The sequence below is a fragment of the Macrotis lagotis genome, chromosome 2 (genome assembly GCF_037893015.1).
Source record: "Macrotis lagotis isolate mMagLag1 chromosome 2, bilby.v1.9.chrom.fasta, whole genome shotgun sequence".
NCBI lineage: Eukaryota > Metazoa > Chordata > Mammalia > Peramelemorphia > Peramelidae > Macrotis > Macrotis lagotis.
Genome location: NC_133659.1, coordinates 328011245 through 328082459, shown reverse-complemented (window position 1 = coordinate 328082459; position 71215 = coordinate 328011245). Strand labels below are relative to the sequence as shown.

General features: G+C 47.1%; 2 protein-coding genes across 2 annotated transcripts; both read right to left on the bottom strand.

The window, feature by feature from the left end:
* Positions 1–38807: 38807 nt before the first annotated feature.
* Positions 38808–53125, bottom strand: MCM5 (minichromosome maintenance complex component 5). Its single transcript, XM_074226795.1, has 17 exons — positions 53049–53125; positions 52777–52945; positions 51872–51998; positions 51654–51782; positions 49991–50163; positions 49717–49872; positions 49096–49262; positions 47398–47569; positions 47034–47145; positions 44264–44407; positions 43371–43436; positions 43114–43290; positions 42036–42148; positions 41354–41482; positions 40813–40955; positions 40299–40426; positions 38808–39554 (listed from the first exon to the last, which is right to left on the bottom strand). Exons 2-17 carry the CDS (start codon positions 52941–52943, stop codon positions 39453–39455), a joined length of 2205 nt encoding a protein of 734 aa, XP_074082896.1. The 5' UTR covers positions 52944–52945; positions 53049–53125; the 3' UTR covers positions 38808–39452.
* Positions 53126–62666: 9541 nt separating this feature from the next.
* On the bottom strand, positions 62667–69116 carry HMOX1 (heme oxygenase 1). The gene is made up of 5 exons (XM_074226794.1): positions 69027–69116; positions 68738–68858; positions 65949–66440; positions 65194–65293; positions 62667–63409 (listed from the first exon to the last, which is right to left on the bottom strand). The coding sequence occupies exons 1-5, from the start codon at positions 69047–69049 to the stop codon at positions 63282–63284; spliced, it is 864 nt and encodes a 287-aa protein (XP_074082895.1). The 5' UTR covers positions 69050–69116; the 3' UTR covers positions 62667–63281.
* Positions 69117–71215: the final 2099 nt, after the last annotated feature.

Genomic DNA, 71215 nt, shown 5'->3' with positions numbered 1-71215 from the left:
GTAAAGGAATATCAGGATGATGCCGGTGTTTGAGACAGAGGGAGAAGATCTGGCTTTTTTGGTATTTGGGACGAAGGCGTTAAGGAGGACTTGGAGAGAATGGAAGTTAAGTGGAGAAAATGAAGTGTAGTTTAAATCCAAAAATACAGCAAATGTGATTAGAGTATGTTGTGACTTCTAAGAAGCTGGTGGATTCCTAGTATAATGAGATGATGTGCTTGGGTGAGTTGCTTTGGGAGGGAGGGACTGAGCCATGATTATAAGAACATGGAGGCTCTTAGTCATGCCTCCCCCTAGCTGTGAACCCAACTGATTTGAATTTGGAGGGAGTTGCAAGGGACCCAGGAGGCCATCCAACTCAATCATCTCATTTTTTTTTTTTTTACTAAGGGAGAAAAGTTAATGGATTTGTCCAAGTTCCCCCAGGAAATAAGTGACAAGGCCAGGTCTTCTGACTCCAAATATTCAATTCTATCATGGTGCCTCAAGGCTTAGAGAAGGAGGAGTGGAGGAGGAAATGAAAAGGAAAGTTGGTCTAACAATGGAAGCAGGATGGTTGATCTGTAGAAGCCAGAAGGCGGCACTGGCTGCCAATGGCTCTGATGAGGGCCCTCTGGCACTGCCTGTGAGTGATAGGTTAAAAAAGAAGCAGAGAGAGCCAGCTTGGCCCATTAAGTTGTAGTGGAAGGAAATGTAGGTAGACAATAATTCCTGTGAAAACTATCTAGGGATTTTTTTTTATGGAGAATAAGTTCAAAATGAATCACCAGAGTGACAAGGCACTCAAGTCTTTAAAGGAATGCATGAAGGGAAGCAGAGAGTTAGAGCCTTTGTCCTCTGCCCACACAACATCCCTTTTGGAGGAGAATCCAGTTTTTGCTATGCACCAAACTCTAGCATCTTAAAAGGTATACTGAATTATCCAGTGGAGAAATGTTTCAGAATCAAGAAAACTTAGGTTCAAATTCTGCCCCTTCTGCCTACTGGCAGCATTACCCTGGACAAAGTCACTCTTGATGGACTGGACTGGGTACGTCTCCCAGACTATAATTAGAGAGTAGGGGCTGATCTGCCCTAATATGTGGGGGGGGGGCTGTGGAAGCAGGGGAGGATTCCCTCATCTAGAGTTCCCCACAGATGAAATCACAGGTCTTGAATTTAAAAAAGTGTTACTCCTGTTGTCTACAAAGGGCTTTCCCTGTCCCTTCTCCAGGTCCTTACTATCTTTGGTGAATGTCTTGGGACCTGTCCTTATACATTGGAAATGTCTTGAAAAAATCAGCCCTTCCTGGAGCTCTGGGCTGGACTGTATCTTCCTGGGTCATTGCTTTCCAGCAGGTGTAGTCCAGGGAGTCGCTGGAATCATTGGCTTCCACCTTGGAACTGGAGAGCTGACGGCATGCTGCCCACATTGATGGCAAAGCCTCAAATCAAGGATTGGGTGTCTCGCCTACCCACATCCAATACCTGTTCATGAATTGTTAATCTGTCCCCAAAGCCCACTGTCCTTAAAGAAGGGGACACATCATTTCTGAACCCCTAGCTCTGCCCCTCTCTCTTCTTGTCCTCCATGTCCTCAGACTGGTCCTTAGGGGAAGAATAGAGTCCCTTTTACTTCCCTAAACCTAGCCATCCTCCAAAGACCAGAGTCAGGATTCACTTCATTGACCATATTAATGACCTCTAAGTTCTCCAAACTTATAACCCAGATCTTATTATTTCATAAAACCATTTTTTGATTATGAAAGAGGCCATTTTTTGCCTCTTTTCTTACCTAGCCTTAATTCACAGAATGGTCATTCCCTCAGTCAAACTGAGACCTGTTAAAGACCTTAGTTTAAAAAGGCCAAGGTCTCCCACTGTATCCAGGGCCACCTCCAATAATCCTGATCTTTGTCTGGCCATAGGACTCAGATAGCTCTGGAGGAGAAAGTAAGGCTGATTACTCTGGACAATCCTCTCTCACTCAAATCCAATTCGCTTGCATGTCATGGTATCACCTCCCTGTTCTCATGGTCTTCTTTGAGAAGGAAGGACAAACAACAAAAACCATAGAATCAAGGAAATGGAAGGGATCTTAGAGGTCATCTAGTTCAACCTACTCAGTTTACAGAAAAAGAAACTTAGGAAGATCAGCTCATAAATTATTGGATCATAAATTTAAAGTTGGAATAAACTGGGGCAGGTAATCACAGTAAATAGAGCACCAGCCCTGGAGTCAGGAGGACCTGAGTTCAAATTTGACCTCAAACACTTCATACTTACTAGCTGTGTGACTTTTGACAAGTCACTTAATCCTATTGTCTTGCAAAAACCAAAACAGAAAAAAGGAATAAATCTTAGAAGTCATAAGCCTAATATCTTCATTTTACAAATATGGAAATTGAGGCACGAAGATGTTAAGGGATAATTACATCTAAGATAGGATTTGAACCCAGATCTTCCTGACAGATCCAATTCTCTATCTTCTCACTACTCTTTGCTACCTCTGTTTGATAATTATATACAGTGTTATACCCAGTTTCTTTCTGGGTACTAAGAGAGCTTATGCCCAATTCCCTACAATATTTTTAATTGCAGATAACGCTGTGCTCTTTGCCTCGAGCCTGAGACCATGACAGTGCCTTTTCCATAAGATCCACAGTTGAACAAACTATTCACAAAGGAAAACCCAAGTGGATGAAGATCAGATGGTGAGGAACAGTCACCTATGGAAGCCATTGAGTTAGTCTATCAGCTCCCCTATATTTGGGTCAGCCACTGCTGCAAGAACACAGTGAACCAAACCCCAAATGGGACCAGGGAAAGAGACTAGGCTGGGCTATATTTAGGAAATTGCCCATTGCTTCCAACAATCCCAGGCTGCTTCCGACACAAAACCCATTTTTGCAGCAATACTGAATGACTGTGAATCATGAAAAGCCCAAATTCTTTGAAGAATTGAAATTGCTCATGACCCAAAGGTCAGTGGAAAAATGCATGATGGGTGTAAGAGGACTGTAGCATATTACTGATGACAATCGTATCCTAGAAGTGGTATGAGGAACATTTTCTATGACATATGGGGCTGAGAAAGAGGTGAACCAGAATAAGAAGTAATATAGAGAGTAGATCTCTGATATATACAGAATATATATAATATATAATAACATAGCATATGTAAAATAAATCATATATAATATAAATACACAAAATAAATATATATAAAATTAATCACATAAAATAATCATATATAATCACATAAAATAATATGTATATATGAAATTAATTATATACACTATACATTATAAAAAACAAATATGCACAGAAGAGTCTCTAGTGTTTTGGCTGGATTCTCTGTGGAAGATTTGGAGAAAACATGGAAATGACTCCAAAGGACCTCAGTCTTGCCACTCACATAGACATCACCCAGGTTCAGGCTTTCATTACCTAAATGACTGAAATAGCTGCCGACTGGTTTCCTTGGCTCCATTCTGTACTGTCACTTACAAAGTGACTAAAATCATCTTCCTACGGCACTTCCTAAGCTACTCCCTTCCTCAAACATTTTCAGTGACTCCCTATTACCTCTATCTTAAAAAGACAATAAAATTCCACAGCCCAACATTTGAAGGCTACCGTGGTCTTATCTCCAACATACCGAAGCAAAGTCAATAATCTCTCTCTCTCTCTCTGTTTCTTGGCCTCCATAATTGTAAATGAGGAAATTAGACTCAGTGACTTTTTCGGACCCTTACAATTCTTGGTCTTAGGGTCTTTCCAGCCTCGTTTCACTTTATTCCACCATGTTTCAGCAAGACTGCCTTAAGAGTTGTTCCCTGAGCTCAGTCTGCCATCTCCCCTTCCATGCCTGTGGGCAAGGTGTCTTTTTCCTCTACCTTCACTCCCACCTCTCAGAGTCCTCATTTTCATTCAAGGTTCAGCTCCATCACACCCTTCCCCTTTATTCCCTCCCTCACCAACATTACAGTTGCACATACCAATGGGGACATCCTCCCTTCTCTCTGCCATACCTGTCTTGCTCCCTTCCTTCTCCATTTACCCTGAAATTACTTTTCTAAGGACATGTTGTATCCCTCAACTATAGTGTCAACTCATTGTGGTCAGGGAGTGTTTCAATCCTGTCTTTATATTCCCAGAACTAACACAGTGACCTAGCACACACAGTAGGCATTTAATAATTGCTTGTTGAATTGGATTAAAATGTATTGGATTGCTTAGTCACCAAATGAAGTCCTAAATGACCATGCATCCCATCCAATCTAATACAATAACCATTGATTCAGTACTGACTCTACTATGGGCCAGGCAATATGCCTTCGGTGAGGCAATGCTTATAAATGTTCTCCAGAGAAACAAGAAGATATTGAGGACAGAGAGCTACTTTTGGAGTCAGCCTGACTTGGGTTTGAGTTTTTCCTATTGGCTGAGTGACCTTGGAGAAGTTACCCATTCCTTTCCTGGTTCTGGACATTCTGGAACATTATCGTGATGCCATAGCTGCCCAACTTTTCACCATGGAAGATTCCTTCTTCCTGTAGCCTCCTTCTGCCATTGGTGTACACCTCCATTTTAAGGAAGGACTTGGGCCCACCATCTTTCATTGTTCTCTCAGATCTGCTCCAGATTTGGTCAGCATGTCCCCATATGCCTAGCCCTATCTTTTCAGCCGCCTTTTTAGCTGCTGTCTTCCCAAATTGGAATGGAAACTCCTTGAAGGCAGATTCTGGGCTTCTTTTTGTTTGTTCTTTTATTCTCAGGATCTGGTTCATAGTCAAAGCTGATAAATGCTTATTGTCTAATGGACAACCACAAATGCCCAGAAAACTGTCTATCACTATAAGTTGCAGAAGAGGTGCCGGCTTCCATTAGTGGAGTCCCAGTCCTGATGTTGTGTGTTCTTAACTCCCCCCCCAGCCCTAGACATTCCCTGTTCTATACTCCTGCCCTAAATCACAAATGAAATCAGAGGTCTGATCCAACTACAAGACTCTGTATCAAGAAACGAAGGAAACAAACTTGAAAGATGGCACAGAGTTTCCTACTAGGGAGCTTTTCCTCTTGGAGCACTAGATTTGGGATCAAGAAGACTCCTCTTCATGAGTTCAAATCCAGCCTCTGACCCTTACTAGCTGTGTGACCCTGGGCAAGTCACTTTACCCTATTTATTTCAATTTCCTCATTTATAAAATAACTAGAGAATGGAATGGCAGTATCTTTGCCAAGAAACCCCTCAAATAAAGGGCTGCACATGGTTGAACAAATGAATTAAAAAACTGATTTTTTAAAATCCATAATGTATAAGAGACACCTTTGTGAAATGAGAGTGGAAAGGTAGATTAGAGAAGAGACAGTGGGTGGAGGAGGAGGTGAGCTTGGTTTTGGATGCATTGAGTTTGAGTTGTTGGAGGATCATCCAGATGGGGCTGTCCAGTTGTCAGTGGGAGACATGAAGTTAGAGTTTGGGGGTCATTGGAATAGAGTTGAAAATGGCTACTATAAGATTAAAGAAAAAGTAAAGAGAGAGAGAAGACTTAAGTCAGAGCCTTGAAGGACACCCATATTAAAGGTGAAGGACAAGGAAGAAAAACCAGAGAAGAGACTGAGAAAAAGTAGATAATCTGGTGGGAGAAGAATCAGAAGATCAGAGATTATAGGGTCATGGAATCTAAGTAAGAAGAGATGAATTAGATCATGCTTATTGGTGTCTTGCTAAAATATTGCTTTATTTCTGAATATCTATCCCTATGGTGTAGTGGGAGGAGTGATGAGGTCTATAAATCTGCCTGAGGACCACCCCCCCCAAACATACACTTTGTCACTTACTACCTTGGTAAGGTTTAGACAGACTTCCCCCCCGGACCAGAAGGATTCTGAGGTCCCTTCCAGCTCCAGAACTAGGAGTGAGTCAGTGGTCATAACAAAGAATGAAAGGGATAAAAGAGATCAAAATAAAGCAGTTCAATAAATTAGACAACGTATCTTATATGAGGACTGCATGTTCACTTTTGGTGTCCACCTTCACCCAGCTCTCACCTGTGCTGCCAAGAAGTTGTAGCATATGAAGTCCACATCCAGGTAAAAAAAAAAGACAGGCAGACTAAACCAGGTCCAGGGTAACCGACAGACCCAAACACATCAGTAATGTAGGGGGATGTCTACTCCAAGCATAAGAAGGCTTCCCTTGACAGAATGGGCAAAGGAGAATAATTTGTTCTAATGACTATGATGGTGACTGAAGAAGGTACAATGGAGTGTTTACAGCCTGGTCAGACTTAGAAGACACCAAGGTTATCCACTGCATCCCAAGCCAGTCATCTTGACTTTTGTCTTGCCACTGGACTTTGATGACTCGGGAAGAGAGACTGATGACTTTGCTCAGCTCTGCCTTGCTTAAATCCAAGTCATACCTAAATCAAGACATCACCCCATGATGTCATTGGCCTTGTCCAAAAATGAATGACAAACAACAACAAATCACTATGAGCAGTCGCTTAATCTTTTGGAGTCTCAGTTTCCTTAGTTGTAAAATAAGGATAAGACTATTCAAGGCATTGAAGAAAAAGAACCAGCTTTGGAGACAGGAAGACTTGGATCCAAGTCTTGCTTCTGGCACAGATTGGTTGACTGACCTGAAGCAAATACTTCTCAGAGGCCCCAAACTCTCTCAAGACTCAAGAGCAGAACTGGTCCTGGAAAACCTGGAAGCCATCCCTCACCCCTTCTTAATGCTATTGCCTTCTCTCTCTTATTTCCTGTTTATCCTATAGTCAGTCTGTTAGTACACATTTGTTTGCTTGTGGTCTCCCCCTTTGGACTGTAAACTCCTTGAGGAGAGGGATTGACTTTTGTCTTTTTTGTATCCCCAGTCCTTAGCACATAGTAGGTCCTTTATAAATATTACTTGCCTGACTGGATGGCTGATCTGCATTGGTAGAAATACAGGTATTCCCTGTAACAATAACACTGCAAGTTCAGTGAAAGGAAGGAAGGAAGGAAGGAAGGAAGGAAGGAAGGAAGGAAGGAAGGAAGGAAGGAAGGAAGGAAGGAAGGGAGGGAGGGAGGGAGGGAGGGAGGGAGGGAGGGAGAGAGAGAGAGAGAGAGAGAGAGAGAGAGAGAGAGAGAGAGAGAGAGAGATAGAGAGAGAGAGGGAAGAAAAATATTCCAGTACCCATCTCTCAGGTCTATTGTGAGAATCAAATGAGACATGACACATAAATTGCTTTGCAAACTTTCAAGTGCTATGGAAATGTCAGATTTTTTTTTAAAAAGACATTATCCAGGCCAGGGTATATGGAGGGGAGCAGAAGAACACACCAGAGAGTGGGTTTTGTTGAGGGCCACCTTCTTGTTTGACACATCTTTGTTTGACAGAGAGAGCCAGTGTTCCCCAGGAGACAACAGAATTGTAAATATTTAACTGTTGGGAACTTATAACTAGCCAAACTCATTCTGAGCCAAGAAAGGACTTACATAAGTGTTCCTGAGAACTACAAGGGCTGGGTCTTCAGGAAAGAGGGGGGAGGGATATATGGCTATTCAAAGGGGGGGATCAGAGAGGAAGAGAGGGGGGAAAAGGAAATAACTAGTGTGGGGACAGCTCTGGAAGGAGATGTTTCTGGCATAAGACCCATCCCAATTCTGACACTCCATGTGCTAAGGATCTTCCAGGCATTGTTCATTGGGAGGGTGACGGTGCTCTGGATATTAATAGAAGAGCCAGAATAAGGGAAAGATGAGTTCAGCTGTAGGCATACTGAGTTTGGATGCCTATGGATCATCCAGCTCAAGATATCCCTTAGACAGTTGGTGTTAAAAGTATGAAACTCAAGAGAGAAATTAGGACTAGATTTGTCTTTCTATTAACATATCTCTATTTCCATTTCTATATCTATCTATCAATCTCCATTTATCTCTATCTCTAACTACCTTATCTACCTATCTATATCTATCTCTATTTCTATCTATCTGGTTTGTCCTTTGTTCTCAAAAGCAACCTCTACCTATCTCTATCTCTCTACCTTTATCCTGTCTCTCTCTCTCTCTCTCTCTCTCTCTCTCTCTCTCTCTCTCTCTCTCTCTATTCTATCTAAATCTATCTCCATGTATCACTATTTCTCAATCTCTATGTTTATCACTAGCTCTATTTCTCTATATCTCTATCTTGTTTGTTCTTTTTTTCTTGAAAAGGACCTCTACCTATCTCTATCTATCTATCTATCTATCTATCTATCTATCTATCTATATCTATATATCTATCTCTATCCTCTCAATCTCTATCTCTCTATCTCTATCCCTATGTATTTCTAACTCTATTTTTCTAATCTCTACCTTTATCTATTGTTATCTCTATTTACCTATATCTGTCTATTGATATCTCTATTTATCTCTATCTCATTGTTTGTCTTTTTCTCAGAGGCCCTCTGCCTATGTCTATCCCATCAGTCTTTATCTCTTTATCTGTCCATATTTATCCTTATCTCTATCTCTGTCTATCAATCTATCTATATAGATATAGATATATAGATATATGTGCATCATCTGCATAGAAATGATTGGGAACTGATGAGGTCATCAAGTGAAATGATATAGAAGAAAGAAGAGAAGCCTTAGGAGACACCCATGATTGAGCTGGGGGGAGGGGTGGGCCTGGAGGATGAGTAATCAGGAGGGTCAGAGGAGAACCAGGTAGAAAGCGGTATCATAGAGACCTGGAGAATATCCAGAAAAGGGTCACTGACAACAACAAAGAAGGTCAAGAAGGCTGAGGCTTTTGGAAGCGTCACTGGGTTTGGGTTCGGTAACCAGAAAGTCAATGGTAACTTTAGAAAGGGAAATTTCACTTGAATGATCAGAATGGAAGCTAGATGGCAGACGGGAATGAAAGGAGAGGAAGTCATATATAAAGATGATTTTCTGAAAGAATTTTGCAGAGAAGGGGAGGATAGAAATAGGATAAAATTATTATTATTATTATTATTATTATTATTATTATTATTATTATTATTATTATTAGTTGTTGTTCACTGATTTTTTTTAGTTGTGTCTGATTCTTTGTGCCTCCATTTGAAGTTTTCTTGGCAGAGATTCTGAAGAAGTTTGCCATTTTCCTTCTCTAGATCATTTTACAAATGAGGAAACTATGGCCGAGGGGGCTCAGGCTCACATAGCTAGTAAATATCTGGTCTAATTTGAACTCAGGACTTCTTAACTCTAGGTCAGGCATTCTATCCCCTGCCCCACTTAATTGTCCTCATATAGTAACCGTAACTAACATTAAATAGTGTTAACTATGTGCCAGTCACTGTAATAAGCACTTTAAATATATTATCTTATTGATTAATAATTATCTGGTATGGTTGAATCAACAGCTTAAATGATTCCATGATTCCATGTGTGTATGTCTCATTTCTCTGAGTGGGTCATAGCTCCTGAATGACCCTATATCTCTCCTGCATAACCTCATAGTCCTAATATCACCATCCTTCCATTTCTGTCACATTTTATATGCTTTATCTCATTAGACCCTTTACTCAACCCTCTGAGATAAAGTTAGTTATGATGATTTTATAGATAAAGAAACTGAAACAGAGATAGAGTCTTGTCAAGCAGATTTCAGAAAAACTGGAGAGAGATGTAAGAGAACTGATGCAAAGTGAAGGGAGCAGAACCAGGAGAATGATGTACACAGTAATAGTAACTAATACTGTGCAAAAATCAACTAAGAATGACTTAGCTCTTCTCAGCAGCCCAAGGATCCAAAACAATTCCAAAAGATACCTGACAAAAATTCCTATCCACATCTGGAGAAAGAGTTGATAGAATCTGAATGCAGATTGAGACAAACTATTTTCACTTTTTGTGGAAATGTGTTAAACAAGATTGTACATGTACAAGTTTTACCAGATTGCCTCATCATCATCGACTCCGTCCGTGTATGTGTGTGTGTGTGTGTACATATGTATGTGGTTTTTTCTTTTGTTCTGTTTCTTTTTTCATAACATGACTAATTTAGAAATATGTTTTACATGATTGAACATATATAATCTATCAACTACTTACCATCTTAGGGAGGGGGGGAAGTAAGGTAGAAAAATGAATGTTAAAATTGTTTTTAGGTTCAGCTAGGTGGTGCTGTGGACAGAGCACCGGCCCTGGGGTCAGGATAACCTGAGTTCAAATCCGGCCTCAGACACTTAATAATTACCTAGCTGTGTGACCTTGGGCAAGCCACTTAACCCCATCGCCTTGCAAAAAACAAAAAAAATGTTTTTACATGGAATTAGGAAAAAAAATGCCTTTTTTTCCCCAAAAAAAACTTGTCAAGAATTACATAGCTAGTAAATGTTAGAGGTAAGATCTTCAGGTTCCAAAGATGGAGTTTTATCTTTCCAAAGCTTTAAAAAAATCACTTTGGTAGCCAAGTGGAAGATGGATTGGAGAGTAAAGAAGCATGAGTCAGTGAGTCTAATAAGAAAGTTATTGCAGTTGTCTACGTAAGAGATGATGAGACCCTGAATTAAGGGTGATGGCTGTGGGAGGGGAGGAAAGAAGATGTCAATGAATGATGTCGTGTAGATAGAAATGACAAATTTGATAACAGATTGGATATGTGTTGTCTCAACATGAATCTGATGAATTGAACAGAATTCTTAGAAAGGCTTAGAAAATACATGATCTGAAACTATGTCCAAAGAGCAATGAAACTGATCATACCCTTTAACCCAGAAATAGCAAAACTAGTTTTATATCTCAAAGAAATCATTAAAAAAAAGTGTGAAAAGTCCCACATGTTCAAAAATATTTATTGCAGCAGCTCTTTTTGTAGTGACAAAGAATTGGAAATTAAGGGGATGTCCATCATTTGGCTGAACAGGCTATGTGCTATAAGAAATCATGAGTGGTAGGACTTTAGAGAAGCAAGGAAAGAATTACATGAACTGATGCTGAGTGAAGCGAGCAGAACCAGGAGAACATTAACACAACATTGTAAGATGGTCAACTGTGATGGATGCAGCTCTTCTCAGCAGTTCAGAGATCAAGGACAACCCTGAGAGACCTGCTATCAACAATGTCATCCACACCGAGAGGAAAAAACCACAGACAATGAATACTCTGTTCACTTTTTGAAAACTTCTTTTATGTTTTTCCTTTCTTTCTCGTGGTTTTTTCCCTTTCCTCTTAGTTCTAATTCCTTTTTCACAATATGACTAATATGGAAATGTGTTAAACAAGATTGTACATGTACAAGTTTTACCAGATTGCCTCATCATCATCGACTCCATGTGGAGGGGGGAGGGAAAATAGGCTGGTAGAAAAGTGTGGAATTCATAAATTTGAAAATACTTGAATGTTGAAAAATTGTCATTGCATATCATTGGAAAGATAAAATAAAATTTCAATTAACAAAAAGAAAATATATGAGTAAAAAGTTGTAAACAAAATAAATATTCATTGATTGGATAATGTTTAAGAAAGCTATAGAGTGGTCACAATGGATAGAACACTGGCCTTGGAGTCAGGAGGACCTGAGTTCAAATCCAGTCTCAGACACTTGATAATGACCTACCTGTGTGACCTTGGGCAAGTCACTTAAACCCTTTGCCTTGCAAAGAACAAAAACAAAAAAAGTGAATGCTGAAAAATTATAAAGATATGTTTGGTTTAAAAGAAGAGATATGAGAAGACACCCTTACCCCTTTCCTTTGAAGAGATGGGAGGTTCACAGGAGCTGTACATTTCACAGATCTTCAGTCTTTCTCAGTGTTTAGACTTGTTATGCTCATTTTTCCCCCTCTTATTTCCTTTTTTTTGTTTAAAAAAGTTTATTTATTATATGTGTTGGCTCTCTGGGATTTTTGTGTGTGATTTTTGGTTGTTTTTGCTAAACTGTTCTGTATTTCAAGGGATGATTCTCTGGGACACAAATTGGGAAATGTAGGAAATGTAAAAACAAAAGACAGCAATAAATATTTACTTTAAATTTAGATTGCCTACTAAGATGTGAAAGATCTGAATTAGAGGAGGAAGAAGCCCCAAGGGATGAAGGGAAATACTTGAAGGGGGAAATTATGGTAATAAAAGAAAATTGATTAATAAAAAACTTATTTTTTTTGCAAGGCAAATGGGGTTAAGTGGCTTGCCCAAGGCCACAGAGCTAGGTCATTATTAAGTGTCTGAGACCGGATTTGAACCCAGGGACTCCTGACTCCAGGGCCGGTGCTTTATCCACTATGCCACCTAGCTGCCCCTAAAAACTTATTTTTTAAAAAGAAAATATATGTGCTTTATTTGTACAAGTCCACCAGTTAAGTCTTCCTCCATTGTCTTTTCATAGTTCAGATACAAACCTAAATTTTCAAGAGCCATCCTTCGAGTTCTGACTGGTCTTCTAAACTATGAAAGTGTTACGGTTGGGTATTTGGAACCATGAATCTGCTGTTGGGAGACCTACCTTGATTAAGAGTGGGGAGACCCAGGGGTGGCTAGGTGGTGCAGTGGATAGAGCACCGGCCCTGGAGTCAGGAGTCCCTGGGTTCAAATCCGACCTCAGACACTTAATAATGACCTAGCTGTGTGGCCTTGGGCAAGCCACTTAACCCCATTGCCTTGCAAAAAAAGCCTAGAAAAAAAGAGTAGGGATACCCCCCACCAAAGTCTGACCACCTCTTTTTTAGCCAAAGCAGATCCTGAAATTGCCTACAAAGCAGAGAATTAGAATCCAAGTCAATGCCCCTCAAATGGGGAATGAATAAACAAACTGCAATACAAGAATGCAGTAGGCTTTATTGCTGTGGTTGAGTTGTGATTCAGTCTTGTCCAACTCTCTGTGACCCCATTTTGGGGTTTTTCTTGGCAAAAATACTGGAGTGGTTTTGCCATTTCCTTCTCTAGTTCACTTTACAAATAAGGAAACCGAGGCAAACAAGGTTAATTGACTTACCCAGAGTCACACAACTTTGTGGCTGAGGTCAGATTTGAATTCATGAAGATGAGTCTTCCTGATTCCAAACCCAGTGTTCAATCTCCAGCATCTCCTGGCTGCCCAACAGAATCTTTCTGTGCTACAAGAACCAGTGATGATGGAGAATATATAGAAAAGCATCAGAAGCCTTGGATGGACTGTGTGGTAAGAGCGGTAAGCAGAACCTGGAAAACCATGACTTTAATCAAGCAATCCAACCTGAATGCTATGAATGTATAAGAACGCCTAGGACCCAAGGAAATGATGTGGAAAATTACAGAATCTCCCCATGCATGTTTCCATGGGCATTGAAAACTACCCCCAAATCTGATTTTTTTTTAATGTGTTAGCTGGTTTTGCTAAACTGTATGTTCTGTAATACAAGAGATGACTGTCTGAGACATCTAAACTGGGAAATGCAGGAGATATAAAAACAAAAGAGAGCAATAAATATTTACTTTAAATTTAGATTTCCTACTAAGATGTGAAAAGCTCTGGATTAGTGGAGAAGAAGCCCCAAGGGATGAAATCAGGACTATTTTGAAATGCTAAGGTATAGGGGGTACTCTGTACATCCTGGCTCTGATCCTCAGGGGAGCTGATAGTTGGAGAAGTTTATTATTTTTCGCCCTTCCTTCCCATCACATAAACACACAAAAGTTGATTTACAATGGAGAGTTATTGCATTTGTTGATTTAAAACATACAGGAAGAGGATGGGGAGACCAAAAGGAGAAAGAGAAAGCCTATGGGCAGAGTGGCTCAAATACAACTTGGTGCAGGGCCATCTTGTCTCCCTTATCCTTGAGGGACCACCTGGATGAAAAGGGATACGCCCCAGGTGAGTTCTCAGACTGTCCCAAAGAGCCAAGTAGCCTCTGATTTCTGTTAAGTAAAGCTGTTTATCTTCAGATCTGTCTCTCTAGATATCTGTCTCCTCTCTCCCTAGATAAAATGGAGTTTGTGAGTCAAGGGGGGAGGTGAGTTAACCTAACTACTGGTTGGTTCTCAAAACACCAGGCTTCTCAGATCACATCTCTAAATATAATTGAAGTTACATCCCTGCTTCAGAGTAGGGAAAAAATACAAAAACATAGGTGGGGGAGGAACGGAATCCTATTTGAGATGGATGACGCTTGAGAGATCATTTAATCTGCCCACCTCACTTTACAGAGAGGGAAATGGAGAAAGGAGAAAAGTGACTAAATTGTTCATACCCACTGGCACAAGAATATCACTATTTGCCATATCTTCCAAGGAAGTCCAAGATAGTTTGAAAGGTCCCTCATGAAGCATTCCTAGCCGCACTGTTTGTAACAACAGTGACAACAATTAAAGACAAAATGGGTAGTCATCTACTGAAGAAGAATTGAAGAAATTGTGGTTCTTCAATGTGGGGGACTATTATTGTTGAAAAAAGATCAACAAATTTGAGAAATTCAGAGAAACCGAGGCTGACTCACTTGAACGGATGCTGAATGAAACAAACAGAACAATTTTTTTTCATTCTCTTTGGTGTCTGACAAACAGTAGGCACTTAATAAATGCATGTTGAATGAACTCCACTGGGCTCTCGGGGTTGCTCCTAAAGCTTTCCACTTCACTCTTAATGCCCCCAAACTTTTCTTCTTTCCCATTTCCCACCTTGAGCCGCCATCATTGCAGGTGATTGAGATTAAGAGCATCCAATGAGATGTGTGTTTTTCCTTTGCTCAGATGTTTTCCGGTGGCTATATTTTGAACTCCCCTGGGTCATATGTAGGACCCTCCACCATCTGGTGCCACCTTGACTTCCCATAAAACCACTGCGCCACCTAGCCACCCCCATTTTTAAGAGTATAATAAGAGCTTTAGAACGAGGAAGGTCAGGGGCGGCTAGGTGGCACAGTGGATAGAGAACTGACCCTGCAGTCAGGAAGACCTGAGTTCAAATGCAGCCTCAGACACTTAATAATGACCTAGCTGTGCGGCCTTGGGCAAGCCACTTAACCCCAATGCCTTGCAAAACCCTAAAAAAAAAAATCACTCATTTAATGTGATATGAGCTAGGTGCTACAGATAGAAAGGTAAAAAATGGTGACCATCCCTTTTTCTAAGGAGTTTATAAGCAGGGATCTGGCATGTCTATAAATAAATACAAGCTAGAGTATCGCAGGGTGATGTCTGAGACCCTTGCACCAGAAGGGACCTCAAAAGCCATTCCATTTTACAGATGAGAAAATCGAGGCTCTGCGATTTGAACCCAACTCCTGTAGTCCCAAAAGCCAAGGCTCTTTCCACTGGGGAGACTCCAGTCCAAACCCAAGAAGGGCCAGAGGAAGCCTGCAGATTCTCCCAGTTGTGTCAGAGAACAGACAAGAAGAGCAGCTCCGTCGACCCAGATGCTAAGACAGAGTTATACTTATTCCCCATGTGGGCAAGGGTGGGGGGGGGGCTGCCTCTCAGAGGAACGGGGCTGGGGAGCTGGCAGCAAGCAGAAATACCTGGCAAGTTTATTGAGTTTATTTGACTTGCTGAGGGTAATCTCTCTGATGCTGAGACCCACAGAACTTGACTTAAATATTCTGGTTGCCGTGGAAACCAGCTCCCCTGGTTCCTGGATGTCATTTTCCATCACACCGCCATGGAAACTTTGGATTGACTTGGAAACTTTGGTTGTCAGAGCAACCTCCCTGCCCCCTTCCACTCCAGCTTCTGAGGGACTGTATGCCGAAAGAATCTAGAAGGTTGGTAGGGGTGAGGAGTGGTTCCCCAGTCTCTAAAGTGGGTCCATGGAACCATGGAATGTTAGGGCTGAGTCTACCGTCAGAGACCCCTAGTTCAAATCCCTCCAAGTGACTTATTTTCTTTTGGCCTCTGGAAGGGGGGAGGGTTAATAAAACCTTTCAGACTCTTCCCTGCTTCAAATCGACAATGCTATCACTTAGCATCTGGGTGATGTGATCCTGAGTGAGTCAGAACCAAGTTGGGTCTCAGTTTCCCCATCTGTAATTATTTTTAAACTCAATAGATTCTCAACAGATTCTGAATTCCTTTCCAAGTCTGGGTTTAGGATTAAATGATTCCCTTTTAAATAGTCCTAGGTGACCAAATTCCTCCTCCAAGCTCTGATCTCACATTGCCTGTTCCTACCCCTGCCCCCCTCCACCATGAGGTAGTCAGCGTCCAAAGAGACATGCAATAGAAAAGTTGATTTAAAAAAGAAAACAAACACTAAGAGTTTGTTTATTCATTAGAACTTTCAGGCCTGGCCCTGCTGGTACATTAATCGTGGGTGTAAGAAAGAGGCATCCTAGGGCAACCGAGGACTAAAGAATAAAGGCTTAGCTTCCCCGAAAGGAGGCAGCCAGCCCTCTAATCACATATGAAGGCTGGCAATTTGTTGGTAGGTTTTGTTTTGTGTTATTTAGTCTTTTTTTCAGGTCAACAAAGCCAGTGGGCTGCGGTTGAAATCTTTGCTATTTCCCCTTGGTTCCAGTAAGACCAGCTCGTTCAGTGTATCACAGAATCTTAGGATTTTAGAATCCCAGAGAGGAGCAACCTGCTTATGATGTTAAAGAAATCCAGTGAACTGAGCTCAATTTCTTCCTTTATCTCTTACTATCTGGGTGACTTTAGACTGTAACTGAGCCTCAGTTTCCTTGATTTGTAAAACGCATCTGGGACTGGATGTTAAAGGACCCTTTCAGCTCTAAATTCTATGATTCTTAGAAATGCATCATCTAAGAATTTTAGCATCATGAAAACCCACATGAGGGAGGGTGGTGGGAGCATGTGGAACCTGGGAAATATATAGTGAATTAGAGGCCAGTTTCCTGGAACCATCAGAGGAGCAGCCCCTCCTCCCTTCCCCCTATTCTGCTTGACTCCTCCACATCTTTCCACTCTGGTGGTTTCTTGGCAGTGGGTGTCTGGGGACCTTCATTCTGACAGCTCTGAGGTGGTCTGACCAAGGGCAGGAGAATCTCTGGGCTTTAATCAATCTTTGGCATGGACCGGCCAGTACCTGACCTCATTACCGAGGGTCAGATGCGTCATCTGCCACCTCCTGCTTCATCTCTCCAACTGTCCCCAACATCCAGGCCCTCTCCCCTCCAGAACCCCACATTCTAGTTAGTAAGAGTGGGAAGGAGCTAATGAGCTGATTCATATGACGAGGTCTGAGCTAGGTAACTTCTCCTAATGAGTTAGTGACCAGCAGCGCTTAATGAGCTAATGGTCACTGGAGCCAGGAGACCTGAGTGACCTCAGACATTTGGCTGTGGGACCCTGAGTACATGAGTGGAACATCTCGAGTTTCTTCCTTGGTAACACGATTAGAACAAACAATAATAATGTTGTTTTTGTTCAATCCAATCTGATTCTTCATGACTCATTTGGGATTTTTCTTGGTAAAGGTATTGAAATGGTTTATCGTTTCTTTCTCAAACTCATTTTACAGATGAGGAAACTGAGGTAAATGAAGTTAAGTGACTTGCCCAAGTCACTTTGACTGGCTTCAAATCTGAGGCCACATTTGAAATTTCCAGGCCCAATATTCTAGCCTCTGCACCCTCTACCTGCCCAAACAACAATAAAAGCCAACATTGCTATATTAATTTAAGGTTTGCAAAATAATATTGCCTCATTTGAATTTCTCAAGGTCTTTGGGAAGTAGGTGTCATTATTATGCTTATTTTAGAAACGAGGGAACTGAGACCAAGAGGGATTATTAAGTGACTTGCCCAGGGTCACATAGTTTATAAGCAAATGAAGCAGGATTTGAACTCAGAACTTCTGAAGTCAAGCACTCTAAACATTGCAACATTTAACTGACTCAGTGATGATAAAAGGCAGCTGATGCAGACTAATTGCAATGAATAGTCCAAAGAAGAGAGGATATAACCGATTTCCCTCTACTCAGCAGAGAGGCGAGGGACTATGGGTACAGAATGCAGCATATACCATCAAACTTTTTTTGCTCTACCAGTCAGTTTTACATAACTGTTTTTCTTTGTTACAAGGGCTGGTTCAGTAAAGATGGGGGTGAGGGTAGGGAGTAGGAAATAACACTATGAGGATTATTACCATTGCCTTTCCTTGAAGCATCTCTATTTTTAATAGAGAATTCGTTTTAAGAAAAAGTAAGAAAACATCAATAGATACACTTTAGGCATCAGGCACAGATCAAAGGGAGAAAAGTATGTACAAAAACAAAAGCATAAAAGATCTCCTTAAAGTCTTTGGGGACTTTCAGACTGATGCAGGAGGTATAAAAATGACCCTAGGGAAATGTCTGAGTGCACTAATGATATAAAAGAGAAAACATCCAGGACAACAGAGAGTAAGTGTGTAGACTGAATAACGGATGTCCGTCCCATGCAGAGCTCTCAGAGGCTTACAAAGTATTTCCCCTAATTAGCAGCACTGTCATTCACAAGAAGCCCAATAAACCTTATAGCAGGGGTTCATAAGTGCTCTCTGACTTTCAAAATATGCAGACATTTCAATAACCGTATTTTAATATAGGCTCAATATAGTATTTTATATTTTGTTTTATATTTATATATATATTTTATATGTTTTATATTTATATTTATATAAATTTCTTACATAACATTACATATTTGTTATTAAATTTATTCTGAGAAAGTGTAAAGCTTGGCTTTATGAACTTGCTTTTTAAAAATATCTATTATAAAATTATCTATATAACATTTTCTATTATAATAAGTGTCCTTAAAATATTCATTTTAATAACTGTATTTCTATATACTGTTCCTTTCAAATCTTATATAATTTATACATCTAAAAACATTTTTCTGAGAAGGGATAGAGATAAAGCTTGGCTTTCTGAACTTGCTTTTTAAAAAATATCTATTTTAATAACTGTACTTAAAGTATCTTTTAATCATTTAATGATATATTTAATAACTGTAATTAAATTTATTTTAATAATAGTTTTCCTTTGTAATTTTATATAATATATTTTATGTACTTTATTAAATATTCTGAGAAGGGGTAAAGTTTGAATCTCTGAACTTGCTTTTTTAAAAATATGTATTTTAATAACTATAGTTAAAATGTGTTTTAATAATTTAATAGCATATTGTAATAACTACTTAACTATATTTCAAAATCATTTTCCTGTGTAATCTTATGTAATTTATATGCTAAAAACACTAATCTGCAAAGGGGTAAAACTATAATCTATGAACTTACTTTTTAAAGAATATACATATTTTAATAACTATTTCAGTATTGTTTCCTTTGAAATTCTTTGCAATTTATTTTACGTTTTAAAAATGTTATTCTGAAAAAGGGTTCATAGACTGCCACATTGAGTCCAAGATACAGAGGGATGATTATCCCCATTTTTCAGATGAGAAAGCTGAGGCTCAAAGAAAAGTGATTTTAAAAAACCAACCAAACCAAAAAAAACCTCAAAAGAGTTAGAATTTAAGCCTAGGGCTTCTGACTGTCCATTTCTGAGGCTCCTATCTCCTGGAGTATTCGGCCTAATTACTCAATGTTGACTTTTAAAATGTGACTGTGTAACAGGCCAGTGAGAGGACCCTAGAAGAAGAGGAGGGTGGGGTCCGGGGCCAATCGATCAATCAATCAATCAACCTGAGTTTTTTGCTAGGCGCTAGGGAGACAAAGACAAAAAAGATGACACCCTCTTTGCATGCTAGAAACTTCTAGTCTAGTTGGAGGGAGGGGTAGCAGGTAAGACGAGTACACAGGTAGATACCTACCACTGGCTACTAAACAGGTTATTGACTGGGGTGGGAGAAGGAGCAGGAAAAGCCTCAGGGGGGGTCTCTCCTTCCCGCCCCCCCCCCATTCTAGGAGGAACAGGTGAGGAGAGTGAGAGATTAGAAACTCAGATGGAATACTTGGAGGCAGGGGAGAGAAAGAGGAGGAGTCCTCAAGATGAAAAGATGGGAGATTTGGCCTTTTTTAAAAATGTTAATATCTTTGGTTTTTACATCACCTTCAGTTCCAAATATAGCCCTCTCTCCTCCTCTAAGCAGGAAAACATCCCTGGTAATAAGTGGGGAAAAAACTAAAAGAAAAAAAGGCAATTCAGAAAAGCCAGCCACGCTCTCTCCACAGAGATTGGGGATATTCAGAAGCAAGAGCTGGGGGTACAGGAGAGAGACCCAGAGAAAGAACCGAAGTGGTAGAGATCCCCCAAGGAGGGAAAGGAAGGAGCTAGTGCAGAAGCCAGAAAAGAGGAGAGGCCAGCTTTGGCTTTGCAAAGGAGAGGGGGAGCTAGAGAGGGAGGGAAGAAGGAAAACAGGAAGAAAGGACAAAAGGAAAGAGGGAAGGAAGGAAGAGAAGGAAGCAGGGAAAGAAGAAAGAAGGAAAGGAAGGAAGGGGGGAAAAGGAAGGAAGGGGGTGAGGAACAAAGTAAAGGGGAAAGAAGGAAGGAAAGAAAGCAAGAAAGCAAAAAAGCAAGAAAGCAAGAAAGCAAGAGAGGAAGGAAGGAAGGAAGGAAGGAAGGAAGGAAGGAAGGAAGGAAGGAAGGAAGGAAGGAAGGAAGGAAGAAAGAAAGAAAGAAAGAAAGAAAGAGAGAGAGAGAGAGAAAGAGAGAAAGAGAGAAAGAGAGAAAGAGAGAAAGGAAGAAAGAGAGAAAGGAAGGAAGGAAGGAAGGAAGGAAGGAAGGAAGGAAGGAAGGAAGGAAGGAAGGAAGGAAGGAAGGAAGGAAAGAAAGGAGACTGAAGTACACTTTTTTTCTCTCATTCTTGAGGTTTCTCTATTTTGGGGGAGAAGGGAGTTTATGTGTTTATGTTTACTCTCACAACAAGATTATTGTAATAATATAAAATAAATAAACCAAAATGTCACTTGAAAGAAAGAAAGAAAAAGAGAGGAGGGAGGAAGAAGGAAGGAAGAAGAAAAAAGATGGGGAGAAAGAAAAACAAAGAAAAATGGAAGAAGGGAGGAAAGAAAGAGAAAGAAAGAAAGAAAGAAAGAAAGAAAGAAAGAAAGAAAGAAAGAAAGAAAGAAAGAAAGAAAGAAAGAAAGAAAGAAAGAAAGAAAAAGAAAGAAAGAAAATGAATTAGTAACTATTTGGGGACATAGTTTGTTAAACTGTTCTTTTTTTCCCCACAACAAGACTGCAAGTTCAAATCTGCAATTATTCTTATCATTCCCATTCACAGAGATGAAACTGAAGTTCGAGGAAAGGAAATGACTTCCCATAGTTAAGGAGCTGGTAATTTTTTGTCAGAGTTGGGATAGACCCCCAGTTCTCCTGGTTCCTGATCCAGCACTATTTCATTTTATTCTGCTTTTGTGGGAAGTTACCCAGCTCCTGGGGTCTTCTATTAGGGATTACCCTTCCTTCCTTTTATCTGGGGTTCCTTCCAGCTCAGTAGTTTCTGAATCTCTCATTCTAATTGGTATAACAATAATGAAGAAGGGGAGCAGCTAGGTGGTGCAGTGGATAGAGCACCGGTCCTGGAGGCAAGAGTCCCTGAGTTCAAATCCAACCTCAGACACATAATAATGACCTAGCTGTGTGGCCTTGGGCAAGCCACTTAACCCCATTGCCTTGCAAAAAAAATAATGAAGAGAAAGAAAAAGAAGGAAGAAGGAGAAGAGGAGGAAGAGAAGCATTTCTAAAAAAACTTAAAGGTTTTTAAAGCAATTTACAAATATTATCTCATTTTATTTTCAAACAATCCTGGGAAGGAGGAGTTCGGATTATACCCATTTTATAGATAAGGAAACTCAGGCAGACAACCTCAGCTAGCATTCTGTACATTTCTCCTCATCATATATTCTCACATTGGATAATAATTCTGTGCAGACCCTGAGCCTGGCAGAGACAGGAGGCAAGTCTGACTCATTGTCAACCCCTCTGCCCATCTGTGAGAACCAGGACTTTGTTTTGGAGAAAAAACTTGACCTTTTCCCGGATCCATCTGTCACTAGCCAGGGTAGAGGGGAAAAGGCCTGGGCTCTCTGCATGAGCTCACGAGGCGGAACTTCTAGAACAGGCTGAAGTGTGTTCAAAACTCACTCCAAACTGTATTTAGAATTCTGTTCAAGTGAGCCTTACTGCTGAGTCAACCTAGATGCAAATCCAGACTTTGCCGCTTCCTGTCTGTCTGATTCTTAGCTAAATCCTTTCCCCCACTTCTCAATATACAAAGTAATAATATTTCCTCATATGCAAAATAATGATAATCTTTATGTGATCTCCCTCCCGGACTCTCTGAGACAAACGATGAGGGCTCACATGCAAAAGTGCTTCTGTACATGGAAAATACTACAAATGTAAAGTGCTTTTAAGACCACCCATAATTCTGTTCCTTTTTTATCCTGAGTTTCTCCCATATTACCGTAGTCATTCCCAGTTGATTTTCTGGGAAAATGAGCTCATGCAGTTGAATCACAAGCTGAACTGTAATGCACAGATTCACAGAAAGCCAGGGCTGAGGAAGGAGGGGTGTTGCCCTTAGAGATCATCAGTTCATTCCTGTCTTTTTACAGATGGGGAAACTGAGGCGCTGAACTGGAAAATCCTATCTAAGGTATCCCAGTTTTTTGTGTTATACTTCCAGCAGGGTCCATCTAAAGTGGGGAGCACTTTTGCAGGCCAATTTTCAGGCTTCCAAGAAGATCCATCAGCCAAAACCCCCTGTCATGTCTTTTAAAGCGCTTCTCAGAAACCTGGTTCACATGAAGTCAGATGTCACAGCTTCAAGCCTTGACTAAAACTTACTAGTGATGTGATCTTGCCAAATTAACTTCTTTCTCAGGCTCACTTGTCTCCTGAGTTCCTTTCCTGGCTACTGGTCTCTCCCATAGGTGTGCAACCCAATCATGGGAGTCATGCTTAACAAATGTTTTTTTCATTCATCTATTCATCCATTCATTTAGTCATCCATACATTCATATTTGCCCATTCATCCATTCACTCATCCATCCATCCATCTGTCCGTTCATTCATCCATTTATTCATCTATCCATTCATTTTTCCATCCACTTATTCATCCATCTATCTATCTTTCACTCATTTTCACTGACTGGAAACCTGCCAGAGTAAGGCAGTCAACTGACTCCTAGGGTCATGGCTTTCCATTGCCCCGGTGCCAAGGAAGTGGCGACTCACATGCCCTACCTGTGCATTTTTCTTGTCCTCCTGATGGCTCAGCGCCCACTGATAGATGAGGTGACATGAGGAGCCAGCTTGGCTCTCAGCAGCCTATCTGCCAGTATCCTGGCAGTTTCATATGACTAGAAGCAAAAAGATTGGCTTTCAGTCCCACACCTGGATGTGCGAATTTTCCAATAGCCAGTCCAAAGGCTAGAGAGCTCCTCTTTCGCTGAAGGCTACCATTGTCTCTCCTCTCCCATCTTCTCCTCCTGCTAACCATCTTCCTTGTATTCCTGAATACATTTCTGGTTCCCTGATTGGTGACTACCTCTCTGCTCCACTATTTCAGGAAAAATCACAGTTTCACTTCACCCTCACTCTTAGATTCTCCTTTTTTCTCCATCCCACCTTCTAAATCTAGTTCTGCAACTAGGAACCGTCATCAAATCGACCCTGCCATTGTTCCTGGATAGGGGTTATCAGTCTCCTACCCTGCCTCTACCAGCCTCCTCACCATCTGGAGGACAAAGTGCCCCTCCCTGAACATCACTCCCCTTTTTTTGCCATCTCCCATATTAGACTAATTCACCAGTCATATTAGAATATCTCACCATAGAGGACAGTTTTTGCTTTATGTACTTGTATCCCTATTGATTAATATTTGGCAAATAATAGTAACTTAATAAATGCTTTTCCATTCATTTTTTCATTTTTCATAAATTCTGAGACAGCTGCCCTGCTCCTCAAAAAGAGCACCCTTCTCTCACCCAGAACTATGCTTGAAATTCCACTATTAAAGCTTCATTCCTTTGTCTTAATATTTGATGCACTGGGCCTTGAGTTGGGGAATTGCATTCAAATCACACCTTAAATACTAGCCACCGATGCAATCTGGAGCAATCTTTTAACTTCCTTGGATCTTGGTTTCCCCATTTGGAGAGAATCTGACATAATGAAGCCAGAAAGTAGGGTAAGAAGAGATTTCTTCTTGTTCTAGATTCAAGCCCTCAATTCCTAAACTCTGAAAGTGAGGAGAGAAAGGATCTTTCTAGGGTGAGGTTCTGGAGAATATTTGAGGGAATGGGATCAAAGTCATATGTAGGAGAGAGATTTGAAACTGGAGAATGAGACAGGGGTGGGGGTGGGACAAAATAAGCAGCTCTGAGTGAAGTCAGCCTGGAGATGTGGCTTTCTCCAGAGATGTTCAACATCTTTGGAAATGGAGAAATCAAATGGCAGAAGTTTCCGAGAGGTGTCACATGGGGAGGCTGGGGATGGGAGAAAATCAAGGGAGCAGTAGGTTCTAGAGTGGTGACTGCTGAACATTCCTTTGAATGTGGTCCGGGTTGAATACAAGACCTCTTGCATTCAATACAAGTGTTCGATGTTCAATACAATATTCAATAGAAGCAACTTCAGAGTTGGGGAGATAAACCAGGAAATGAAGGACCAGACCTCCCAGGATCATAGGTTTGGAGACGACTTGTCTCTAAATTCAAACTTCTCTTCTTAAAGATTAGGAAACTGAGGCTCAGAGAGATTTTCTTGCTATTAAAACAGAATTTAAACCCAGATTTTATGATTTCAAAGCCTTTTGTAAAACATTGCCTCAAATTTGTAGACAGAGAGTGGAATTTCAAAGTTTGAGACTTTGGAGGAGATATACAAATCTGTACAAATCATGTATGCTGGAGTAGAAAAAGAAGTCTCCAGAGTTGAGGAAATTTTGGTCAAAGTGATAGAGGAGTTGAGTGGCTAGGTAGTGCAGTGGATAGAGCACCGGCCCTGAAGTCAGGAGTACCTGAGTTCAAATCTGGCCTCAGATACTTCATAATTACCTTGGGCAAGTCACTTAGTCCCATTTGCCTTGCTAAAAATAAAAAAAGGAAAACAAAGTGATAGAGGGGTCCTGAGCATCAGTACTGAAGTCCCCAAGGATGACAGTAAGGGATTGGGTAAAGAAAAGACCATGAGCTAGGTGCTATCATTAAGTAACTTGGTAGAATAACCCTAAGGTGAGTAAATGTCAGTAGCAAGAACCAAGAGATGGTGCTCTAACTGCAATCCAAGAATTTCCAAAATAAGAGAATGTATTAAGGAATGCTAGTAGAGGAATTTTCGAAAAATGGCCATGATGAATGAACATTCATGTTTGATGTACATGGCAACTCCGTATTAACCAAGATCTTTGACTCTCGGAAGACCCCATTTATATTAACTGCGCTGGACAGCAGTGAGTTTATAGGATTGGACTTTCTCTATAATCTGTTTCAGGTTTTTAAGCTGACCTGAATATTTGTAATCTCTTGTAATAAGAAGCAGATATAATATTCTCATTTTACAGAAGAAGAAAATGGAGACAGAGAACACAGACTCATCATACATTAAAGCAAATTAGGTGACTTGCAGGCATCACAACCTATGTGGACAGTAGAGCAATTTTGGTTGCTTTTGGAAGCAGGACAAAGGTTACTAGCTACAGGGGTAGCTAGATGATGCAGTGAATAGAGCACCGGCCCTGGGGTCAGGAGGACCTTGCCTAGCTGTGTTACCTTGGGCATTGCCTTAAATAATAAATAAAATGTGACAGACTTTCCTTCACTGTCTGGTTGACTGGGTGTGACTGGCTGGCACCTATATCACAAAAGAGCTAAAGCTAGTCATAGGACCATGAACTAAAGAACTGGTATACTGATCCCTTTCGAGGTTGAAGCTATATTGCAAGTACATGGTCTAGCAAATGGCAGCAATGAACATCTGAAGACCAGAAGATGATGCCAAAGGGCATCAGTGGAGATGCCTGGCAGAGGACAGCATGAGAGATATATTTCCAGAAGATATCACAACTTTGTAGCATCAGGGGCAAGAGCTGCCCTTGCCAATCATGTTCTCCAGCCACATGGGTTTTCTCAGCTATATGTGATTCTTTATCTCATGCATATTCTCTGGTCCCAGGGGTTTCTTATATGTGGCCCATCTCCCACTAATCATGTGGTAGCCTGTCAGACAGCACATCCCTTGTGTGAATGAGTGAACATCCTTTTTCATTGATTTTGCTATGATCTCCGGCTTTCTGAATCATCTGTCAAAGTTATATGGCACCTCCCTCTGCAGTCATTCTATTTTACCTCCCATTTCATGGCCAACTTACAAATCACCTTTTACTTTTATGTAACACTTCACAAAATGTTTTTAGAGATGTACTAGCAGAAAGCTAATTCCAGTACACTAGACCCTTGGGAAGAGTTTCTGAAGACACAAGGCCAATGCTGTTCTCTCTCTCTCTCTAATAATAGTACAGGTTTCTCCACAGGTCATTGGACAAATGCTTATTTGTCCTCCAGTGGAGTTATGCTTGGGATAATACTGTATTGTCCTTCAGGGGTATTACAACTTGATTAAACATTCCTCCTTTCTCTCTTCTCTCTATCTCTTTCCTCCATCACCTCCTTGATTCCTCCTCTTTAATCTTTGCTTTTTTCCTTTCCTTCTTTCCCTTCTCCTTTCCTCCCTTTTCTCTCCTTTGTTTTCTCTCCCCCTGCTGCACTTTCTTCGTTTCTTCCTTTCTCTTTCCTTCCTCTATCTCTTTCCTTCCTTTTGTTTCTTCTTTCTTTCTCACTTTCTTCTTCCTTGCTTTATCTTTCCAATATCTCCCCTCCTTTCTCTTTTCACCCTCCTGATCTTTCTCCATTTTTCTCTCAAATTCCTCCTCTCTTCTCTCCTTCCTTTCTCTCTCTTTCTCTTTCCTCCTTATTCTCTCCTTTCTTTCTCTCTACTCTTCTCATTCCTCTCCCCTCTCCCCTCTCTTTCTTCCTCCCTTTTTTCTATCCTTTTTCTTTTCCTTCTCCTGCTTCTTCCTCACTTCCTTTTTTCTTTCTCCTTTATTTTCGCTCATTCCCTTCTTTCTATCCTCCATCTTTTTCTCTTCCTATTCTTTTCTCTCTCCTTTACTTTTTTGTTTTTTGGTTTTTTTAGGTTTTTGCAAGGCAAATGGGGTTGAGTAGCTTTCCCAAGGCCACACAGCTAGGTAATTATTAAGTGTCTGAGACCGGATTTGAACCCAGGTACGCCTGACTCCAAGGCCGGTGCTCTATCCACTGTGCCACCTAGCTGCCCCTCTCCTTTACTTTGAATCCCTCCTCATCCTCCTTTCTTCCTTTCTCTCTTTTCCTTCTCTCCCTTCCTCCACTCCCTCTGCCTCATAGACCTCTGGACATAGTACCACTTGTCCTCCAGAAGAAGTATAACCGAGTGTGGGAGGAAGAGTCAGAAGAAGCAAAACACTGATCCTTCTTCCAGTTCTCTCTATTGAGGTTCCTTCCAAGCCTGGGCTAGGTTATGAATCAAAGCCCCCCCCCATACCCCACACCTTTGTATTCAGGCAGGGCAGGGCTAGGGGCAGAGACAGGAAGCTACCTTTGCCAGCTGGTCTCCAGGGCCCCGTGAATGTTCTGGGCTCAGGGCCAAAGGAGGCAGGAACACATGGCATCGGGGCTGGGCAGGCTTGCATCCCTGCTTCCAAGTGGCTGCCGCTGGCCGCCCCTCCCTCCTGTCTCCAGAAGGGCCATGCCTGTGGCTGGCTGCCATCCAGAAGTGGCTATTTCAGGAGCTGTGGGTCTTGCAGGTGGTGCCGGGTGACTGAGGATCAGCTGCTCTCTCTCGTGGGCCATGTGGTCCCATAGCTCCAGAGTGAAGCTAGCACTTTTCTCTGAGATTCCCGGCTGCCCCTCTCTGGGGGATGGGGAACCCAAGAATGGCAGAGCTTCCCACTGCCTGCTCCTCATGACCACTCCACAATTACCTCATTCTTTTTACCTTCTTCTCTTCTCATTGTCCTCTGACCAGGGACCACTTACATCATCCATGGGGACTTGGACTCTGCTGACTCTTTTTTTTTTAGCTTTTTGCAAGGCAAGGATAGGGTTAAGTGGCTTGCCCAAGACCACACAGCTAGGTCATTATTAAGTGTCTGAGGTCAGATTTGAACTCAGGTCCTCCTGACTCCAGGGCCGGTGCTCTATCCACTGTGCCATGTAGCCACCTTAACTCTGCTGATTCTTACAAGATTCCAATTTACATCTAGAAGAGGTCCTCTGGTTCAACTCCTTCATTTTATAGAGGAGGAATTAAGGCTCAGTAACCAGTGGTGTGCCCAAGGTAACACAGATAGTGGTCAAAGGTATGATTTGAACTCAAGGCCACCCATTATCACTGGCACCACTACCATCATTGTCACCACCACCATCATTGGCATCATCGCTGTCTTTGGCACCACCATCCTCATTAGCATTGTCGTCACCACTGGCACCTCATCATCACCACTGGCACAACCATAATCATTGGCATCACTGCTATCATTGGCAATATCAATATAACTATAAATATCTTTATTACCATTATTATAATCATCATTTGAATATATTGACTGAAGGTCTGAAAATTACTTACACCTCAAGCATCTTCTGAGTATGTCACAGAGGAGGAAATTGAGGTCCAGTGAGGTAACATGATTTTCCCCCCTCTAGTCATGATGAATATCTAAGTCAGGTTTATTTTAATTTTTAGACAAAAGACACAAAGTCTTTAAATTCTGAGACTAATACTCATAACGTGAACTCAAAATGTTAGCATTAAATTAGTAAACTGAGGTCAAAATTGCTAGATTCTTTTCTCCCCTAAATTCCTATATTTTAAATCTCCTGGTTTGTCTACACATCATTTTCTCCCAACAGGGACCCCATGGTTTTGTTTTTGTCTTGTATATCCGGCCTCTACAGGAACCAGTTCTGAGAGTTAGCTGGTCTGGGGACTTCCTTGCGAGGAGATACCCAACATGCAGCCCCAGACTTGATTCTTAGAGAGTTTCCTGGGGCAACAAGAGGTTAAGTGATTTGACACATCTTGAATCCAGATCTTGATTTCAAAGGCAAGTTCCCTATTCCTGAACCATGTTGTGCTTTACCTGGGTCATAAGAGAAGCTTAATAAATGAATGAAAGAAAAGGAATGAACGAATGAGGAATGATTGATGCTCAGTCACAGAGACAAAATAAAGATTCAAGACCCCATCTTCCAGGCTCCAAATTGGGACTTTATCCATTTTTCTATTACAGTTCTGTTGTCCATTCCACCACGATGGGGCAGAAGGGCAGCTTTTCTAAGGGGAAAGGTGTTGGGTGGGTAGCCCCAGGGTGATTTCTAAAGAGGGACAGATCACCAGAGACAGTGCCCTGCTGCCCCCATCATTGCTCTACCCCCTCTCTTATTCTGACTGGGCGTCACTGGTACCCTGTAGGCAGGTCAGGATGTGTGGCACCCAGAGCGACATCAGAGACCACAGAATGAAAGTAGCAGCAGGACGGCAGGATGGACAATGCCTCCATAGCAGCAAGGGCTCTAAAATGAGCTAGACCTACAGAGAAAACCACTTCTGGTCTCCATGGCAACCAGAAAAACTTGTTTCTCCAAAAAGGCAAATTGTGGAAAGGTCGGGAGCTGGCATCCTCTCCTCCTCTTCCCTCTCTCCCCTCTGAAAAGAAGCCTAGTGAGAGATTGGGAGTGAGGGGTGCTCCCTCCTGGGACTGGGGGGCTTAGTCCCTTCTCAGGTCTGCTGCTTCATCATCCTTAATCCCCCCCACACACACACACACATCTTTTCATAACCTCCCATCCAAGAAGATTAGAGTTTGGAAGCAGAGAGGGAGCCTTAGCAGAAAGACCACTGGAATTGAAATTTTGTGATGTTGGGCAAGCCATTTCCCTCTCTGGGCCTCAGTTTACTCTTTTGTAAACAAAGAGTTGAACTGGAGGGTTCTCTAAGGTCCCTTCCAGCTCAGAATCCTCTGTGGCTCCCTGTTAGATGCACAATCAGAAAATCTCTTGCAGTCACCACCTCTCCTCTAAGACTTCCCAGAATGCTTTGCCCCTTTAAGCCCTAACAAGCATTTAAGAAGTTCCTACTGCAGAAATGTAGTAAATTGGGAAACAATTTTTACAACTAGTATTTCTGACAAAGGACTCATTTCTAAAATAGACAGAGAAATGAGTCACACTTAAGAAAAAAAAAAGCCATTCCCCAACTGACAAATGGTCAAATGATATGCAAAGGCAATTTAAGATGAGATCAAAGCAATCCATAGTCATATGGAAAATTGCTCGAAATCATTACTAATTAGAGAAATGTAAATTAAAGCATCTCTGAGGTACCACCTCATACCTCTCAGACTGGCCAATATGACCAGAAAGGACAATGATCATTGTTGAAAGAGTTGTGGGAAATCTGGGACACTATTACACTGTTGATGGAGCTGTGAACTCATCCAACCTTTCTAGAGAACAGTCTGGAACTATACCCAAAGGGCAACAAAAATGTGCATCCCCTTTGATCCAGCAATACCACTACTAGGTCTATACCCTGAAGAGATGATGAAAAAGAGTAAAAGCATTGCTTGTACAAAAATATTCCTAGCAGCCCTGTTTGTGGTGGCAAAGAATTGGAAATCAAGTAAATGTCCTTCCATTGGGGAATGGCTCAGCAAACTGTGGTCTATGTATGTCATGGAACACTATTGTTCTATTAGAAACCAGGAGGGATGGGAATTCAGGGAAACCTGGAGGGATTTGCATGAACTGATGCTGAGTGAGATGAGCAGAACCAGAAAAACAGTGTCCATCCTAACAGCGACATGGGGACGATGATCAGTCTTGAAGGACTTGCTCGTTCCATCAGTGCAACAATCAGGGACAATTCTGGGGTTGTCTGCGATGGCGAGTACCATCTGTATCCAGAGAAAGAACTGGAGTTTGGTCTTTGTTCAAACTCCACAATTCTTTCAGTGTTTACCATGGAAAAAATGTAAAGCCTAACAGACTGCCTTCTGTGGGGGGTGGGGGGGAGGGAAGCAAGATTAGGGGAAAAATTGTAAAATTCAAAATAAATAAAATCTTTCTTTTAAAAGATGCTCCTGGGGCGGCTAGGTGCCACAAAGGATAGAGCACCTGTCCTGGAGTCAGGAGGACCTGGATTCAAATCCGGTCTCAGTCATTTAATAATAACCTAGCTGTGTGGCCCTGGGCAAGCCACTTAACCTCATTTGCCTTGCAAAAAACCTAAAAAAACAAAAAAGAATCTCCTATTGTATGCACTGAGCTGGGAGTTGGGGTACAAGGGCAAAACCAAGTCGTTGCCTTATATTCTACTGGGAGGATTCAAAAGGTGTGTGAGGAATTCTAGGTAGAGCTGGTGCCAAATGCTGCAGAGTCTGTTCAAGGTAGGGGGGCATTAACACCTGCAGGACTGGACAGGTGGGTGCTAACTGCTTTGACGGAGGCTGAGGATTGAGGAGGCAATACTGCAGATTTCAGGTTGCCTTCTCCTCCCCTTTTGACTGTGAGCTCCTGGAGGGCAGGGAAGACGATTTTTCTGACCTTTAGAACTTTCTGGGCTTTGTATACAGAAGGTGCTTATATATGCTTGCTGGGAAATGAAATGAAATAAGCATTGAGAAAAGGCAGAGGGTCAACCCAGAGAATGGGATTGCCTCCAGACTTGGGGGCTCGTAGGACCAGCTGCCTGGGAAGGGCAGGGCCGCGCAGGACCCGTCTGTGTCCCAGCCTAAGACTTCATCTGGACTCTTGTGCTGATGTTCATTCACAGCTGCACCAGCAGAGTCACACTCTGCCCACCCCCATCTCCTTGGGGGGTGCGGAGGTCAGGGCAGCCCTCGGAAAGGACCAGATGCGGCTTTCAAGATCAAGTTAGAAAGTTTTTCCCATTTGTAAGAAATGATGTCTGAGCCCCCTCCCAGTTCTGAAAGTCTAAGTTTAACACCTGGACATCTCCCTTCGTTCATCTATAAAGTGAGGGGTTTGGACACCACCCGCCTCCAGGGGGGCCCTTCTTTTCCCTGGGGGTCCAGCATCCCCCCAAAATACCTCTCCATCCTGGGTGACCTCTCCTTGTCGTCCCCTCCATCTTCCCTGGGAGATCCACCCGATGGGCCCCCTGCCTGGGGGCCTGTTCACCTTCCCGGACCCCTCCCTCTGCTGCTCCTGCCATCCTCAGCCCTGATCGCAGCCAGGGGCTAACAGGCCGGACCCCAGCCACAATGCCTCACGGTTATGTAACTTCTAAGACTCTCTCCTCCAATACTGGGAAGGCCCGAGGGGGTCGCTGGGGAGTTTTCCTTATAGGATCTGAGAATAGGAACTTGGAACCCAATCACCTCATTTTACAGATGAGGAAACTGAGGCCCACAGAAGGGACTCACCCAGACCCTGCAGCCAGGCCCCACCATCCTTCTAGCCCCTCCGTTCCTCACCTCAGCCGTCCCCCTCTTCACCCCAACGCTGCTACTTCTTCCTTCACATCCACTCCATCTGACATGGACACTATTCCCTCGGCCTCCTCTCTGGGCCTTCTGTCCAGTCTCCTCCTCCAGACCAAGCTCCGGCTGCCACTGGGATGAATTCCCACGATTCCCATCTCAGCACGTTGTTCCCTACCCAGACCCCTCCGGGATAAACTAACAAGCTGCTCCAGCGAGTGATCAGAGCCCTCAAAACCTGGTCCCAATCTGCCCTTCCAGCATCATCCGGCATTACGGTCCCCTCCCATGCTCGGAGGTTTGGCCAGACCCACCTCCCTCCTCTGGGACCATGCCCTGGCCCCTCTCCTCACCTCCATCTCTGCCTCCACCTCCTCTCTTCATGCTGCAGATGATGCTTCCTGCCAGAACCATCCTTGTTTTTAATCTTTCCTTCTTTCTCTCCAACTCTCTTCTTTCTCTCTTCTTCCCTCATATAAACACACATATGCACTTATAAATTGCTATATTATTTTGATATTTATTTTATATTGTATTATATTTTGTTATATTTGTTTATATTTTATTTACTATAAATATATATTTATATAAAATATTTCTTTTATATTTTATTAAATACATTTTATTTATATCTACATATAATTTATTATATTTATTATACTTCATTTATCATATATTTATATGTTTATTTTATATTTTATTAAATACATTTTATTTATATCTACATATAATTTATTATATTTATTATACTTCATTTATCATATATTTATATGTTTATTTTATATTTTATTAAATACATTTAATTTATATATTTACATATAATTTATATTATACATTATGCTTTATTTATTACAAATATATATTTATGTTTATTTTATATTTTATTAAATACATCTAATTTTTATATTTACATAAAATGTATTTATATTATAAATATATGTATATGTGATGTTTATTATATATTTTATTAAATATATATTATGTTTATGAAATAATTTTAAATTGTTTTATAATTTAATATTATTTAATTATTCATGTATCTATAATTATGTGATGATATTTGTTACCCTCATTCTAGAAGGGAGGTGCCATGACAAGCAAGTGAATTGGATTTAAGAGAGGGGCGTGTTCATCGGCCTCACTTTTCCTCTGAAGCCATCTGGGTCCAGGGGCCAGATGAGGATCAGGCCATCTGGAGACAGTCCTGGATGCCAGGTTATCAGGGTGAAGTGGCTTGCCCAAGGTCACACAGCCAGGCAGTTATGAAGTGTCTGAGGCTGGATTTGAACTTGGGTTCTCCCGAGTCTAGGTTAGTGTTCTAGCCACTGTGCCACCTGGCTGCCCAATGATGAATGCGCTACATATACTTCTAGAAGCCGTGTTGCCCATCAGAATGGACACCACAGGTGGGCAGGGATTGTTTTCCTCGTTGCCCCTGGATGGCCTGACATCGGGCACAAAGACCTTAGCAAGCCTTTGATCATTGAATGAGTAGTTGAGGCCTCTGAGGTGGGATTTGAACCCAGGTCTTCCCGACTCTGCTCCCATCCAGTCCAATCTTTGCATTCTAGAGATGAGAAAATGGGGACCAGGAGGAGCCTTAGGGGACCCTGAGCTGGAAGGGAGCTCAGGAATGGGTTCCTGGGTGGTTGCTTTAGAGCCGAGCCCCCACCTCATTTCACCAATGAAGAGGCTGAGGCCTGTGGAGGCCAAGGGACTTGCCCAAGGTCACCCAGATAGTAAGGGCAGAGAAGAGGACCCCAGTTCTCTGACTACAAAGCCAGCACTTGACTCTTGTATGATGAAGCTAAAACTCAGAGAGGGGTCACACAGCTCATAAGGCTGGACTCGAACTCAGAACTCTCCTGACTTCCGTCTGAGATGTTTGCCCTCTAAACTGTTCTGTCTCTAGTTCCTTCCCACTCTAAAAAGTTCTGCTCAGATAGAAAAAAAAGAGGGAGACACAGAAATCAGGGGGTCACTTGGCTGGCTCCCTCCAGGGCCGGGACGATGCCTGGAGGAGGCAGTGCTTCCCCTCCCTCCCTTCTCATCACTGGCTCCCAAGGACCAGATTTCCCTCGGGCCCTTCTCCCTCAGTGCATCCCCAGCCTGGCACTGACCCAGCCCCCCAGGGACCCCCGACGCCAGCTTCCCAAGTCTGAGGAAGGGGCAGATGGTGGGTGAGGCCAAGGGTGCCACGGTGCTGTCAGAGTGAGCAGCTGGTCCAACCTCCCTCCTACAGGTGAGGACACTGAGATTAGAGGTCAGATAAGGGACTGAGCCAGGTCACCCGGGCCCAGGCGGCAGGCCCGGACCACAGGCCCGGATTGGCTGGGCTTCAGGTCCTTCTGGGTTCACCCCCCTTTCCTTCTGAGAAGTCTGGGGAGAGTCGGGGTGGGGGGTCTGGGGGCTGGAGAAGCCGGGAGGCTCCTGCGCAGGCCCCCACCACCTTGGAGTCTGCCTCCAGCGCAGTCAGAAGGAAGCAGCTTCCTATTTTGCAGAGTTGTTCTCAGCTGTGCCTTCCACCTCCCACCCCACCCCCAGACGCCGCTGCCTGGGGTGCGGCCAGTGTGGGGGCTCCGGGGACGGGCCTGTCACAACAGCGCCTGTTCTGCTCGGCTTATATAACCCCACTGGTGGAATCCTGAAAGCAGGCCCCCAGACTACAGCCACGGCATGGGGGAGGTGAAAGCCAAGTTCTTTCCCACCTTCCTTAAAGGCCGTCGGGGTGGGAGTATGACAGCAATGACTTCTTGGAGGCCAGGAGCCGTTTCCCCTTTAGTTTTGGGGTCCCTGGTCCCTAACTGGGATACATTAGACCTTTAATGGGTGTGTGTTGGGTTGGACGGAATGACCTGGAAGCACCAGGGATTGTACTGGCTGAGGGCAGAGGCGGCACAGACCTTCGGGACGCCTTAGGGTGGATGGTCTGTCCTCCACATGGAAGAATAGATGAGTAGATACTCAGATTCCTGGAGTGCCAAACCACCCTCCTTGCTGGGACCTCCTCAGGCCGGACTAGCCAATGGGGGCAGCCTTCTAGCCGAGCGCCCGCTCCCGTTGGGTGCCATCTGAGGAAGCGGTCCGGGCCTGCCTTCATCCCCATCTGGGTCTCCTTGGCTTCCAGACTACAAGACGACCCACTGGGTACCTTCATTTCCACTCCCCACCGCCAACCTGCTCACTTTGCTGTGTTGTCTTCCTCCTTAGAATGCAAGCCCCTTGGGGCAGCTAGAACACCAGCCCTGGAGTCAGGAGGGCCTGAGTTCAAATCCAGCCTCAGACACTTAATAATTGCGGAGCTGTGTGACCTTGGGCAAGTCATTTACTCCCATTGGCTTAAATAAATAAAAATTTTTTAAAAGAATGGAAGCCCTTTAAGGGCAGGCTCTGGGCTTCTGTGTGTATTTGCAAATAGGCCTACTTACCCTTCTTTCCTCCATATTGTTATATTTATATAATTATTGCTTATTAGAATGGAAACTCTTCGAGGGCAGGGACTGAATCTTGTTTTGGGATCTCCATCATGTCCTCCAGTGCCCGGCCCAGCGAAGCATTTAACAAATGCCTCCGTTTCCTCATCTACAGGAGGGACTTTTGGTTGTTTTTCAGTCATGTCTGGCGTTTTGAGCCCCCACTGGGGTTTTCCTGGCAAAGATACTGGAATGGTTTGCCGTTTCCTTCTTTTTATCTCCATTTTACAAATGAGGAAACCGAGGCAAACAAGGTTCGATGACTTGCCCAGCGTCACACAGCTGGAAGTGTCTGGGACTGGATTTAAAATTCAGATTCTCCTCACTCCAAGCCTGGTGTTGTGTGAAGTATGGCACCACCTAGCTGCCCCAAGGGGACCTTAGAGACCATCTCCGAGGCCCCTTCCAGGTCTGGGTGTTATGATCCCATGAAGCTTCACTTCGTAGCCCCGGAGCCAAGACCCTGGGTCAGTCAGAGTCCCTTAGTCAATGTTTGTTGAATTTAAAGGGGCAGCCTGCGCAGGATCCCCTCCATCATGTCCCCTTCCGCCATCATGTCCTTTTCCGCCACCTTGTCCTCTGGCTTTTGGACCGTCCAACACACTTGAGTCCGTTTTGGTGGGTTTCGTCCTGTTTTGCTAGAGGACCAATGACGTGCCCCTATCTCCCCGAGAGCTGGCACTAACCTTAGAAAGTCGGCTCATGTTCTGGAGGAAGGTTGAGTGAGCTCCAAGTCAAGGTGGAATTCGAACCCAGGTCTAAGGACCCCAAAGTCCAAACCCCATCTACTACACCTCCTGCAGAACGCAGACCTGTGCCCAGCTGAGCTCCCCAGGACCTGGTCTCTCTCCTGACCAGCCCCATTAGGAGGTCAAGGGCCCCAAAGAACAAAGAATTGGAGAGACCTTAAAGGCCATCTGATCAAGGGTAAATTGCCCCCCCCCCCCCCGTCCCTGAATGCCAGATTAAAAATAACTGGAAGGGGTGGCTAGGGGTGCAGCGAAGAGCACTGGCCCTGGGGTCAGGAGGACTTGGGTTCAAATCCAGCTAATTGCCTAGCTGTGTGACCTTGGGCGAGCCACTTAACCCCATTGCCTTGCAAAACACCTAATTATATAATATATATTGGAAAAGAGAAACTTTAACTGGGAAATGTTAAACAAAATAAATAAAAACGTGACGTGTTAATGTGTATTCTTTCTTTTTGACCTCGTTTTATAGATGAGGCCTAGAGGGGGAAATAACTTGCCCAAGGTCATACAGGTAGAAGACAGCGGAGGACATGGACCCTAGGCCCAACCCTCCTTCCATGGTGCCTTCTGAAGTCAGCAGGAGAAAGAGGACACGGAGGGGTCTCACACCCCCCCCACTGGAAGCTGCCTTAGGGATCCCCAAGTCCCTTTACCTTGACAGGTAAACAGATGTGAAGGGATGCGAGGTCCCCAAGGCCTTAGGAATATTAGATCTTGCGCCATGACTCACAAGCTTGTCTCCTCTGAAACATGTTTTTGTAGCTTACTGGAGATGGGCAGGGAATGAGGCTGAGGGTGGGCTCCGAGATCACCCACTGGATGTGCTGCCCCAGGGAACTGCGGCGATGGCCAAGCTCGGGGCCTTGGCCAGGCTCTGGGGGCCAGGGTCTCCCTCTATTAAATATGGGGGTTTGGACTGGGGAAGCTCTGAGGACCACTTCACCCATGATGTTCTATACATTTATGGGAAGGGGGGTGGTGGGAGATCTGACCATAGAATCAAACTAGAAAGGCCCCCCGAGGCCACGCAGCGCCCCCATTTTACAGATGGAGAAATGGAGGCACAAGGTCTCCCCGAGCCTTGTGGCTCCTCCACCCTGACCAGACGGGAGGCTTCAGAGCCCCTGGCTGGGCAGCCCGTGGGGCCGGCCCTGGCTCTGGGACGCGGGCCTCCGGCTCCCCCTGGTGGCTGCTCGCACCACTCCTGCCGGCCTGGAGATGACAAGGGACAGCAAGGCCTGCACCACCTAGGCCCCACCCGCCCTCTGCAGAAGAGGAAACCGAGGCCCGTGGGGGCTGGCCGACTTGTCCGAGGTCATGGAGGCCGCGGTGGGAGACCCCCAGCAACATCCCACCGTGGCAATTTATGGGGGGTCGCACGCAGCCTGTTCCCTCATTTGTGAGGGTGATGGCGCCTACTCGGAGTTCAGATGAGGATTATCGGAGGGACCACATAAAATGCCCTGTACATGATTCTTCAGGGGAGCCCCGTCGCCCACCACGCCACCCAGACTGGCACCTTTGCCTGGATGCTCACGTGGCCACTGCCGGGCACTGGGCAATGTTGGACCTGGGCTGGACTAACTGGCATCCCGTCTCTCCTAGCCTGGGATCCAGGGTTTCCCCCAAGCCTTGCTGCCTCTACCTCCGACACTGCCCCTGGCCCACGCCTGCCCGGATCACCGCCAAGCTGCCCGGATGCGGGAGAAGGCCCGATTTCTTCTTTCATCGTTTCTATCAGGAACTCAGGGAGTCGATTAGCAGCTCATTGGCATCGCACTGAAGCCTGCGAACTGCTGGGCAGAGAACACAGCAGAGAAGACCGGCCTGGAGCCTGGGGCTCTCCTTCCGCCCCAGTCCCCAGCTAGCATTTTGGATAAAGAGAATCCAATATTCAGACCCCGAAGCCCCATGGCAGGAGGGTCCCAGAGGGTCCTGGGCCCCTGTATTTGCCCCTCCCAGACACGGCTGGCACCGCAGGGCTTTACTTCACAAACCGCCAAGGCCTCTGTGTGAACAAGAGGCTGCGAGTTGGACAAAGCCCAGGTCTCCTCTCCAGGGCCGGCTCGTCGGCCACCTCAGTGGACACCGGGGGCTCTGATGCACAAGTCCCTGGGGCAATGGAGCCCGGGGCGGGGGCTGCAGGTCAGGGCCAGCAGATGACTCGGACAATGCATGAAAGTCAGCCTCTGGCAGACAGAGACAAACACAACACACAGACACAGACACACAAACATACAGACACAGAGAGACAGACTCAGACAGATAAAGACACACAGAGATAAACACAGAGATGGACACAGAACGGGCCCTGCTGGCAGCTTCCTGTTTTTAGCCGATTCTTTGGGTTAGGAATCAGGGTGACCCTGGTGCTCAGGGCGAGGGGCAGCAACGGGGCCCATCTCGGGAGGTGGGTTATTTTGGAGACAAAGGGGTTGGGGGAGGGAGGCACTGTTCTTCACCCCCCCTCCTCCATGGTCTTGCTACTGGCTGAGAATGACCGGATCAAGGGGGCTCCTGCCAGCCTGGGGCAGTGAGTACCCCCAAAGAGGAAGGACAAGTTGGGTGAGAGGGAGGGAATGAGCCCCACCATGTGGAGGCTCTGAATCTTCCAGAAGCAGCTCTTGGAAACCCCCCCAAAATCAATCACTCCTTTATTGTGACACTAGATCAAAACTATCCACAATCTCCTGGATTCTCCATTCCCTCATGAAGCCACTGGGGAAGGGGCTTGTACCAGGGCCAGAGACTCGGGCGGTGCCCCAGTGCATGGGGGGGGCAAGTGAGCTGGGGGGGCTGGAAACAGCGCCAGGAAATGCTGGTGGGGGGTCTGGAGAGGCCAGAGGTCACTTGAGGCGGTAGAGGACCTTCCGCTGCAGGCGGTGTTGGATCTCACCTCGGCGCATCATGAGCTGCAGGACCTTGTAGATGGCATGCTCCGGGTATTTCTAGGCAAAGGAAGGCTGGAGTGAGGGACTGCGCTGGTCACCTGGTCACTCCTGCCCCTTGAGCCCAGAAAGAGCCGCTTCCCCTTTTGGGGGGAGGGACAAGGGAGGGCTTGTGCCCACAATGAGACTCTTAGCTGGTACTCTTGATGTGGTGCCCCTCTTGCCTGGCACAGAACTGGCCCTTCACTGAGGCTGGCATCACTCCCTTTACAGAAGAAGAATAGGCTCCGTGGCGACCAGCCGCCCAGCTAGCATCCACAGCCTGGACCTCCAGCTCAGGTCTCCTGACCACCAGCCCGCCGGCCCCGCAGCCAGAATACACGGTCCATCCATCACCAGGCCTCTGCCAGGGCCCGTGGGGACGGGAGTCTACTCTTGGGAAGCCTCCACTCTAACCCCCTGCCCCCCCCAGGCCGGGCAGAACCTTCCAGTAGCCTCCGGCTGAGACTGGCTCCGGCAGCTTCACCCTTCATCGAGAAGCACTTATTTCACACCAACCACCTGCCGGCTCTGGGTTCTGGGATGGGAGAGCAGAGACCACCCAGGGGCTCCCCACAAGGAGCTGCCACTCTACTGGGGGGGGGGGGCATGATGCACATGTGTTTAAAAGAAATCAAGTAATTCCAAGGGAGAGGGCGCTGGCAGCTGGGACAGAGAATGGATGAAAGGACTAAAGAAGAAAGGAGACAGAGGAGAGGAGGGAGGAGAGGTGGAAGAGGAGGCCAGGAGGCCGGGGAGGGCTACCTGCTTGGTGAAGTCTTGCACGATGCTGTGCTCAGAGACCTGGGAGCCGATGGCAAAGCGGCGTTTGAGCTGCTTCTCGATGCGCGTCAGCATCTCTTGGTCTTCGTGGCTGGTGAAACCCTCCACCCCTGCCAGGTGAGAAACAAAGTGGGCTGGCATCCCTCTGCATGCGCAGGCCGGGGAAAACAGACAGGTGGACACCCAGGACCAAGCTCTCCCCTAGGGTCACTGACCATCAGAGTCAGAAGGCCCTTCCAGTTTGAGTGGCTAAATGACCAGTCCAGAACCACAGGTCAGCTCGTTGCCTGTCAGCCAGGCCGACTCCCTCATTTGACAAAGTGGTAAACTGAGGCCCAGTTTTCAGTGTCTTCCCTGGATCCCACAGGGAGGATGTGGCAGAGCCCCATTGGCCCTAGTCGCTGAGAGCGAGCCAGAACCAGGGGCCCAGGGAAGCCCTTGCACAGAGCTGTCCTCATCTCGTGGTTGAGAGGCGGTCAGAGCACCGGATCGTTACCTGACAGGGAGCCAGACAGGGCGGCGTCGAGCGTGGACACCTGGAACAGGCGCAGGGCCTCCTCTACGTCGGCCTCCGTGGCAAAGGGCTGCAGCTTCATCTTGCTCAGAGACTCAGAAATGCGGACGATGGCCTCCAACTGCCTGTGGGGCGGGAGAGGAGACCCTGAGCAGGCCCTCGGCGGGGAGTAGGGGGTGGCAGTGGGCTCCAACCAAGTAATGGATGCACTGTGGTCCCCTCAGGTCACTGGGTCTCTGAAGGAGGGGACCGGGGCAGGGGGACAAAGAGAAGGCCCCCAGAGGGGTTCCAGGGGCCTGGCTCTAGACGGATGGGTGAAGGAAGTCCTTCCACAAGACCCCTGGGATGACGACTTGGCAGCTGCACCCCACCAGAAGCAAACCCAAAGTGGGAAACATAGGTCCGTCGAAGCCAGGGGACGGCTACCCTGCCCACCCCGGGGCCGGGACCCAGTGTCTGCCCAAGCTCCCGGGGACCCATCTGGAGCAGAGGCTGAGGTGGCTCCCATCCCCCACCCACTCACCGGACTGTGATGGGGATGCTGGACCGGCGCTCACTCTCTCGCTCATGCTCACGGGCCCCGCTGCGCATCAGGATGTAGCGATTCTTCAGCTTCTCTGCGGCCCCCTCAGACAAGCGGGGTCCACATTTCCTACATCAGGTAGGGGATAAAGGAGTGAGACCAGCCCAGGAAGGGTCCCCAGGGTCAGCCAGCCCCAGGGAGACGCCCAAGAGCTAACTGAGCCTGTTGTCTAAAGGGAGGCCCCGGGGCAGAGGATCTGTCCAGCCCACCAGAGAGAGGAGCCTCAGACGATCTTTGTTTTTAATTGATATTTTATTTTTCCAAATGGAGCCGATCTTTTAAAAGAGGGAAATGCGGTCACTTGGCCATGGACACAGAAGGATCCCAACGTGTGGATCGAACCCCAACCCCTCCCCCTCTGACATAATGGGTCAAAGTCTGGCAAAGCCCCGGAGGAGAAATGGGACTCACCACAAGACAGCGCCCCCGGGGGCAGCAAGGTGGCCTCGTGGATAGAGAGCCAACCGTGGAGTCGGGAGGACTCAAGTTCAAATCTGGCCTCTGACATTTGATACTTACTAGCCTTATGACCTTGGGCAAGTCACTTAATCCCTCCCCTCAAGCCAAAAAAAACCCCCCAAAATGAAAACAGCACCCCCACCCCCGTCTCCCCCAGACTCACAATCGACAGTAGGCGATGAACTTCTTCAACTTCCCCAGCTCGATCTCACCCTCCACAGCCTCCGTCTGGGTCTGCGCGCTCACATGCAGGGTGATGACGTGCTTGGCCAGCGTCTGGAGGCGCAAGGAAGACACAAGGTGACTTCACCAGCCTGAGCCCAAGCAGAGGGAGAAGTGGAGGGCAGGAAAGCGTAAAGATCCGAGCCCAAGCTGCAAGGACGAGGATGTTTGGAGGCCACTGCCCTCATTGTACCGATGGGGAAACTGAGGCCCGGAAAAGGGCTCTGCCAACGGTCATTCATGATTTAAGACTGCACTTTCTATTCCCCTGGATTCAAAGACTGGAGGGATGGGGAGCCCACGGGGGCTCTCACTGGCCCAAGTCACCAGGTCCAGAGCCCGCCCCTACCCTAAACATCCCTCAACAAGGGGAGCGAAGTCCCTCCCAATAACCCAAGTCAAGGCCTCTCTGGGCCTCAGTCTCCTCCTCTGTAATTAAGGGCCAGTCAGAGTGTCCTGCCAGAAAATGCTATAAGCCTTCAGAGAGGGAAAGGGATTCAAACCAGAGCAGGCGGCCCTGGAGCCTGCTCTCTTCCTCCTCGTCAAAGGATCACACAGTGGCGAGGTGTCCAAGACAGGACTCGGACCCAGATCTTCCTGGTTTCAAGGCCTTTCTCTACTATACTATTTAAGTAGGTGTGTGTATGTGTGTACACATGTTACATTTATCGTGTTTTATATGTGCATGTATATGGAGACACATCTTTGGGCATACACACTGATGCCACATTGCTGTCCACAGGGCACGAGCATCTCCTTGTCCCAAACAAATAAGGGATGTGAAGGCCGGGAGGGATGGCATCTCTCTGCCAGGCACAGGGGAAGACCCAAGAGAAGCACAGGAGACCTGCCCGCCGGAGCCAGCTGGCTCTACTTAAAATGTGCTCACAATCAGAGTCACCCAAAAGGAGAATGGACTGCCTGGGGCAGAGCTGCCGTCCCTGGAGGCATTCAAGCAAGAAATGTCTCCTGGGAGATGGAAGCGGCCCCAAGGCCTTTGACCCCTTTAATTTCCGTACCATGTCTCTCTCTTCATTGTGCTCGTCCTTGACAATAAAGATCATGTCAAAGCGGGACAAGATGGTGGGCATGAAGTCAATATTGTCCTCGCCTTTGGTCTCGTCCCAACGGCCAAACACGGAGTTGGCAGCGGCCAGCACAGAACAGCGGGAGTTCAGGGTGGTGGTGATGCCGGCCTGGGCGGGACAGGGAGAGTCAATGAGGGCCGAGTCCCATATGGGTCCCACCCCGGCCCCAGCCCAGTCCGTCACCCCACCTTGGCGATGGAGATGGTCTGCTGCTCCATGGCCTCGTGGATGGCCACTCGGTCGTCTTCTCGCATCTGTTCAGGGGAGAAATCGGCTCAGGCCCCCCCAAACTCCAAACCTCCCCGCTTAGGCAGGTGCACAAAGGGGAGTGTGGTCCAGGAGAGTCAGAGAACCAGAGTTCAAATCCTGTCTGTTGCTTCTCAGGGTGACCTGAGCAGGCCTCAGTTTCCTCTTCTGTAAACTAGGGGCTCGGACCAAGCCCTTGAGCTCTGCGATCCTGGGACAAACGGCCACAGGAGGCAGCTGCACACCCCAAGTCTAGGAGCGGGGGACCAAGACCAGACAAACACTACCAGTGCTGCAGGGCTTCCAAAGCATGGCCCTCACAGCCCCCTGTGGGGGAGGGGTCGAGTCTTCCTGGGCCCCTTCAACAGGGCAGGAAACTGAGGCTCCAAAGGGGTGAAATGACTCCCCAGGGTCCTGCAGCCCGGATGCATCCAAGTTGGCACCTGAACTCAAGACTTCCTGGCCCCATGGCCCGCTCTCTCTCTACCAGGGTTGAGTATCTACAAGACTGTGCATCATGGAGATAGAGGAGGGGGCAAGGATGGGGAAGGGGAAGAGGAGGAGAGGAGGAGAGGGGGGAAGAAGGGAAGACAGCCGGCCAGGCGACAGGGACAGACAAAAGCCTTAAGGGAGGTAGATGGAGAGATGTGAGGACTAACAGAGGGATCTCGAGCTCTCTGCCTGTGCCCCCCTCACCGCACTAGACCGTGGCCACAAGGACAGGCCCCATTCACCACAGAACCTAGGCCAGGGTTGGGTTCCCACCCAGGACCGGGCCCAGCCACCCCACTGTCACAGGGGCCCTGCTCCTGACCACCTCCCAAACCCTGCTCACCTTGTCAAACTCATCAATACACACGACACCACCGTCAGCCAGGACCATGGCCCCTCCTTCCATGATGAAATTGCGGGAGGCTGGGTCCCTCATCACGGAGGCTGTGAGGCCGGCCGCACTGCTGCCCTTCCCAGAAGTGTACACCTAGGGATAGAGGGAGGTCTTTAGGGGAGGGGGCTCAGGCACCCCCATATCCAACATGCTGTGCATTTCCTAAGCAAGTGACACGGAAGGTATCAAGGGCTGGGTGTCTGAGACTCCAAGCTTCCTGTATGTGTCCTGGACCCCCCCCCCCCCAGCAAGACTGGGGACCCTGAAGGACCCTTTCTAGGATCATTTTTTAACATAAGTGAAGGAAATGTTAACCTCCAGTCATTCGTCAGTAGAAGCAAAGATGGGGGGGGGGGTTCCATTGGAGTTCACAATCTCCTGAAATCCCGTTGGCCCCATGCACCCCCGGGCTCAGCTCCATCGCTGGGGTTGGGGCTACTCTGAGATCACCACCCAAACTTATGCTACAACATGTACAACTGAGGCCCTGAAGGACGGCTCTACCCACATACGGTAAACTTAAAAAGAGAAGGGTTGCGCGTCCCTGAGATTCACATTCAGGATCCATCCAACCTCATTTAGGGAAGTGGTTCCTTTGATCTGGTGTTTTGTTCAATTCTAAATAAAAGGGGGTTTCATTTTTTTTAAAAGAGAGTCCAGGGGCAGCTGGGTGGCGCAGTGGATAGAGCACCAGCCCTGGAGTCAGGAGGACCTGGGTTCAAATCCAGCCTCAGACACTTAATAATGACCTAGCTGTGTGGCCTTGGGTGAGCCACTTAACCCCATTGCCTTACAAAAACCTTAAAAAGAAAAGTCCTTGAATTCAATGCCAAGGAGCTGGGTTTGGACTTCGGCCCTGTTCCTTGTGGTCTATCTGCCTCAGTTTCCCCTCTCTTAAGTGGGGGTGTTGCTTACCCCCCCACCAGGGTTTTCATGAGACCACAGATTTAGAGTTGGAAAGGACCTTAGTCATCTATTCCAACCCTGAGAAGCTGACTTGTACCAAGTCAAAGAGGTGGGCAAGAGCAAAGTCAGATCTCAAACCTGGATCCTGTTGGCAGATCCAGCTCTGCCAGATCCAGCTTCCATAGCTGAACCCCAAGACCTTGCTGTTGGGGCTCACATGAGATAACAAACCCAAACACTATAAACCACAAAGAAAGGGCTACAACCCAGAGGGCATCACTGTGGAGGTGGGGGTCTGCAGGTGTGGAATATGACATACAATCAGACAACATGGACATTTGGTTAGTTTTGCTGAACTGTCTTTTTTCTTTTAAATCTTTGTGATAAAGGACGCCTCCCTGGAAGGGGAAGGAAAGAATCAATTCATAAATGAAGGTGATGGAAAAACCAAAGTTGCCAGTAAAAACATGGCAGGGGGCACTCCATCCACCAGTGCGGGTCAGCACCTCTTCTTTTTGAAAGCCTTTGAGACTACTTAGAGCTAAGAGGTGAAGTGACCTGCCCAAGGTCCCCCAGCAGGTATCTGTCAGAGGCAGGACTTGAAACCAGCTCTTCCCACTCCCAAGACCTCAATAAATAGGAGCCTTTTAAAAAAGACAGCCCTGCCCAAGGAGGGGAGGTGAATGAGTGGGCCAGCCCTGCTGGAAGGATATTGCCCATCCCACAAATACAACAAACTCCTAATTGAATTAATTCAATAGGATTTTTTGAGTTTTACAAATATACTGATTTCAGTATATTTTTGTGTTTATTTTTGACTTTTCATTTTTATGGCTCTGCTAGGTGTTAGTTACATGTCCAAGTCACCATTCGAGTCTGTCTCTCTGTGTGCTCAAGGCCACACAGCTAGGTCATTATTAAGTGTCTGAGACCAGATTTGAACCCAGGTACTCCTGACTCCAGGGCCGGTGCTCTATCCACTGCCCCACCTAGCTGCCCCATCTCTATTTTCTTATAAAAATTCTGATGTATGTATTTAGAGAAATACTTTTTCCCTAAAGGATTTCCACTGCTTCCTCAAATTTTTGGTACATTAACTTCATTGTTGCCATTTTCTTTGATAAAATATGACCCGTTTTTTGATCCAAGAAAAATTTAAGATTAAAATATTTAGTCTTCATTTAATTCTGAATCTTCTTGGGGCCTGACCCTACTGATTATAATTTTATGGCACTGTATTTAGTAAAGGATGTACTTAATATTTCTACATTTCTTCGCCAGAGGCAGAGCAGTTTTATAGACTTCTTAATTTAATGGCTTAGGAGCTGTGACTCCACCCAAGAAAAACCTTCCTTCCAAAAAGAGAATGAGCCACCATGGCAGGTAGTGAGCTCCTCATCCCTGGAGGCTTCAAGCCAAGGTTGGAGGAGACTGGCCAGGATGAGGTAGAGGGGACTTATGGGCTGAGGACCCAGGAGTCCTGCTCTGAGACCCTGAGCAGCAGCAGGGCCAGCCCTGGAGCCTGGGGCTCTGCCCTTCAACAGAGACTGAGATCATGGCCTTGACTCCAGAGGCTCGTCCAGGCAGCCGCCCCTTTGACAGAAGAAAAAACAAGAGGCCCAGGGAGGGGAGGGTCAGCCTGAGATCACATGGGTTAAAGTTGGGGCCCTTCACAGAAGCATGAGGCTAAATGCCCCTAAACTACCCAGGACCATTCTCATTTCTGATCCAGTGACAGTCAGAAGAGATTTCTGAAACCATTGAGTCCAAGCCTCAAATATTACAAATCTCATTTTCTCTCTGGGCTGCTTACCCCAATGGGGGAACACCTTTCCACAAACTTCAGAAGCTGAGACTTGGCCGTCCCAGGGTCCCCCAGCATCAGGAGGTTGATGTCTCCTCGGCGTGTGAGTCCATCTGGGAGTCTGGGAAGAGAGTGAGGAAAGGGGGAGATAAGGGGCCTGGTTGTGGGAATCCCAGCCTATCATCAAATGTCAGCCTGGCCCCAAGGGTACCCCCCCCAATGGAAAGGCTCTGCATCCATCCAGGACTAGCAGCATGGCAGAAAGCCCAGAAAGGGGAAATATAAGCACCCCACAACATAAGCTTCCTCAAGATAGAAGATAATGAGATATCAGAAGGGGCCCTCACCTCCACCCTCTCCCTTCTCCCATTACCTCTTACGGGAGCCCCCAAAGAGGAGGCAGGCAATGGCCTTCTTCATGTCCGTGCCCCCAAAGATGGAGGGAGCAATGCTCTTGGAAATGACCTCATAGATGTTGGGCATGGCTGCCAGGCGGCGGAACTCTTCCTCCTCTTGTGGGGTTATGGCTCCAGCAAAGCTTCGGCCTGAGGGAGGAGAAGGTCTGGGTGAGCCGGGATCACTGAGGTCACCGGTCCACAGCCCTAGAGTTGGAAGGGATCCCAGACATCTCCCTATCCACCCAACTCATTCGACTGAGGAGGAAACAGGCCCAGGCAGGGAAAGCAGCTCATCCAACATCAAAAAAAAAAGGTCTAAGTCAGGTCCAGCCCCCTCATCTTATGGAGAAAGACAGGGATCTGTTCAAGGTCACTCCCTAATCAAGAGGACCAAGAGGGTGCTTCTGATGGGACCACACAATCAGACATGTGGTCTGTCCCCTGTCCTACCAAACCAGGGACTGCAAATCCTGGCCAGAACTGGGACTAGAACTTGGATCTCCTGACTCCCAGTCCCATTGGCCATCCAACATTATCACACTTCTTCCTTACACTGTCTCTGAGACCAGGGTTCTCCCTGCTATCCCACAGGGTCTCCCCAGACCAAAAGTTCCCAGCCACCACTCCCCTATCTATACACCCTTGCATTGGAATAGAAGGTGTGGAAAGTTCCATGCTGAATTTATTTAAAAGAAAAGCTGCTGCCCAAAATAGATGCAGGTCCCATTTGCTTTTTACATTCTTTTATGTTTATAAAAATGCCCATTTGACTAAGTGTTTAAGCTAGAATCAACAGAATATCAGCTCCTTGAGGGGAGGGGCAACCTTGTTTTTGTATTTGTTTCCAGCCCCTAGACTGCTCATGCTTTCACCTATATACCCATCCATCATCCACTCTCCTTCCCCTCCATCTGTTCATTATCTCTGCATTTATCTACTCATCTCTGCATCCATACATCCATCATCCACTCACTCATTCATCCATCCATCCAACCATGTATCTAACCATCCATCATCCATCATCCATTCATTCATGCATCCATCCATCCAACCATGTATCTAACCATCCATCATCCATCATCCATTCATTCATGCATCCATCCATCCATCCAACCGTGTATCTAACCATCCATCATCCATTCATTCATGCATCCATCCATCCATCCATTTATTCATGCATCCATGCAAGTATCATTCACCAACACATCCAACCAGGCATGCATCCATTCACACATCCATTTATTCATCCATCCATTCATCATCCACCCCATCCCTCTCCAACCCCTCAACCCTGACCCTAGCCCAGGGTCTTTTAGGATAAGGGTTGACCCCCTCCCTGATTCCCCTAACCACTCATCATGGTCTAGGGCAGGGGTGTCCAACCTTTTAGCTTTTCTAGGTCGAATCACATAGAATTCAATACTCATTAACACAAGGCGACCCACATCACTTATGGGCACAACAAACGTGAGCAGACCTGAGAGAGCACAGGAAGGGGAAGATGGCAGGATCTGAAGAGAAGACTCAGGTTTGGATCCTGGGTCTGCCACTTACTTCCTGCATCCTTCAAGAGTTGGACAAGGGCTCTGTCCTCTCTGGGTTTCTAAAGTAGGTCAGTTGGTGCTGATTTTCGCTGTCATGTCCCTAGCCATCACATTTCCTGCCCAGCTCACCTGAACCATCAGTGTCCACCTGGATGCCCAGGACACGGATGTAGGAACTCCGGATGCCCACGCCCACTCGGTCTCGGCCCTTGGTCGAGTTCATTCCAAACTTCTTGATAGAATAGATGCCCATGATGGTGACTCGATTGCCAGGAACAACCTTGTCACACAAGTATCTGGGAAGGGATGAGAGACACAGTTAAGTCCTGGAGAGTAGTAGGGCATTCCTATGGGCTCAGGATCAGAGGATGCTTCCTCTTCTGTAAAGGAAGGGTGCCGGACAAGATGATCTCTGGGGCCCCATCTAGTCCAGGTCCTCATTCCAAAATCAGGCAGAACCCTACAGCTATCAAGCAGTGGGCATCAATGAAGGGCCTCCTATGTGCCAGATGCTCTCCAGCCCCTAGCACTGTGCCAGGCAAGGGAAGCGATTAATACTTGTTCATTCTTTCACACATATACCCATCCACCATCCACTGCCCTTTCCCTCCATGCCTACTCATTTATCTACTCATCTCTGTATCCATCCATGCACACATCCATCCAATATCTATCTATGCATGCATCCCATGCCTAGGGAAGTCTATTGACACCCCACCTCGGGTCAGACCCCTGTCCACTTGCCCTCACCTGTCACAATAGAGCTGCATGTGCCGAGGCATCTCTCCATGGGGCACGGCATCTGGGCACTCCTGAAGCTTCAGGGTCTGGAAGTCCACACACTTGCACTTGTCGGGCATGATGAAGTATGGGTCCAAGGGGCACTTGGGGCGTCCAGCTTGATCCCTAGAGGTGAGACAGTCAAGACTGAATCCCGCACCCAGGGTCAGCTCCCCTTTGCTGGGCCCCATGGACACAGCCTTGCCACAGAGGCCCAAAGAAGCCTGGAACCCCCCTCACTTACGTGGTGCACTTCCTGGGCAGAGCATAGCCCTCCAGGCCTGGGCGCACACTGATGTTGTTGATAGTGTTACGGCAGCTACGGCACTGGATGGCGATGCGAGTAGCCTTGGAGCGAACCGCTGTGGCCGCTATGATGATGCCTGGGATCTTCACCAAGTGGGACATCATGTCAGACTGGGGAAAGAACAGCAGGAGGTTAGGAAAGGCCAACTGTGACCCTCCTGAGCCACAGGACAAAAGAACAGTGACTCCAAGAGAGAAGTGGTCCCTTACTTCATTCAACCCCTTCATTTCAGAGATGAAGAATGGAGAGAAAAGAGGGAGGGTGGGAAGAAGAAAAGGTAGGGGAGAAAGAGAAAAAAGAGAAAAAGATAAGAAAGAAAGGGAGAAAGAAAGAAAAGGAGAAAAAGACAAAGACAAAGAGAAAAGGGAAAAGGGGAAGCAAAGGAGAAAAACAAAGTAAAAAGAAATCAGAAAAAGGGAGAGAAAAGGGAAAGAGAAAAGAGCAGGGAAAAAGAAAGAAGAAAAAGGGAAAGAAAAAAGAAAAGAGGAAAAGAAAAAAGAAAGAGGGAAAGAAAAGAAATTTTAAAAAGGCAGAAGGAAGAAAGGAAGGAAGGGAGGGTAGAAGGGAAGGAGTAAGGAATCTGACAATCTCACCTAATCCCACCTTGGATTCCACTCTACAGAGAAGCAGAAAAAAACTCCCATTTTGCATTTGGAGATCTGAGTTCCAATCTTGACTGACACTACATTTAGAAACACGGAGCCTCTGAGATGCCAAGCCATCTGGTTCAACCAATAACTGAACTAGAATCTCCTCTACATGACAGACAAGTGTCATCTATCATCTTCTTGAACTGTTCTCATGATGGAGAGCTCACTACCTCCTGAGGCAGCCTGCTTCACATTTGGTTCTATCTTCTAGAAGAAGTAGGCAAACTATTAGGCTTGAATACCATTAACAAAAGGGAACTCTCTACCCACTATTCCAAGGAAGCTGGGGGTAAAGTAGATAGAAGACCAGAGTTCAAATTTGGCCTTAGACATTTCCTAGCTATGTGACCTGGAGCGAGTCACTTTACCTCCATCTGCCCCCTGGGGAATGATGAAGACCAAAGGAGTTAAGTTTGAGATCAACAGCTGCCTAATAAATGCTTGTTTCCTTCCTGGCCCTCTACCCCAATGTTCAAACATCTCACACTCACTTGGAAGTTAGCCTGGAGCAGCATCATTAATGAGAATCCCAAGATATGGGCATTTAAGCTTTGGAAGGTACTTCTATACATTCTCTCAGGAGTGCCCCACAGTCTCCTGGAGCCTAGGTTGTGTCCACTATGCAATGAGCATTTAGTAATTGCCTACTGTATAACAGTAACTGCACAGGATGCTGTGTGTCCAAGAGATTCCTGTTAGGGCAGGTGTTATTATGCCCATTCTATACATGAGGGGACCCAAAAGGGTAGGAACAAAGCAGGGCTTGCTACAGGAGGAAGAGTCATTTCCCTTCCTTGGGTCTCAGTTTTCTCCTGAGGACCCAGAGACGGGACCAAAACACCGCTGGGGGAAACCCCTTGCCCGCCATGCCAACCTTTCCTCTCCAGGAGCTACCAACAGCCTCCTCCCCAAGCATCGCAGGCCAATGATACCCACCAGAACCTGCTCACCTTTAGACTCCGAATATTAGCGGGGCTGGCATCAGACTTCAGCATGACCTGGACGTCCTGCAGGGTTTCCTCCCCCTCAGGCCGTGGTCGGGTCACCTCATCAGCCACTTCCTTGGCCGCTTCCTCCAGCTGGGTGAAGAGAGGATGGACGGGCCGTTAGGACCGGCTTCTGGGAGTGGGGGGAGGAAGCAAGCCAGGGATGGGGCAGGAAGTCTCACCAGCCTCAGGTGCTCAGCCGGCTGCTTATACAGGTAGTCGGCCAGGTCCTCGTCAAAGCTGGCCAGGTCCTCCATCTCCACCTCGATCCAGTATTCACCCAGGTTGTAATGGCGTTTGAGCTCATCTCTAAGACACCGGAGGAAGACTTTGGTCAGAAGCCCAGCCGAGTGACTGGGCGACACCAAAAGTTCCCTCCGGGCCCACCAGGCAGTCTCCTTCCCCCTTTCTGACTTCTGATCCCCTGCTCATGGAAGTCATTAGATCCCTCCCCAGGTCTCTCATTTCCCAGGTCAAAGCACCCTCCTCCAGATACGCTGTCTTTCCCCCATAAAGTCAAGTTTCAAGAAAAGGGAGGGAAGCAAGAAGGAAGAAAGGAAGAAGGAAAAGGAGAGAAGGAGAGGATAAAGGAAGGTGAGTGGCAGCTGGTTATTCAGGAGATCCTTTGCCAGCGTTATTGGCTTCTCCTCCCTGAAGGTCAGGGTCATTTCTGTGTGATTTTCTAGGTTCATCAGGTGCAGCCCATTTTTCCCTTCTGTCGTGCGGGCCTCCAGCTGCCTGCGCCCCCCGCCCCCCAGGCTCGGCAGGTTCTGCACAAGAGGAAGCGCCAGGAAGCTCTTCTGGCCCAGGGGGCCCCTGACTGCCCCCTCCCCATTTCTTGGGGTTCTCCATCTCCTCAAGGGCTCCAAGGCCCCGAGTCTCGCTTCTTTGTTCCTCCAGCCCTTGGCAGAGTCACTAGTGGGGGTGGCACACAGCTCGCGGGGTGCGGGCCCCCTCCTGCAGCCTGGGCCCAGGGACGGCGGGCGCTGCCCCCCTTGTGGGCGCTGGAGACCGACGCAGGCCCCCGCCAGCCCCGGACAGCCCCCCACCCCCCCACACTCCCCCAGCCCCCCAGCCCCGCACGCACCGGTACTTGAAGGTGAGGCCGCTGCGGTCGGTGCCCACGCGGTACTGGCGCAGGAACTCCTTGAAGCGCCGCTGCAGCTGCGCCCGGCGGGCCTGGCCCTCCTCGGCGCCCGGCTCGCCCCCGAAGCTGTCGCTGTAGAAGATCCCGGGGTCGTCGAAGCCGGACATGGCTGTGGGGAGGGGGCGCGCTCAGCTGGGGCGCCCGGGCCCCCACCCCCCTGGGCCCCCCAAAACCCCGGAGGCGGCCCCCTCCCGCCGCCGAAGCCCCCTCACCTGCGCACAGGAACCCGGCCGGCCGCGGAAGTTTCGCGGGAAAACTCCGACCCGGGGGGCGTGGCGCCGCCGGGGCCAGGGGCCGCCCCATTGGCTGCGGCCGGGCCGGCGAGCCCCGCCATTGGCCGTCCGGAGCACGCGAGCCCCCCGAGCCCGCCCTCCCCGCGCCCGCGCAGGCGCAGCCCGGGCCGGGGAAAAGCGCATTGGCCGGCGCGGGCCTGACGTCACGGCCGCGCCCCGCTCCGCCGGCCCCATTTTGTGCGCCCGGGAAAGTTTGGCGGGAAAGTGCGGCGGCCGAGGGAGAGGCCCGGGCGGCCGAGCGGGAGCAGAAATGGCGGCGGGGGCGGGGCGGGGCCATCCCGTCGGGTCCGCCCCGCCGGGCCGGGACGTGTGACGTCACCTCTCAGCGGCGCTGTGACGTCACGTCCCCTCTCTCCAGGCGCGGGCAGGTCCGGGGCGGCCCGAGCATTTACGTTCGGATAGAGACGGCCCCGGAGCTTAGTGGCTCCCCCCTGTGTCAGCTTCATGATACCAAATGTCTACATTTGTAGATAATTACATATATGCATATTACCCATTTGTGTATATACACATGTATGTAATATTAAAGTCATCATCTTTATAATATCAAATGTCTACATTTGTAGATAATTACATATATGTATATTACCCATTTGTGTATATATACATGTATGTAATATTAAAGTCGTCATCTTTATAATATCAAATGTCTACATTTGTAGATAATTACATATATGTATATTACCCATTTGTGTATATACACATGTATGTAATATTAAAGTCGTCATCTTTATACTATCAAATGTCTACATTTGTAGATAATTACATATATGCATATTACCCATTTGTGTATATACACATGTATGTAATATTAAAGTCATCATCTTTATAATATCAAATGTCTACATTTGTAGGTAGTTACATATATGTATATTACCCATTTGTGTATATGTACATGTATGTAATATTAAAGTCATCATCTTTATACTATCAAATGTCTACATTTGTAGATAATTACATATATGTATATTACCCATTTGTGTATATATACATGTATGTAATATTAAAGTCATCATCTTTATACTATCAAATGTCTACATTTGCAGGTAGTTGCATATATGTATATTACCCATTTGTGCATATATACATATATGTAATATTAAAGTCATCATCTTTATAATATCAAATGTCTACATTTGTAGGTAGTTACATATATGTATATTACCCATTTGTATATATGTGTAATATTAAAGTCATCTTTATAATATCAAATGTCTACATTTGTAGGTAGTTACATATATGTATATTACCCATTTGTATATATATGTGTAATATTAAAGTCATCTTTATAATATCAAATGTCTACATTTGTAGGTGTTTACATATATGTATGTTACCATTTGTATATATATGTAATATTAAAGTCATCATCTTTATACTATCAAATGTCTACATTTGTAGGTAGTTACATATATGTATATTACCCATTTGTATATATGTGTAATATTAAAGTCATCTTTATAATATCAAATGTCTACATTTGCAGGTAGTTGCATATATGTATATTACCCATTTGTGCATATATACATATATGTAATATTAAAGTCATCATCTTTATACTATCAAATGTCTACATTTGTAGGTAGTTACATATATGTATATTACCCATTTGTATATATGTGTAATATTAAAGTCATCTTTATAATATCAAATGTCTACATTTGTAGGTATTTACATATATGTATATTACCCATTTGTATATATATGTGTAATATTAAAGTTATCTTTATAATATCAAATGTCTACATTTGTAGGTGTTTACATATATGTATATTACCATTTGTATATATATGTAATATTAAAGTCATCATCTTTATACTATCAAATGTCTACATTTGTAGGTAGTTACATATATGTATATTACCCATTTGTATATATGTGTAATATTAAAGTCATCTTTATAATATCAAATGTCTACATTTGCAGGTAGTTGCATATATGTATATTACCCATTTGTGCATATATACATATATGTAATATTAAAGTCATCATCTTTATACTATCAAATGTCTACATTTGTAGGTAGTTACATATATGTATATTACCCATTTGTATATATGTGTAATATTAAAGTCATCTTTATAATATCAAATGTCTACATTTGTAGGTAGTTACATATATTACCCATTTGTATATATATGTGTAATATTAAAGTCATCTTTATAATATCAAATGTCTACATTTGTAGGTGTTTACATATATGTATATTACCATTTGTATATATGTGTAATATTAAAGTCATCATCTTTATAATATCAAATGTCTACATTTGTAGGTATTTACATATATGTATATTACCCATTTGTATATAAACATATATAATATTAAAGTCATCATCTTTATAATATCAAATGTCTACATTTGTAGGTAGTTACATATATGTATATTACCCATTTGTATATATGTGTAATATTAAAGTCATCTTTATAATATCAAATGTCTACATTTGTAGGTAGTTACATATATGTATATTACCCATTTGTATATATACATATATAATATTAAAGTCATCATCTTTATAATATCAAATATGACACATCTGGTAATATCTGCTTCAACAGTTCCATCACTCACTTTCCCTCTGTGTGATGATACATGCTATCACATCCATGACATTGCACTTACACATGCAGAGACATCTGCGGCATAATTCACATTACATGGCATTTAAGGACTCTGGCCACCCCTTAGCCTGCTGGGTCTCCATTGGCTCATGAAATTAAAGCTTGGACTCATTTCTTGCCCAATCCCTCATCTTACAGAGGAGGAGACTGAGGCCCGGCTAGTTAGGTGGCCACACAGATTCTGGCAGAACCAGAATTTGAAGTCATCTAGGGAGAGCCGGTCTCCACCCAACTCCCTTCTGTGGCAGAGGCAGGATTCTCCCTCCAGTCCAGCATTCTTTCCCCTGGACAAAATGAGGCTGCCTTTGCTGGGCTGAACCTCTCCAGTCCCGGCCCTCTGCCCAGGGCCCGGGGCTCTGAAGACCCCTTCTCTTCGGATCAAGGCTGGCGACTTAGAACCCTATAACCAGCAGGTGTCCCCATGGGACTGAGGCTCCGCAGGACCCTCCTTTTTATTCCTCACTGCCTCCTTCCCCTTTGCATTTCTGTCCCCCTGGGATGCATTCGGTGATGCCACCCTCCTACCCCCCTTCATCTCAGAGGCCCCCATATTCCAAGCTGGCTTTGGTTACCACCACGACTGGTGTCTGGCCTAGAAGGAAGAGATTCCAATTCGAGCCGCCATCTCTCTCTTTGCTACTTTGGAAACTTTGACATCCATAAGGTTTTGTTTTCTCACCTGAAGCTCTCCGGGACAGCATGAACTGCTGACCAGCAGAAGATGCTGACCCTCCGGCTTCTTTCCAGTCCCTTGTTTTTCTATTTGCCTCCCACTGCCTCCCCAGCTGGGGAATGAACGTCCAGCTGTGCCTCACAGAGCAGAAACCATTGATGGGGTCAAAGGAAGACTTTCAAAACCACAAAGGCCTGCAGTCCTCATGGAGCCACCCCCTCAGAGTCCCCCCCTCTGCTTCTCTCCAAAACCAGAATTCCAACGGCCTCCGATCCTTGGCTCAGGAGACTCCAGGCCCACCAGAGTCTTTGCCTGTGTCTACTCTTCAGGGCTGCAGGGCATCCCTGTGGGTCCCAAATCCCAAACTGACCTTACAGATCCAGTTACTCAACCATGGAAGGGGTAAAGCCGGGACATAAAGAGAGACTGGGAAATTGCAAGACAAAAAAGGTAGGGGTACTCAAGGGCATGCAGCCAGGGTCTTCATGGAGCAGCTCACGGTTTCAGAGCTGGGGGACACCCGAGGTTATGCGTTTGATTCAGCAAATGATGACTAGCTTGCTAGCTCTGTGACCCTGGACAAGTCACTTAATCTCTCTGTGCCTCAGTTTCTCCATCTATCAAGTGGCAGTGATAATGGCAGCTACCTCAAAGGCCTACAGCGAGGATGTCATGAGATAATATAGAGAGAGCTTTAGAAATGCCAGGTACTATGGCAAATCTTCTTAGGGTGATCCTTGGGCCGGCACATCATGGGGCTTGGAGAAGAAAAGGACCTCTCATTTTACAGATGAAGAAACTGAGGTCCAGGAACTAAATGACTCACGGTCACTCAGGGAGTAAATATGGTCATCACAGGGTTATAGATTTAAGAAAGGGACCTTATAAAATATAGATCATCACATCCAAATTTTATGGACATTTTATGGATAAGGAAACTGAGGCTCTGAGATTATTTCAAAATAGCATTTATTAAAAAGCTGCTGTGGGCCAGGCTCTGAGGGGCATCGGGGACCCAGATTCAAAAGCTAGAAGTCCCCTGATCTTCAAGACCTCACATTCATTTTAAGGTCCACACAGGGAAAGGAAGAGAGCTGGGGTTTGAACTCGGGACTTGTACCTCCCAATCCCCCACTTTTTTCACCAACTCCCCACTGTTTGTAGAGGCATATGTGTAATCTGATGTTGAGTCAAGTACATGGATACACTGAGTCCCAGCCTTTCCCACTGATACACACTCACACTCACACATTCGCATGTGCTCACACTCACACAGACATGTGCATACTCACATGCACATGCACTCACACATATACAATCACACCCACACACTTGCATGCACACACATGCACATGCTTGTATGCACACACATGCACACACTCATTGCCACACATACATACTCACATGCACACACTCACATGCACATACACTCACACATACACTATCACACCACATGCTTGCATGCGCACATAACACTCACACTCATGCACACATTCAATACACATGCACACATTTGCATGCACACACATACACACACTCATTGCCACACATACATGCTCACATGCACACTCACATGCACACATGCACTCACATGTACACACACGTGGTCACACATGCACATATGTACTCAGACTCACGTGCACACATGCACACACTCATTGCCACACATGCATACCCACATGCACACTCACATGCACACATGCACTCACATGTACACACACTCATAGTCACACATGCACATACTCACTCACACGCACACGCACACTCGCATACACACACACACAGGCCCTCACTGTTGCCTGTGGCTTGCTGCCATTATCCAGGGAGTCTGGACTGGCTTCCAGGCTTTGCCATTCCCTCGGCTCCCGGGTCAACAGCACTTGGGACTTTCTTATCTGCTGTGGTCGGAGGGGGCCCCTCTGTCCAGGGAGGAGGAGCCTCAGGTCCAAGTCACTGAGCGCTGTGGATGCTTCCAGGGGAAACTTCTCAGCCTGGACGGATTAGAAGGATGCAGCAATATTTGTTCAGCATAGGCCGTTATAATCTCTTCTGGGTTCAAATGAGTCCATAGATGGAAGGGGCAAGGGGAGGGGAGGAAGATGACTTATCCACAATCATGGAATTGTTAGAAAACAGATGAGAGCTGGAACAGGCCTCACAAGTCAGCTGGGCCACCCCACCCACCCCTCTTCTTTTTTTCCCCAGGCCCAGCCTAATTTATTCCCCCACACTTGCATTCGTAATGTGCATGGCCAGACACCAAGTGGGTTAGCTGTGTGATGCTGGGCACTTCACTTCGGGCCTCAGTTTATCCATCTGTAAAATGAGGGACTTGGCTTTGGCAACCTGAAAGGTCCTTTTGAACCCTAAACTTAGGTCTACTCTGATTGTTTGCTCCCAAACTCAGCTCTGGTGCCAGCTCCTACAGGAGACTTTGCCTGTCAGGACCCTCCCTCAGGCACCCCGAATACTTTGCATTTTTATGTAGTTCACTCATATGATAATGATAATAATACCTGGCATTTCTATGGTGCCAATCATGTGCATGCCAAGAACTTTTGCAAATACTAGCTCACCTGGTCCTCCCAACCCTGGGATGCTCTTGCTGCTACTATCCTCATATTATAGATGAAGAAACTGAGGTGAAATCACTTACCCAGGGTCCCCAGCTCATATGTGACTGAGGATGGATTTGAACTCTGGTCTTCTTCCATGGGTACCTGTTGCTTCCCCCAATAGGATGTGAGAAATTGAGGATAAGAACTATTGTGGGGGTTTTGGCTATGTATTTCCTCCCTCCCCTCCCCCTCCTCCCTCCTTCCATTCCTTTTGTCTGTCCTCCCTTCCTTCCTTCCTTCCTTCCCTTCATTTCTTCCTTCCTCCCTTCCTCTCTGCCTTCCTTCCCTCTCCCAGAGGTCCCCAGAGAATCCTAGGCTGCGAGTATCTGAAAAGCTCTCATTTTAAGGTCCATGAAGGCCAGCAACTTGTCTAATCTAAAGATGGTGTTTCTCACACAAGACTCATAATAAATGTTGGTTGAATGACTGTTGGGTTCATCACATTACATTACCCTCAGTTGTCCTGGGTCTGTTCTGACCCATTGCTCCCCAGGGCTCCTCAGGAAGGCTGTGCCCTCCTTTGAAAGCAAAGACCATAGCAGGATCAGAAACTTGGGGGGACTTTGGAGGCTTCTGACTAGAGGGTCTTAACCTGGGGTTACTCTCAGTGAATCTATGGCTAGATTTGAAGGGTTCCATGAACTTGGATGGGGAAAAATTTGAATCTTAATTTTCGTGAACTTTTAACTAAAACTTATTTTCTTTGGTTACTTAAAAACATGATGCTGAGGGGTCCCTCAGTTTCCCAGACAGTTTCCAGAACAACTCCTGGCATAGGACACACACCCTCCTCCCATTTTCAGATGAGGAAACTGGGGTTGAGAGGGAAAGGTGACTGACACAAAGCCCACAGGCCTTTGTCCAGATTTTCCAGTACCAACCCCCAACACTCAGGACAATGCACAGGCCAGGTGAGCTGCATGGAGGGCACTGGATCTGGAGCCAGGAGACCTGGTTTCAAGCAATCAACCTTGGAAAACATTGATTAAATGCCCATCCAGTGCTTCCTTGAGCAATTGTCTCTACCTCTCTGAGTCTGTTTCCTTAACTGTAAACTGGGGGACTTTGCCTAGAATAGTTGTGTTTTGTCCCACTGTTTGCAAAGATGGTGGTGGTTGTTTTTCCTCATTCTTTTTTTTTTAATTTTTTATTTATTTAAGGCAATGGAGTTAAGTGGCTTGCCCAGGGTCACACAGCTAGGCAGTTATTAAGTGTCTGAGGCTGGATTTGAACTCAGGTCCTCCTGACTCCAGGGCCGGTGCTCTATCCTCTGCACCACCTAGGTGCCCCGTTTTTTCTTATTCTTGAAGAAGACCATGGCATCAGGGAGGTGATGCCATGACATGGCAGTGAATTGAATTTGACTGGGGGGGGGGAGGCTGTGCTAAGTCATCAGCCTCACTTTTTCCTCTGCTCCAAGTTAAGTAACTTGCCCAGGGTCCCAGTGACCTTGCTGCTGACTTAGGAGTTGTCCTCATCCAAAGCCACATTCCTTTTCTATTTGCCTTCCATGTGACTCCTAAGTCTTGGTTAAGGCCTGGGATGGCAGCTCTGTAGGAGCTGGGGGCACCCACTGCTTCCTCTGCCTGTCTGATCCCTCAAAATCCTTCTTTTGGCCAGATTTTGCCCATTTTTCTTGTCCAGGCCCTCACTGCTTGTCCCTTCACCTCCAGACCTGTCCCCTTCTCAGTCACCCTCTCAGGTTTTTGGGACTCCCAGGCTTCAACTCTGCCCTTTGGGCTCCTACATTTGGCTATTTGTTTGGATTCCTGAACCCCAACCCAAAGGGGAATTTCCAGGAGGTTCTGTTTCTCCATTCTGCCAAACCAGGCATGGCTGGTGTCTCCACTAGTAGCCCTTGCCCAGCATCAGCCTTACGGGGAGATGGTAGTTCTTTTCTTACACAACCTTGACTTCTCTAGTCTTTGTTTAGGCCCACTAGCCAATGGTACACATCTCAGAGTCTCAGATGCATATGTACGCCAAATGGTCCCCATCCGGGCTTCCCCATCATGTGGCCATACAGACTCTGCTGGAAGACCCCCAGGGAGAGGTAACACCTCCCACCCCCCTGCAGATGCACACTCCACTCTGGGACAACTGGAATTGGGAGCCTTCATTCCTGACCCCCTACCTCACCCTGGATCCCCCCCTTTACCTCAAGGATCTACAGATACTTCAGGTCACTGGCGTCTCATGGCCCTCCCCATCTTCTCTAAGGAGCCCCACCTAGGATAGGATGCAAACAGGGGCTTGAAAGCAATATAGGACTGTAGGAAGAAGGGAGGCTGGAAAGGACATCTGGAGAGAAATTGGAATAGCATGGCAAAGGCGTTTGCAGAGGCAAAGAAAGGTGGTGGGATGGACATGGCGACAGAAGCAGGATCCCACTTAATGTATGGCAGAGATAAAGAAGGCAGTGAGGTGATGATGGAGAAAGCAGTCCATGTTCAGTGTCTATCTCTGCCACGTACTATCTCTGTGGGTGAGTTAGTTCAGGCTTTGGGCTCCATATGTAAAATGAAGATGGAAGGGTATGATGGTCTAAGATGCTCCCAGTTCAAGGTCTGTGGTCCTGTGGTCCTAACCTCTGAGAGGTGGGTTGAATGACTGTTGGAGTGGGAATGGAGGGAAGGAGATGTAAGAAATCCCAGTCTCTCTTACCCTTGATGACCAACTGGGGCCCTGGAGTCAGGAGGACCTGAATTCAAATTTGACCTCAAACACTTAATAATTGCCTAGCTGTGTGACCTTGGGAAAGTCACCTAACCACATTGCCTTAAATAAAGTAAATGTAGAAAGGCTCCCTGTCCCTGCCCTCAAGGAGGGACATTCTAAGGAGGGGAAGGCATTTGTATCCCCATTTTACATCTAAGGAGACTGAGGCAAGGCCATGCACAGCTGGTGTTGGGGAAGGATTTGAACCCAGACATTCCTGACTCCAGATTCAGTATTTTCTCCACAATGCCACATATCAAGGATGAGTTCCAAGTAAAAAATGTATATTTGAGAACCACACACTATGGAGTAGCTTTTCTCCCACATTGCTCCACAGCCGGCTTGCAAAGCTTGGCAGTCCTTCCTTAAGCATGTTTTCAGGGCCTATTATCTCCCTTTCCAGATGAGGAACCTGATATCTCATGCAAAAATCTCATGGTGACTGGCTCCAGATTCCCAGCTGAGGGTTAGTAGTAATCAGAGCCCAGCCAGGGCAGCCCAGCCCCCCCAGGCCAGTCCTCACCTTGCAGGGTCACACAAGTGGTCACAGCCTCAGTAAGACCCTGGACACTGACACCCCATGTTCTCCCAAATCTGGAGGGATAACTGGAATGTGAATGAGCCTCTCCCCCATCCCAGATGGAGCACACATGACCTTCCTGGAAGGTCCCTGCCAGGATGTGACCCCCCAAGTCTCGTCTGGCACCTTGGCTCCCTCAGCTGTAAAGGATGGGGCGCCTCCCTGACCTCACAGGGCTGTGTGCCTTGGTTGACCCTAATCTGGGAAGGTGCACTCATGTGGCTGGGGAACCAGCTTGACAGGGTACCTAGCAGGATTGACTCCAGGGCCTGGAATCTGAACCATCCCCAAGTATTTGTAGCAAACTTCCAGGAGAGCCAGATCCATTATTTATGATAACACTGTTTATTGAAAGTTTACAGATAGATTCAAGGTCACTGACAGTCAAACCGTGTTATTTAAACACACACACACACACACACACACACACACACACAGGCTAAACCCCTCCCCCTGACCTTGGGGGAAAAAACAAAAAACAAACCCAAACATTGTGAAACCAGGATAAACAAAATCCCACAGAAAACTGGCTTCTAAGAAGACACAACATTATGAAATGCAAAAGTAGAAACCGTCTAGAGGCCAAAGGGAAAGTGGTCACTCGGGTCAAACAGGGAAGCCAGGAGCTGGGCTTGGCAGGTCATTTTTCAGGGTTGGAAGCTCGGTCTCTTTGGGGGGGGGGGGGCTTCTTGGTAGGAACTGGGAAAGAGTGCTACATCTGTGGACAGTCCCTAAGGACCCCCTTCAAAGTCGGAGACCCTCAGGCCGCAGTGCTTTGGGTCAGTGGGGGGCTCTCCTCCACCTTCTCCAGAGAGGGTTCCACAATGACCCAAGGAGACCCATCGAGTGAATATTCTTAAGCTGGGCTGGACGCAGTCTATAGGCTCAGGAGGGGAGAGGAGACCGTGGGGTCTCCCCAGAGTGTCTCTTCTGTTCGATTCACATGGCATAGAACCCTACAGCAACCGTGGCCACGATGGAGAGGGTGAGGATCCAACGGAGGAGGGGCAAGTGGGAGAGGAGACTTTGTGGGGGCTTCTGGGGAGCAGTCTCTGTGGAGGTAGGGCCTACAAGAGAAACAAACCTCAGAATGAGAACATTATCAGATTCAACTTGTACCAACCAAGCACCCACTTGTACAAGAGCCTCAAAAAGTGGTTGTCTTGTCTTCTGGAACCCGCTCCACCCCTCGGCAGTCCATTGCAGTCCCAGAGCAGGTCACATCTGCCTCTCTGCAAGACTGAGCTGGGGGGCTTCAGAGTATCTGAGGCAGCGTGTCAGGCCCTAAGCCAAGCAAAGAAGCCAAGGACAGTCTCTGTCCTCAGGGAGGTGAAATCACTTGTATACAATGCAAGCCATCTATAGGCCAAATAGGAAATAATTAACTAGAATTAAGGAAAAGGTTTCCAGGGTCCATGAACTTGGGTTTGGCTTTTAAAAATATTTTGATAGTGATTTGCCCAGTTGGAGGTTGGATTTGAACTCTGTTCAGTCCCATTTTAGACAGACAAATCCCCAGAAATCTCAGTTCTTAGCTAGGATGTGAATTAGTTGGTAGCTGGGGTCCAAAGTCCTTTCCAACTGCCAACCCCGAGGTCTCCCCGTTCTCCCAGCTTCCCGGCAGCTTTTGTTTGCTCTGTGGCCATGTTTTTCCCTTTGCTCTCATCCTCTGACTGAGGTTCACCATCCTGTGCAATTAGCAACCATCCGAACACTCCCACTTGTGTGACGTCCCCCTGGTGGCTGTGTATTGTGCGCTCTAGGAGACGACTTGACATCAGCCAGAGAGGCTTTGGGGACTGGCCACCAGGGGACTCCAGGGCCCAGAGGAAGGAACCACGTCATCAAGGGAAGGATCCTCCCTGGGTGCCCGGCCCCAATGAGCCCCAGTGGTGCATGCAGATCCCAGTGTCAATATTAACCCTGCCCCCTTCAGAGCTTGTATACAATTGTCACTTGAGGGAAGCAGTAGACTAGAAAAACCCAGAGACACGTGGTAGATAGAGCGCAAAGAGCCTGGCTGTAGATTCAAGGCCTCTGTGACCCCAGAGGGGCTCTAGAGTTAGGGTTCGAATTCAAGTGAGGCAAAGCAGTGAGAGCCGGAGAGATTCACCAAGCTTCCCAAGGTTACCCAGAAAAGAAGGGCAACTAGATGCAGGCATTTCTGACTCTCATTCAGTCCAGGCCAGGACATGGGATTGTCTTTTGACTCTCTCCTGGGCTTAGCACTGGCAGAATAATTGTTCCTTGATTGATTGATTATTAATGAATTTCAGTTCAGGACTTGTCAAAAGTTACTAAACATAAGAATGCAAAGGAGAATTACTGATGTGCATGAGCTCCCTCAACGGTTAGGCTGTGAGCTCTTCTGGGGTCATTGGACTCCCAATTCCAGTGTCTGACCTTTTCCCCAAGGAGTTGCTAATGAAATCTAATTCTTAGAGCTAGAGGGATTCCCTCGATGGCCACCCCACCTGAGGGGGTGGTCAACCAGCCTTGGTGTAACAGGCCTCCAGGTAATAGAAAGCCACAATTCTCGAGGTAGTCCATTCCACTATGGAATAGCTCAAACTGTTACAATAATAATGCTGATGAAAGCATTTTAATGATATGTTATGACTTGCAAAGTGCTTTTAAAATGATCTCATGGGAGCATCAAATGGGATAGGTAGAATTCCTCCCATTTTAGAGTTGAGGAAATTGAGGCAGAAAAGATTAAGTGAAGGGCACATGCTAAGTATCTGAGGCTGACTGACCTGGGATGCCCATTTCCCAGCTTTGCTTGGGAAGCTCAGCAGATAGTGGGGAAATTAGCTAGAGAAGAACACCGGTCTTTATTTTAAGGCCTTACCTTGTCCTTTGTCACCAGCCCTTTTTCGAAGTGTCTGATTCTCAGAAAGATTTCCGTTCTCTTGGTTCTTGGATAACAACTCCTGTAACTCTTCAAACATCTACGGATCAAAGAACACATCAAGTGCTCAGACCAAGATGGCACCATGAGCCAGAGACCATCCCCGTCTAGGTCTCGCACCCCAACTTAGCCTCAGCTCACATTTTTCATTCTTTCTCTAACAAATAAATTTAATGTGGGAATGAAGACTCTGGGACCAAAAATCCTCCCTTTGGGTCCAAGGCTCTTTCCCACCAAGGAAACAATGACAAGGATGGATGGACATAGTGACAAGAGTGAGGAAGACTCCTCTTGGCCACTTTATGGGAGGACTTGGGTGTGAGTCATATGAGGTGGATGGATCACCACCTAAGTCAGGGGAGGGAATGCTCACATTAATGAGATCACAGCATCATTGTAATATTGTCTAGAGAGAAGACTTTAGGATGCTGAACCTGAGCTGGCACTCCACCTGTGGTCCAGGCTTCCACCTGTACCATCTCCCTTCTGCCCCAGGCCTTCAGAAGCCATGCCTATAGGGTCTTGGAATGTTATTATACACAGTCTCTACTGGTGAGTGAGTCAAGTCCACTAGCATTTATTAGATGCCTACTGGCAATCTTGGGTCACTACCCAGGCTCATCTCATGTACTCTAATAGCCAGCTCCAGCCCAGACATACTTGCTGTCCAAGCTCTGCCAGAGGGCGGGGCTCACCTCGATATTCAGGAGGAAGGATGTCTGTGCCTCCTCCACCACCTTCTTTTTGGTGGCTGGGCTCATCCCAATGGCATTCATCCGGGAACGGTAAAGCTGCTTGAACTTGGTGGCATTGTCGATGGCTGGAAAACTGAAGAAGGCCACTCCTTCCCCTGTGCTGGGAAGCCCCAGGGATTTCTGCGCAATCCTCTTAAGGATCTGACCTCCAGAGAGATCCCCCAGGTAACGCGTGTAGGCATGGGCCACCAGCAGCTCAGGCTCGGTGTGACCCACGTCATGAAGCTGATTCACGTACTTCTCTGTGGCTGCAGACAAAGGGATCTCCTTTCTCCACTGGGGCCCGTACCAGAACTCCATGTCCTGCTCCAAGGCAGGAGTGCGGTTCAACTCTTCAGGGAAGAAGACTGGGGCGATGGCAGGGTGGGTCTTGTTGCGCTCCATCTCCTCTTCCAAGGCCAAATAGATGTGATACAAAGAAGACATCACCATCTGAAAGCAAGGAATTAATCATGAACACGGGCCTAAGCTGGTCAGCCAAAGAGAGGAGGGTCCTCAATCAATCATCAAGTGGCTTCTATATGCTGAACACTGGGAGCTCCTCAAGGAGCTTATGCTCTAATGGAGGAGACAACCTGCAAATGAACAAAGCAAGCTACAGAAAAGATAAACAGGAATCAGAAAACACTAAAATTAAGGTTCAGGAAAGCATCTGGTCAAAGAAGGGGTCCACACAGCAGACCAGCTCAGCAGGTTCCTGAAATTTACTTCTGTGGCCTAGGAAGACACCAGAGGCACATGAGACATAGCCTCTGGGGTGGCTAGGTGGTGCAGTGGATAGAGCACCAACCCTGGATTCAGGAGTACCTGAGTTCAAATCCAGCCTCAGAGACTTAATAATGATAATAATAATGGTTGGTGCAGGCTCAGCACCCTGCTCTGACTCACAGTGGGGATTCATGGCTAGTCATTGATTCATTAACTCCAGAAGTTCCCTATTAGCCACACGGGGTTAAAAGGCACAAGAGGTACAAAAGGTACAAAGTCAAAACTGGTGACCAAGGAGTCAGTGCTCTGTAAATACCAGGGAGGCAGCCAGCATGACAGAAAACTGGACTTGGGGCTCAGAAAGAGCAGGGTTCAAATACTCCTGCCTAATGCCATCTCCCAGAGCTTTAGCTTAACTATTAAATGGAGATGAGAACAACCAGACACACCTTAATCCCCAAGAAACCCAGATGATAGCCATGGAATCAATAAACCTTGGTTATATACAAAATCCTGCTACACAAACTTCACATCAAACAAGGTTCCAGTTCCTATAGTGCTGGCCCTTCTCTGTGACTCAGTTTCCTTAGGTGTCAAAGTGAGGAGGCAGAGGAGCAGTCTTCTAAGGTTCCTAGGGGATGGGAAGTCTACCTGGTCGCTTACTACCTGTGTGACCATGGGCAAACCCCTTCAATCCTTGGAGTCTCGGTTTCCTCATCATGCAAAATGAGGGGGTTTCACCAGATGAGCTCCAGGACGCCTCCCAGCTTTAAATCTTCAGAGTTTCTTTCTAAGGATTCTTCTAGCTGCAGCAGTGTGTTTTTCTGTGAAATTTCCAGGGGAAACCACAAAGCAACAGACTTCGAGGCATTCCATTTGGGTTTACCCAAAGCCCGAACTCGGCGACCTGAGGCCAAGTCTGAAGCTGGCAGGGCAGAGATAGGCGCCTAGACTGATGGTGGGGTCCAGGCTAGCTCTCCCTGTCCCTGACCAATGTGGCCAAGCCAATAGTTCAGGCCGACGGCATCTATTAAGCTATTTCTGTTTTCCAGGCTCTGCTCTGGGAGTGCAAATAACAAGCCTAAAGGAGAGTGGCAGAACTTCTCACGCGCAGGTCGCCGGAGGGAGACCAGAGGTGGTCAGGAGCACCTTGAAGTGGGGTGGGGGTCTCACCCTGGGCCTTGGCTCAATCATGTGTAATCAGGCCTCTTTGGGCATCTAAAATGAGCCAAAGGATTTAGTCCCCAGTCTAGACTTTGTGGAGAACCTGGCTGAGCTAGCCTAGATAACCATCAGTTTCCCGGCAGCACTTCCGGTACACTCTGAAGCTTAGTTATAGCTCCTTCGGGTCTGGAAAGCACCCTGGAAGCCAGGGGCCATGGGACCCTGCGTTCAGACTTTGGAGGTTTGAGCCAGCCAAAGGCAGAGGCCAGGTGGGGTCTCCTGGAGAGGCTGTTTTCTCACTTTTGTCAGACTGGTGATTTTCCCCCCTTTTAACTGAGGCTCAGCAAGATTGAGGGAGTCACCCATGCTGCAAATGTTTCCATAACAAACAATATAACTGACGCTTGTATGGGCTCATTCTGGAGGTCAGGCCGGAGAAAGGGAGAGCCTCAGAGTCCCAAGGAAATCTGCTCATTGTCGCCCGTCTTGGTGCCCGGCATGCTGTGGGTGACTGCTAAGTCGCTGGCTAGAGAGCAGCTGCCCCATCCCAAGTGGGCAGCCCCGGGGTTTGTTGCTTTGGGGTTGTCTTTAAACTGCCCTGGGCATTCCACAGAGGGGTCCTTAGAGAGAAAGGGGTTCCTAAGCTTTAGAGCGGGGGGCTCCTGGGGCCGATGCTTTCCCTGGCATCCCTGGTGCCCGGCTACGTGCCCTGGCTTCACCAGCCGGTTCTTTGTTGGCACCTGGCGCTCACTCCAGATGGGAGCGGTCACGTGGCTGATGCCAGCCGCGGGGGCATCGCCTGGTCACAGGTGTCCCGTCCGGGCCAGGCTTGGCACCCCCAGCCCGGGGCCCCGTACCTTGAAGCCCTCCCGGGGCACCTGCCCCTTCTGGAAGTTCTTGAGGAACTCCACGTTCTCGGCGCGGGCGTGGACCTCCTGGGTGGCTTCCTTCAGGGCCTCGGACAAATCCTGGGGCGCGCTGCAAAAGGAGGGGTGCTGTGAGGGGCGGCCGGGCTCCCCTGGGGCTCGGGGGACACGGGAGGGCGCGAGGCCGGGGGATGGGGGAGCGGGAGCCGGGGGCGGGAAGAGGGGCCCGGGCTGCTCCCGCCCCCCCGGGGTCCGGGCCGGGGTCGCGCCTGGCTCCTACCTGGGGGGCTGCGGGGCCTCCATGGTGGCGGCGGGGGAGCGGCCGGAGCTGCCCGGGGCCGGCGGGGCCCGGCTTTAGTAGCCGCGGGGGGCGGGGCGGCGGTCACGTGGCGGGGGCGTGGCGGGGGCGTGGCGGGAGGGGCGGGGCCGGGCCGGGCCGGGCCGGGAGGGGCGGGGGCCGGGCCGCGCCGGGCCTGAATCCCGAGCCGCAGCACTCGAACCCTGGCCTCGGGGAGTCGGGGGAGGAGCGCGGAGCCCCGAGGGGGGTGCGGCTGGGGTCCCCGACACTGGATGGGGGGCCGCACGGGTGAGGACCCGCCGTGTTTCTGACTCCCCCCTCCTCTCAGCTCCAGAAGGTTCCAGAAGCCCCCAGAAGGGCACGAGAGCCGCGTCGGGCCCCGGGCCGGGCCCACCTGGCCTCAGGGGCCAATGAGCGCCATGTCCGTGACCTTGTGAAGCGCGCTGCGGAGCCCCAGGTCTAGGTCACTGTCACGGAGGACCCTGCCGGCTTTGTTCTTTGGAAATGGTTTTGGGGCGGCCGGCGGCCCCGGAGTCGGGAGGCCCTGAGTTCAGGTGCAGCCTCAGACCCTTCATGGTGACCCAGCTGTGGGTCCCAAGGTCCCTCGGGCCCTCAACGTTGCTCGTTTAAGTCCTTCTCGCCCCGACACCCCTCCTCTAAGGGCCCTCCCGGGACCCCAAGGCCGCCCCCCTCCACATCACACTTCTTTCCCTCAAACATCCCTGCTGCGGCGCCAGCCCCCACCTTAGGCACAGACTTGGGAAGTGGCCCCCACCAAGGCCCGTTGTCTCAGCACCCAGGAGGATTGCTTTTATCTTTCCCTGAGTCCCCCCAACCTCACTGCCTTCTTTTGCTTTCTTCATGTCCCACCCAGCCTTAAGGTGTGCGGAAGGCCTGATCTTTATCACAGTCGGGGAGCGAAGGTCTCCCCCGAACCCTCCACTCACAGATGACTTCGCCCGTCCTCCCTCCAGGAAATCCAGTTCACTGGCCATAAATGGGGGTCCCCTTGGAGAAGCCTTGGGAAGCCCAGCAAGTCAGCCCCGACTGTTTGAGTTTAAATGAACAAATGCCAGAGGCCCCTCTGCAGGGCTGGAAGGAGGAAGGGAGGCACAGGAAAGGCTCTAGCTAGCTCCCGTCTTATGCCCCTCCTTGGGCTATCTCAGACATATCTCTTCCCCTCCCTGGGCCTCAGTCTCCTCCTCTGTAAAAGGAGGGGGCTGGGCTAGAGGCGATCAATAAATAATAAATCCCTAACAAGTCAGAATGTGAGCTAAAGAGCCACAGTTGAGGAAAGGTTTCACTTCCCTCCAGCAGCTGCCAACATTGGCCTTTGCCACCCTGAAAGCTCAGCTGGGGAAGGAAACCATGACGCAGCAAGAACAGCGCTTCCCTGGTTTCTGGTTCCCTCTTCTCTTGCCCTGCCCCCTCCCCTGCCAGGCTGGCCAAACCGTGACTCAGCAGAAACGGGGCCTGGCGAGGAGGAAAGAGTGACTCAGCAGAAGCTGGGGCCTGGCCCGCAGGGTGTCTGGGATTGCCGGCAGAAGGGCAGCCTGGGGATGCTCGGGGACCCCCGGAGCCCAGAAGGGCTGCCTGGGGATGCTCGGGGACCCCCGGAGCCCAGAAGGGCAGCCTGGGGATGCTCGGGGACCCCCGGAGCCCAGAAGGGCTGCCTGGGGATGCTCGGGGACCCCCGGAGCCCAGAAGGGCTGCCTGGGGATGCTCGGGGACCCCCGGAGCCCAGAAGGGCTGCCTGGGGATGCTCGGGGACCCCCGGAGCCCAGAAGGGTTGCCTGGGGATGCTCAGGGACCCCCCCCTGGAGCCCTCCCGGCTCCAAGGAGACCGCTGAGGCTCCTCCACCTAGACAGCCGGTGACCTCCACCTACCCACTGGGCGGAGGGGCATGGAGGGACCAGGAGGGACCAGCCCTGCCCATCTCCCAAACTAAACCCACCTCTGACCCTAGCCATATCACCTCACTGGGCCTCAGTTTCTTCTTTTACTAAATGGCCTCGAGGGCCACTAATATTCTCAGCTCCACAGCCCTGCATCTGAGTCGTTTCACCTTTCTGTGCCTCAGTTTCCTCATCTTTAAAAATATACAACTAGCACTTAGAAAAGAACTTGTAAGACTTGCAAAGCACAATGCATAGATTATCTCGCTGACAGA

Excerpts from the sequence above, each read along its gene's own strand:
- MCM5 (XM_074226795.1), bottom strand. The coding sequence starts at position 52,943 with ATGTCCGGCTTCGACGACCCCGGGATCTTCTACAGCGACAGCTTCGGG. Across the intron at positions 51,999-52,776 it reads GGCCTCACCTTCAAGTACCG|AGATGAGCTCAAACGCCATT; the intron begins GTGCGTGCGGGG and ends CCGGTGTCTTAG. Across the intron at positions 40,956-41,353 it reads AGCATCCCCATCACAGTCCG|GCAGTTGGAGGCCATCGTCC; the intron begins GTGAGTGGGTGG and ends CCCGCCCCACAG.
- HMOX1 (XM_074226794.1), bottom strand. The coding sequence starts at position 69,049 with ATGGAGGCCCCGCAGCCCCCCAG. Across the intron at positions 66,441-68,737 it reads TGCCCCGGGAGGGCTTCAAG|ATGGTGATGTCTTCTTTGTA; the intron begins GTACGGGGCCCC and ends CCTTGCTTTCAG. Across the intron at positions 63,410-65,193 it reads GGCTGGTGACAAAGGACAAG|GCCCTACCTCCACAGAGACT; the intron begins GTAAGGCCTTAA and ends TTTCTCTTGTAG.